This window comes from Malus domestica, chromosome 10 (assembly GCF_042453785.1).
Source record: "Malus domestica chromosome 10, GDT2T_hap1".
Taxonomy (NCBI): Eukaryota; Viridiplantae; Streptophyta; class Magnoliopsida; order Rosales; family Rosaceae; genus Malus; species Malus domestica.
In genome coordinates, this window is record NC_091670.1 from 31,613,100 (window position 1) to 31,666,012 (window position 52,913).

Consider the following 52,913-nt stretch of genomic DNA (forward strand, 5'->3'; position numbering starts at 1 on the left):
GGCAAATATTCTAACCTGATATATTTTTAGGGGATGTGCCATGAACTTTCTAAGCTAGCGAACACAAAAGTTCCTCTTTGCCGACGTCTATATAAAAACTTTGCTCAATCTCACTCAAGAAACAGTCTTCCAATACAGAAGTATCATCTTTAAATGATACTTAATTAGGCTCCTAAGTCGTCTCGCGTGAGATTGGGGAGGGGGAAGGGTAATTCAAACTCGGAATTTTTTTTGGGTTCAACGACTCCAACTGCAGTGATCACTTCCATCATTTCTTTGCAGCTTCACTCAGTCAGCCTATACAAAATTGAAAACAGAATGACCAAGTCTTCAAATAATAATGGGTCATTAACAATGATTTATATGTCACATTAATACTAGTCGCGATTAGTTTGATTTCAGTACTGATACATCAAAGAATTCTCAGACGAGATGACCTTTTTTGGTTTTTGTTTACTTGTATCGGAAAAAACAGAACCTATCAGTTTTAATCAGGACAAAGCACATACCATTGACATTCTCAAACATATTCGGAAGTTCTGTACATCAGTAAATAAACAAATGATTAGTTCTCTCCCTCCCTCTCCCTACCTGCAGGCTACAAGAATATAACCTCTGTGCTCGCACCATGGCTGAATAAAATACATAAATTGTCATCAGCTTTTTGTAACAGTTCTCGCTGCTGTACCAATAATATTCCACCCCCTCTCCTTTTCCCTATGACTATTAGGCTTCTGGCCTTCTTTAGTTCCGGCTCTTCTAGCATTTCCTAGTAACACCCTGTTCCCCATCCTCCCTCGACTTCCAATAGAGACTCTAACTTTCTCCATCCCTACATTCACGCCTTTTCTCATGTGCGGTGGCATTGGGGATTTTATCTGGATTTTCTTTTGGAGGCTTCGTCTCAGTATGCTGTTTAGCTTTTTGGCACCATTTCTGATGACTTTAGGACTACTACAAGGTGTCTGTTCCGGCAAGCAGTCAGTCTCAGTCACATCTGGATCAACTTTCTTATCAGCATGGCATACTATAGCTGCCAATGGTAATGCAGGTGGTGGGGATTGGACACGAAATGGTACATTTGGGAGTGGGATTAGGGAGTTGCGCCTTGGAGCTGTGTTTACTGGAATCCGCTGAAATGTTGGACAAGTAGAGGCCCTTCCAGTTTTCTTTGGAACAAGAAATTGTTCAGCCATTTCGGGGTTGTTTTCTTTCTCCGTAGCATCAAGATGCTTGATAAAACCATCCGATACATGAAAAAGGGGTGCTGAGGGCTTGTTGTTGGTCTTCTCCATCAATGGTTGCAGAGGGTTTACTTGGTCTTTTCCCAATGTGCTGCCTATTTCACTGAGGACCTTGTGACTTGCTAATGGTCGGTTTGTAAACGGTGGCCTTGTGGGTGCAATAGATTGCTCATCCTGTTGATGTTTCATTTGCTGCTCGTGTTGCTCAGCTATTTTTGTGTCAACGTGCTGTCGTGCCAGCTTTCTCTCGATTAAGAGTTGTGCTTCCAATTCTTTTACCTGAAAAATAAACCAGATTAGTAACTGAAATTTTTATAATTTATGTATATAAAGTGAAAAAAGACTTTTCCTTAAAATACCTTGTCTTGCAGGTTTTTATTTTTCAGGTCTCTTTCTTTTACCTTCAGTTCTAATCCGTGAACTGTTTCCTCCATCTTCCTGATCTGTACATCTTTGCTTTTGACGTCTAGCTTTGTTTTCTCAAACTAGCAAACCAAAGATCCAATAATGTTAAAAACTTAATAGATGACTGATTCAATCACAAGAACGGTACCAAAAGATCAAAGTTTTAAACAAAATCTGGAATCTGCAGTAGTGTCAAGTGCAGAATAATTACCATCTGTTTGTATCTCAAAAGTTCATAAGTGTCAAGTTGCCTCTTTGCAGGACCCAACTCTATCCCTCTCACTCTGCTTGCAAAGTTCAGTGAGCATAGGGTCTCACTCACGTCATTTTCATTAGGACTTATCTGAACAAACATGAGTGTCTTCGAGTCTCCTCCTAAAACAACGAAAGATGTTCATTAGCCTCATTCTCGTTATGCTAAACCAAGATATATCTCAGACCAAAACAAAAGGATATATATATCAGAAGTTCAATTTCATCCCTAGAAAACGGAGAAAAAGGAAAATGAACACTTAATATTAAATAACTCAGAATAAGAACTGTTGATTCATGGGTTCGTTTGACTTCTTCTGTGATCCAAGTGAAGTACCTAGAGAGTCTTGAAGCAAGTGGGTAAGCTTAGAGTTCCTGCACATAAGACATAATTCAGTATTATAGCTGGACCCAGTTTTCATATTTAGAGTATTCAAACAAAGGATTAATTGTTACTTATATAACCTGAAAGGTATGTGTGAGCTTTTAGTTGCAAGTGAAGATACGACATCACCAAGGGCAGACAGAGATCTATTGATGTTCTGAGTTTCCTTGAGTCGTTCTCCTTGCACTTCTGTCTTCGCAACACGCTCGCTCCCTGCTAGATCCACCAACCAGAGCTTACTTCTTGTACATTCCCCATTCAACAAATTCTCCCCCTTCACCATTACACAGTGTATGCTGCATTTAAAGAAAAACCACTCAAACATTTAGCAATCTATCTTTAGACCAGAGCCTATTGGATATAAATTAGAAACAATTTGACTGTAACCAAGATATACAGATTACAGACCAATGCGACCGACTGCTATGCTCATTGGCATTGGTTGAGCAAACAGCCCTTGCATTACTGCCTGTTTGCAGAACTTCCCAGACTTCATTCATGTTGTTTACGTGTGCCTCAACCAGTCCTGGAACATGATGTATACCTTCACCAACTTGTCTTATTTCAAGCCTACAAAATCATGCAATACTGTGAGATGCTATTATCTTGAAAATTTGAAGTGATCCCATAACTTCCCATCCTTCGCACTCATGAAAGACATGGAACACCAAGAGAGCTCAACGGAATGGTGAATCATCAGAAGTGAGAAAGTATCAACAAGACATCTCGAAAGAATGAATGTTAAAATATGGAAACAGAAAGATTTCCCATTTTAAGATGTAGAGAATCAGAGCTCATAATGGTATTCTACCTGCCAGCAAAATGGTGGAATTTTATGAAAAAATAAAAGCATGTCTTATATGAAAAATGGCTTTCCTTCTACACAGGAATTCAGAAGAAACCCCTATTTCAAGTAATAAACAACAGTATAATAATCTTTCACCAGGTTAAATTGGAAGAAGGAAAAAGAACGATGGGTAAGGATCTTACCTTTTGGCAGCTGCTCCTGGCTGATTCCCTGAAACTAATAAATCTCGTATCTGCTCGTTGTAGACTTCTAAAACGCTAACTGATACATCATATCGATGTAACTTTTCTCGCTCTCCAATTATACGAAACAATTCCTGAAGAGTCCTAAAATTGACTCCTCGAGCGTCTTCTGTCCCTTCCATTGTAAAGGTCTTTCCACTTCCGGTCTGCCCATATGCAAATATGCACACATTGTACCCATCTAAAACTGATGTTGCAAATGGAGCCGTGTCTTCAAAAACATCAGCTAAATAGGACAAAGAGAAGGAAACATATTACTATAAGGAGGTTTTGTACTTCAATACATATACCAAACAAAAAGCTCATCTATCATTGTCTGCATACCTTGTTCTGCTTGAGGACCAAATACAGCATCAAACTTGAAGGTCCTTCTGGTGACCCCATTTGATTTGACAGCGAGCTCACCATCTTTAGCAGATTCAAAATCAATAGCCATTGAAGCTCCTGCTGCAACTTCATCAGTGTTTAGAGGCCTGCACCGGCAAAAGACTCGTATGTTTCCTACAAGCGAGAAAATTTAATGTCAGAAACGCCCTTCTGTCTCATACCCTCTTGGCCCTCTTCAAATCAAAAATAGCAAACTCCTAACCTTTCAACTCTAACACCTTGTTGTAGAGCTCTTTCCGTTCTTTGGCCCCTTCAATAAACTTAGTCTTCAGATCATTATGCAAATTTACTTGCTGATTTACTATTGCAAAAATAAAACAGCCAGGATCAGATAAAGAAAAACAAATATCTTATTCTTGAAATTCAAAAATGTCGTCACCTGGAAAGCGTTTAGCATGTCTAACTTACAAGTGGAATGAATGGTAGACCTCATTTCATTCATATCTTCAAGGCACTTCTTATAGGCCCGTGCCTCCTCTGATAGCTTGATGTGGCCCATCTCCATGATCTGTTTAATCAAAGAGTTCAAACCACTGCAATCATATCTACTGTAGTCAAAAGGCATCTTGTTATTTACAACTTAGTACCTTAAGTTTTCTCGTCAAATCTCTCAATGATGAAAACCATCCGCTCTTCTCTTTCACTTGTCCCTCAATGGCGAAAGCTGCAACACACAAGCATCAATGTACCATGTTTTCAGATTGTTCAAACTGTTCAAAGGCACAGGGTATTGTTACCATACCCAAAGATCCAACATGCATAGACTTGCGCATGAGTTCATTTTGGAGTTCCTTTAATGAATTGCAAGCTTCTTGGCATTCTCTACTCTTGGAATAGTTTTGCTTTTTCAACTCCTCCATTGCACTCCTCATCTCTTGCAATTCCTTTTTCTGTTTCTCGTAACTTATTAGCAGCTTATGATAGTCTCCTTCTTCGTTGGTCTCACCAGTAACCTGCAATGGGATAATTTACAGAGAGTATCTAAACATCCTAATTTATTTTGCAGCTAAACTACATTGGAAGTGCGCATGTTTAAGAGGCTTTACTTTTAATGATCCGCAGTCTTCCATTTGAGAATCATCGCCTATGAATTCATCAGTGCAACCTGCATTGTTGCTCATATCAGGAAGGGAACCTTCCTTCAACTTGTTCTCAGTGGCCGGAGGAGGAAGAAGCTCAAATGAAGCTTCAGGAGACAAATCTTCCTTAAAAGTTTGGCACAATGTCGTGGAGAACTTTACAGTTGGAGTTTTATGCATATCTCTAACTTGAGACTCATCGATTCCATTCTCAAAAGAGAGCTCAATAGAAGAATCCATCTTCTGATGGAACTTGCTTTCCAAGAACTCGGGGGAATCTCCATAGCTGGTTTGGGGTATATCGGGTGACCCGGCACAGATCACTAGATCAGGAGAGGTAAGCGAAAACCCCATCATGGACCGGGCTGAAAATACAAGCAAAATAAATCAAATTCTATAAAACTCTGAAGTCAAATCCAAGATTTTTTTTCTAAATTTTGTGATAGAAAAAAAAGGAAAGACTAGTTTTATTTACCATCATTTGCAACTGGGTCCCTGATTTTTGGTGTACTAATGGCTTCTGTGCTTTCATAATTTTCCCGAGAGCAATCTACACCAACTAAAATCAAGAAACCGAAATCAATAGAGCTGTTACGATCCTAGGAACTGATCGGGTTTCGTGTTCTTGACTGAATCAGAGTAAAAAGCATATCCAACTCCACAAATAGAGACATAATTCAATTCCCACAAATGGGGTCCAGCGAAAAACCGAAATCAAATACTGAGAAACCAAAAAGAACTAAAAGGTTGGTTTTTTTATATGAAATTACCTTCGTTTGAATCAGCATTGTAAGAGGAAGAATCCGGATCCACCATTGTCAAGCGCTGCAATTGCGAGCAAAGCGGTGTGTCTACCAAAGCACAAGAGAGGGGCAGTTACGTAATTATAGAAGAACCTATGAAACTGAAATCCTGGGTAGTTGAGCTGTGGACTTACAGTTGCAGTGAGAATTGGCGGCGGAAGTGGAGCTGTTCAGAGGAGAGTCGCACTGGTGCTGCTCCTCCATTGAAAAATGCCGAATGTTCTTCTGCTGCTGAAAACACTGTCGTTTAGAATTGAAGTAATCACCGACTGTGATGATGACGATGATGAATCTTTTTTGGAGAACCCCAAAAAGGTAAAAGAAGTAGGAAATTTGAATCTGAACGAACAGAGAAGGAAAGGCGTTAATTTCTCGTTCGTTGGTGCATTCAATCTCTCTGCGTTATGCTTTTCGGAGGCAAATGGGAGTCAAATGACCGTTGCCTTTTTTTTTTTCGAATTTTGAAATTTCTTGGCCGGGGAACGACGTAGGTGATCATCGCTTTTCTGGACTGTAGATTCTGCCACGTGGCACGTTAATCTTTTCTCAAGCCCCTCTGTTTTTTCTCCAAGTTGTTTTTGAATCTTAGAGATTCTTTGTATTTTTGGCTTGATTTCTCCACTAGAATCTTCTTATCTTTTTATAACATGGGCGTTGCAAATGTGTATTAGATCATTTTGATTAGCTAATCTAACACGCATTTGCAGCGTCCACGTTTGTTATCAAATGCAATTTGACACGACGGAAGAAATGTACAAGTCTTTCAACTATAATCATTCATACCGATGACATTTTCAAAGTAGATCCATTGACCTGAAAGTGCGATGAGATGCTGCATCAAGGCCAGAGCATCACAAAGAATTTTGTAACTTTTGATTGTAACTTTAACGTTATGTGTTACAAGTGCCCTTCTTCCCCAAATTGGAACTGTAAGGAATTTGATGAAATGTCCCTCTCCCCTCTCTTTACAAAACAAGCTCAAATCTACATTGTATGAATTATATACAGTGTAATACCATACAACACAAGGGTACATTCATCTTTGCATTAGATCCTTCGCACCTCACACTCAAATTAAATGCACGTGCGGGTACTGACCGATGTAAACCTGTCGAGGCACTGATCATAGAGGTATGCCGGATTGAGGGTGAACGTATTTTGCTTCCATCAAAACATGCGCAAAAGCAGATTCTTCAATCTTGCACCTTTCTTCCTGTTCCTTCCACTGCAGCTGCCATTGAAGCAGACGCCTCTTCTAGTGTCCGCTTCTTTTGAACTGTGTTGAAGAACTCAAGAGTATCTCCCTCCTCCCACTCGTCGTAGTCTTCCACTCCAATTCCACACTCTAGTCCAGCATTTACCTAGCCAAGAGGAGAAATTGCAGCTTATTGCAAACAGAAGACATTAAAGCATATGCCAATGCCAAAAGAATTCTGAACACGGGGTCACCACGAAAACTTCGAGTCAATTTCAAGGAACGCCAGAAACAAAATTATAAAAATAAGATAGAAAATCCTCTGCCAAAGCTGAAGATGTTACTGAGTACGTACTTTGATCGAAATTAATTATTAGTTTTCGGGTATTCACTAACTTGTACAATATATAGTATCATGAACTAAACCTTTTATGCCACAATGAAAATGCGGACACACCTACAAAGCATGAACACAACTGAAGCCATAGCCCATAGGTTTTATCATTCAGCTATTTGTGCAAGAGACAAATACTTTGCAATCCAGGCTGACAGCAGATCCGGAGGTATGCAACATGCGCTAGGTTGTGACTTTTTAAGGTATCTCTATTTTACAGCTCCCATGCACTTGGTTGCTCCCCTTTTTGCAATTTTCTATAATTTGACAAAAAGACCCATACAATTAAAGTAAACTATAAAAAATACCTCTTTCACAACTTCCTTGACCCGTTTCAATGAATCAAGAAGGCCAACATGTACGACTTTTCCCCTTCGAATGACCTCAACGCCACAGCCTTTAACAACTTTTCCCTCATTTATCATGCATCCAGCAACACGACCACTACCAGAGCTGAATACGGCTCGGACTTCTGCTGATCCAATTGTTACTCGTTCCTGTCGATACACAAGTGATAATGTCAATTGCAAATCTCAGTCTGAAATCTCCAACAACTTTAAGCCCCTAAACTTCAATGCCTTCATAAAACCAAAGAGATCAGGTGCTTAAGTTAATTGATACCTCAACAGGCTCTAGAAGTCCTTCCATTGCATTTCGTACATCATCAATAAGTTCATATATAACTCTATATAAGCGAATCTCAACCCCTTTGCTATCACCATAGCTTTTTACAGATCCTGGTATTTTGACATTGAATCCAAAAATTATGGCTTTGCTAGCAGCAGCAAGATCAACATCACTGCTGCTTACATCGCCTGTTGTTTCCAAGAGAAACTTCAAGGTGACATTATCTTGTGGAAGCACCTGCAGGGCTTGTCTGACAGCCTCGATGGATCCCTAAACATTGACACATGAATTATGATATAATAACACTACCGTTTAAATAAATACTGATTACCAAAGGACCAGCTACCAAACTAATTATTGACTGATGACAGTTAATTCAATATGCATACCTGAAGATCAACCTTCAGAATAATATTTAGCTGGTGCAAGTCTAGTCCAGACAGCTTTCCTGCTGAGACTGCAGAAGCTAAGGAAGAAAGAGTAACCCTGCCATCGCCAGCCTTAGCTGATATACGTTCATTTCGCAATGACTCAGCACGCAACTCTGCCCTTTCACGTGCAATATCAAGGGAGCTGACAACTTCAAATTCATCACCAGCAATAGGAACATTATTTAATCCCAGAACCTACAAGTAGACACAGAGATTGTCATTCAGGGCACTAAAACAAGTATCATGCAACAAAGAAGGCATAATAAAATATCTTTTGAAAAATTCCAGTTATATGTGGAAGCAACTTTTAGACAGTGGATAAAATTGCTGCTTATATAAGCTTTAATGAATAATATGTAGACCTGCTATTAGTGACCAGAGAAAGCTGTACCACATCAAACGTGTTTACAGTGATGTTATAAACATTAACGATTAGAGACAGCTGTGCTGTTTATCTTGCAGAGGAATCATAACACCAGCAAAATGGCAAGCAGAGGAATAATGAACATGTACCAATACAAACAGTTGCATGTCAAGCCATAATGATATACACGAGACTATAACTCAAAAGCAGTCACAGCATCTAGAAAACCAAAATAATAAACATGCACAAATGCAAACAATTGCATGTCAAGAGCCATATTGATTTATGCGAAATTATAACTCAAAAGCTGTCACAGCATCTGGAAAACCCAAATTCCGTATCTGTTGTCTTTATAACGGAAACTAGAAAGGAACCCAGGTTACAGTTGACAATTCAATGTACTTACAAAAACGTTGCTGACTGATTTATCATTTAAATTGCAAACAACTCGCAAAATTTCAATATCTAATTATCTATATATGTATATCACTTTAAGTATCTTGCAAATGTCACCTTCCATTTCTCCAATTAGAACCCTTACAATGAATTTCTAACAAGTTTTCCCCTATGAAAATTAGACATTTGGATCCACTTGATCCACCAAAACTTTTGAATTAAGCCACTCTTAAAAGAACAGAAAAATAATTATAGAAGATTAAAACAAAAAGTACAAGAAGAATATGAACAAAACCTGAACAGGTATAGAGGGCCCAGCTTCATTGACACGATTTCCACCATCATCAAACAAGGCCCGCACCTAACCGTGGCCATTACAAAGAGTCCTTCATGTTAGTCAAAAGGTTGCCATTTGAGCCACACAAAGGTGGACTAGATATAAGAAAAAGAGCTCAGATTTCAAAATTGTTATCCACCAACCTTTCCGAATGCTCCTCCACAAACTACTATGTCCCCTTGTTTGAGGGTTCCATTTTGCACTATAAGTGTAACTACAGGTCCTTTAGATTTATGAAGACCGGCCTCAATGACTGAGCCTTTCGCACTTCTATGGGGATTTGCCTTTAAATCTTGCAACTAGAACAATCATGCAAAAGGTTAGCATACAAGGAGGAGAACAGCTAATACGTCAACGTTCATAGACATCTGACTTACCTCTGCAACTAGCATAACAGTTTCCAAAAGCTCATTTATATTCTTCCCTTTAAGAGCACTAATCTGTTCAAACCCACGCAAAAAAAAAGCATTCAGAAGGGGTATAAACCATAAATGAAATATGCAAGCACAACTTCACCGCATGAAACACCAACCTGGACCATTGGGACGTCGCCACCCCAGTCCTCTGGCATTAGACCAATATAAGAAAGCTCTTGCATGACTCGATCTGGATTGGCTCCATCCTTGTCTATCTGATATGTTTAGAATAAATAAAATTGAGATTCAACAAATTGGGATGCCACATGCAAAGCAAGAAAAACATCTATTCTTTCCTTTTCTTTATTCAAAGAAAAAGTTAAAAGATAAAACTACCCGTGTTTGATATACCTTATTTATAGCAATTACTATTGGCACTCCAGCAGCTTTAGCATGAGCTATGGCCTCTTTTGTTTGAGGGCGGATTCCATCATCAGCTGCCACTACAATGATAGCAATGTCTGTCACCCTTGTTCCACGAGCTCTCATTGCACCAAATGCCTACAGGAATTAGATATAATAGATATCATCTAAAGGAAATATAAGTGCAGGCAAGTTAAAGAACTTGTATCCAGAAAAATAAACATAAAACAAGGTGCTTAAATGCACAGAGAGAGAGAGAGAGAGAGAGAGAGAGAGAGAGAGAGAGAGAGAGTTTTCCATGTGTTTACAGGGAACTGATTGTACCTCATGTCCAGGAGTATCAAGGAAAACACATGATTGCAACTTTCCATCAATTGGCACAAGCACCTTATATGCCCCAATTCCTTGTGTAATTCCACCAGCCTCTGAGGCAGCAACCTGTGAATATATACCAGTTTATTAGCACCAATTCCACAAAGCTCCATAGTTTATGTGGACATTCAATATACTATTACCAAACCACTGAATCAAGTGTATAAGTTTACCAAAAATAACGAAGATCCCAAATCATGTACCACTAAGGTCATTGCAAAATAAACTGAAAGAAGAAATTAGAGTATTATACAAGCCCTAGTTACCTTGCTCTTCCGGATATGGTCCAACAAGGTTGTCTGCCAAGTGACCAACAGAAAAATATTAGAAATATTTAAGTATAAATACAAAATATAGAATAGAATAAAATAAACAACAGGAACTACTAAAGATAAGAGGATGCCAAAAAGTATAGACTAGGAAATAAAAACAAATGAATGCCATTTACCTTGCCATGATCCACATGACCCATTATAGTGAGGACAGGAGGTCTGTCTTGTAGTTTGTCTAGGTCATCTACATCAAGTAATTCCTTCTTTCTTGCCATTTCTTCCACCTTCACAGGATCAACATCTATAACTTCCACGTCGTACTCTTTACAAATCATCTTTACCATATCTTTGTCCAGAGTTTGAACCCCATCCGGCTTAATTCCCATCGAGTACAGATATCCAAGAATTTCGGATTCAGTTGTAGCCAAATGGAATGCCAAATCGTCTACCAACATACCATCTTCACCGACCTCTAGAATTTCTACTTTAACAGGAGCCGCCTCTTTCGCAGCCTGAAGTCTCGCTGCCTTCCTGCTTGCTTTACTCCACTTCCTCCCTTTCCTTGCTGCTCCAGGAATAGAGACATTGAGTTCCGAAGTGTCTTCATCCAGAATATCATCAGCAACCTTCCGCCTCCGTAGTCCAGCTGCGTCTTTCTTCCGAAACCCTTCTTTGAACTTTCCAGGGGAAGGGCCCTTTCCTGGTTTTGAAGGAGCTAAAACTGCTTGAGAAATCACAGAATCAACCGACGCCTTTTTGGAAGCAAATTTGTCAATCAAAATTGGTGCCTTCCGTTCTTTAGTTTTTGTGGACAAATCGGTTTCATCAATCACTGAAGACTTTGCAGCGGCCCCCACATCTTTCAACACAACAGGTTTCTTCACCGTTGGTGGAAGAGCTGTAGAAGGCTTTGCTTGTAATGTTGGCTGAGGTCTCAAGGGGGGCTGAGGGGTTCTTAAAGGAGCACGGGGTTGAGACTCTACCTGTACCCCTCCTCCTGTTTTTGTTTCCTCTTTCTGAATTGTATTATTAACTTTAGGTGATTCCTTTACAACCTTTTTCACAGTTGAGACCGTGTCTCCTTTACGCCACACACTCTTCAAAGTTTTAGACTTACTAGTTGCCGCTAAGTCCACTGGTGTAGCATTTCGCAAATTATTACTTGTACTGGATGGTGCAGGTTTATTTACAGAGGCACTATCTTTCTTAGTACCCAGTTCACCCACCCTTGCAGTTTCTAACTTTTCAGCCTTCTCCAAAACCTCTCCAAGCGACTCAATCACCTTATTTCTCTCTTCTTCACCTTCTTCATCCGAATCCCCGCTAATTCTTGAGGGGTCCCAGTCAGCTGCATCAATACCTAAAAGGGGTTCAGTACTGGACCCCCCTGAGGACTTCAAAACTGGCTTTGGACCGGGCTTAAGTACAAAATCAGCATTGGCATCAGAAACAACTTTAGTTCCTCTATAGTTGTTAGAATCAAGGGACACCTCATTGCCTTGCTCGGCAACAAAATCAGTAGTTGTGACCGAATATTTACACACTGATAACCTTAGACAATGCCATCTCCTACTACCCTTAAAACTTGTCTTAGACAAAGAAACTTTCCTAACAAGCAAGCCGGACCTTTCGGATGAACCCGCAAGTGTAAGACCTCCCCAACTAACAAGGGAAACCAAAGAAGCCATTGTTTCCTGCATGCTTCCTACTAAAACTAGCATGGAGACCCCAGAACATAACCACCCATAAGTATTCTAAACCCTCATCCAAAACCAAAACCCTCTCCAATTCCACACAAAAATGTTAACTTGTACGGCAATTACTACAATTTGAAGCAAATTCAAGATACCCAATACTCCAATTCAACAACTAACAACAAAAGTATAGCTCCCAACACAAAAAATGGAACCCCAAATAAAAAATCTAACACTTTGTAGAGAAAGATAGCAGCTTTACCTCCCTCCAAGAACAATGATTGGAATTCCAGCAATTGGGTTTGTTGGGTTGAGAGAGAAAGTGAGGAGAGAGAGAGAGAGGGGGTATGTGTGTGTAAATAGGAAGTTGGGAAACAAAAGAGGTTGTGGATGTGTAGTTCGGGGGGATAATAAGGTGGGGCAAGGTGGAAAAAGCAATGAAATTGAAGAAATATGTGGCTGCTTCTTTACCTATCTAAATACATTTGTGATAAGACGTTTTCTAATTTCATCTCTCTCTATATCTCCCCCATAATATTTATAGTTTTGCTGCAACTTTGCCTTTGACGGTAAAAAGCATAAAAATATCAAATCAAAGGGGAAGGAAGGAAGGCAGAGTGTGAGTGACGACGCTGTTCGGCATGTTGTTGGGATTTTGGCACCTTCCTCCATGACGCTGATATTTCAGCACCACACTATACCGGTTGTCCTCTTTTTTGGTTTTTACTTTCTCCTTTTTTTTCCCCTTTACTTCTCACATTTGTTGAATTAATTATTTTTTTTCTTCTAATTCTCAAATATTTTCAATGGTTAGAAAAAATTTCGAACAAAAAAGTACTACGAGGAATTAGTTATTGAACTAACTTTGATTCCAAAAAAAAAAAAAAAAAAAAACCTAACTTTGAAGTTTATCCAATGGACAATTCATGTGATAATTCGTTTCAGTATAAACAACAAATGTAACTCGTGTAATCTATATCTATCTATATATATATATAAAGGGAGAAGGCAAAAATGATGAAAATTTTCAAATCAAATAAGAAATTCAAAAAAGGTCGTACCCAGTGCACAAGACTCCCGCTTTACGCAGGGTCACAAAAAAAAAAAAAAAAAACCCACTTCCATAACTAACTTTATTTTTATTTTTTAAATATATTATTACTGTTGTAGGCATAATTTACTAAAAAATTATGGAGGTCATATGGAGAGAGGGTGCGGCATATATAGAGAGAAGAGAGATGTGTAATTGTGGGTGTGTGTTATTCTACCCCATTGTGCCTTTATTTATAGTAGTAAGGAAGGTTAATTCCTTACCCTTTAGGATTACAACATTTAATAGGTAATCTACTCCTAATAGGAACATAAGATACATTCTCATATCTACTAAGATTTACATAATCACATTCCTAATCTAATAGGACTACAACATTCCCCCTTGAGTGTGTAAATACTCAAGTAAATGGCGCATTAGGTCTTCAGCGATGAAGTAAGTACAGTTGATAAATTCGTCGGCACAATGAGCAAATGCAAGTCTCATATCAACGGAAGGACGCATAAAAAGTAGAACTCACAAAACCTCGCTATGGTAAAACCCAAGGTGAGAGAAAAACTCAGAGACTAAGGAGAAAAGTGAAAGGTTGCATTAAGTCAAAACTATATGTCTTTTGGACGCAAGTAGAATAGCTCACAAGGGTATGATCAGCCCATGATGGGTACCTCGTTAAAAACTAGTTAGATAGAAAAAACCCAGTGGGAAAAATGCTCCTAATCGTAAGGAAAAAAAGTACATTAAGATCAAGTGAGTATACTTTTGGATACTCTCCCTAAGTTTGACATAACTTCCAAATGAGAACTACAAGCATTGCATATGAATAGTTAGGCATACAAATTCCTCAGACAAGCTTTTGGAAGGTTGACTTCGGCAGTGACGTCGACAAGGTTGTCTGGGATCGGCTTGCATGACTTCAATCTCTTGATGCTTTGCTGATGTAGATGTAGACGCAATATGTCTTGGTGTTGACTTCGTTGATGTATCATGGTTTGGTCGGGTTGATACATGCAGCATAATCTTCATGGATCGTTGTCAGGACTCAACAATGGATGAAAACACAGCAAGTACTTCGAATATGTTCAACAAGAACTCCTAACCATGTCTCACTTGTGGCGTAGTGAAGTGAGGTGAGTCTTGGAACGATTCAAAGATTTTGCAACTAAAGTCATTTAGTGGACCTCCAAGATATTGCGATATCCCTAACGGTAAAGATATAACCATTTGGGGATTTTGCCTTGAGCGGATTTGATAAGCAACTTGCGTCAGCATTACAACAAGGCAAGCATCATTTTAATGATCAGGGGGGTTGGATCCGCTCGAGATGAGATGGAATTTTCCCTCGTAGTACCTTCATGGTACGTCTTTAATACCAATTTAGTGGATTCGTGTAGGCACTATGCTGTATCTTTACTAAAATCAACACCGAATGAGATATCCTGTCTAAATACAATAAGCTAAGTACAATGAAGCGCAAAGTTGAACTTAGATATGGAATTTCGGATTCCATAACCTCTTCAAGGGTCTCATTTGCATATAATGTATGAAAGATCAAAGGTATACTCAAAAGTGACACATTCGGGGTGTAGTTCGACTAGTAGACCAAAATACCATCAGAACAATGCTTCAACTTCAGGTCAAGGCATAAACGAGTTTTCCCAAGATCCTTCATTTCAAATTCCATCTTCAAGTGCTCGGCAATTTTCTCAAGCTCTTCCGGAGTTTTAGTGAGATTCGTGTCAACGACATAAACTGTAACTCTAGCAATTCGAAATAAGACTTCATAGTGTAACACGCAAAGGCATAATTTATCCCTAACTAATCAAATAATCACTTAGACGGGTATACCACATTTATCGGATTGTAAGTGAACACCTTAAACAAGTTAAGAGGGTGTTTTGTGATTTGGAACTATTTGAACCAGTCTATGTAATTCTTCGGAAACTTACATGTAAATCTCCATATCTATATCCCCATGGAGAAATACTAACCACATTTCATAATGCTGCTATCAATCACATGACGTTTGAGAGAAACCTTGCGCCGTAAGGCGTGCATCATATCGCACTATTTCATTCATCTCATAACGCTTCCTTTCCCACTTGTAACACAACGGGGTTACCTTGGGCAGTGTAGGAATGACATGTCCAAAACACACTTTGGTAAGGAATTTGACCTGGGTTGTAATTTCGGTTGTCCAATCAGTTCTACATTGTCACTTAATCAACGGAACACAGTTCGATATCATCGCTTTTCATTTATAACGATAGCTACCATATAAGTGAAAACATCATCGATGGTAATCTCATTTCAATTTCATTTAGCTCATCCAAACTAGTATACTGGACCAAGAACTTCAAGTCTCGGGAGTAATCTGGATTAATCTCATGAGATGGAAATGATTTGAGACAGCGATCGAGTTTAGATTCATTATTGTGCCGTGTCTTCCTCTTCTAGGGAAATGAATCCTATAAACCGAGTGATCTGTCATGCTTCAGGCCAAGACAGATTGATTGGCTAGTCGCCGGTGTATTGGACCGTCCAACAAGGGCGGCACCCCTCCAGGGATGTTGACTCAACATCCGTTAAGTACGTTTGTCCTTGCAAACATGTTTGTAGCTGGTATATGATCTTGTCACTTTAATTAGATCAAATGAATGCGTATGGAGCAACATTTTGAAAGCTAGAATTCATTGCACTTGCTTATCACACTTGTGCGGTATGTGGATCGAAATGAGACATAGTGGGCAACGTCCACTCAAATTCGCACCGTTTTCCAGGAACTTTGACGTTCTTATCACCTCCTAACGACGGGAATACTGTCTCATTAAAATGACAACCCGCAAATGAACGGTAAAGAGATCGCATGCAAGGGCTCGAAAAGAGCTAGTGTGAAGGATAATCATGATTGACAAAAGATACACATCTTTCTTTGAGGACCCATATTGGTACGTTGCGGCTCTGCAACTTGGCACATGGAATGCACACCTAAATGCGTAAATACGAAAATTGTCAGGTTCGTACCCAGTAACCAACTATAACGTCATATAGGTTGGGTGGCAATAGGCCTCAAGGCGGACCGACATAAATGTATACAAGATTGAATAGCCTTAGGCAGAAACCGAAAACTTGTTACGTTTACCAAAATTCGGGTGATCATTTAAATTGAGCTCTATGATCACTAGGCGAGGCTATTTGGGGTGAACATGAGAATTCGATGTTCAATTATAAACCCAAAATACATACAATACTTTATTGAAAAACCATCGATATAAACTCTCTGGCATTATCCAGTCTCTTGGACCTTAGAGCAACTCCACCCTTGGAGCCCTCCCCCCAGGCAATCCACTATTCAATCCACCCTGTGAACAGTAACTGCCTTAATGAACAGTAACTGCCTTTTGCATCTCCACCGTTGCACTTGAATAGCCCTGGCAATAGGCAATAAAATATTATTAATTTTTTTTTTACAAAATAATACTAAATAAATTTATTTGTAATTTCGGATAAGATATTTTAAATCGTTCTCGTTACGCCACGTGTCATTTACCCAAAACGACTATTATTGGTCATAGATTTCGATAAGATTTTTATCCAATGTTATCGTGCCACGTGTCGTTATCTTTTCAGAATCTTTGAGGATAGATTTCGATCAGATTTTAAATCGTTCTCGTTGCACCACGTGTCATTATCTGAAAAGATAATTATTGGTGATGGATTTCAATAAGATTTTTATTCAATGTCGTCGTGCCACGTGTCGTTATCTTTTCAGAATCTTTTAGGATAGATTTCGATCAGATTTTTAACGAATGACGGCATGCCACGTGGCACTATCTACAACCTAATCATTTCAGAATCCTCCATATAATCTATCATCCATCCTTTTAAATCGCACACCAATTTTCTCAATATCTCTATCATTATTCATAGTTTCTGCTTCCTTCTTCACCAAATCAAAATCTGTATCATTATTCATAGTTTCTACTTACAATGTCTTCTTCTTCAAGCATGATGTGGGAAATCGATCAAGAAAAGGAAAAATTGTTTAACCAATTTGAAGGAATGTTCAATCTCCATATAGCCCAAAATGAGAAGGAAGATGATAAGGAGCGGAGAAGGAGAGATGACGAAGCAAGAATGGCCAGAGACTCACATTCCCGTCGAGTCATCCAAGTTGTGGCACAGATATGCAGGCCCACCCGTTTCAGAAACCTTGATAGAAGCAGGCAACAACGAGGTGTGGAGCTGTTGGACGATTATTTTGTCTATAATAGTGTATTTCCTGATACGTACTTCAGATGTCATTTTAGAATGGAACGGCATTTGTTCAACAAAATCATGATTGCTGTTTGCAACCATGATTCTTACTTTGTGCAAAAGAATGATGCTTGTGGTGCTATAGGTCTCATTCCCGAGCAAAAAATTATTGCTGCGCTGCGGATGCTTGCGTATGGAGCATCTGCAGACCAAGTGGATGAGATAGCGAAGATGGGGAAATCAACCATTCTTGAGTCCCTGATGAGGTTTTGCGAAGCAATCGAATCTATCTACACCGCAAAGTACCTCCAGAAACCAACTCACATGGACTTGGAAAGACTTCTGAAGAAGGCCGAGATGCGAGGTTTTCCTGGGATGATTGGGAGCATTGATTGTATGCATTGGACGTGGAAAAATTATCCAAGTGCATGGTAAGGCGTTTATGGAGACAGAAAATGAGCAAAAAGTATCATTTTTGAGGTAGTGGCATCTTTTGATACATGGATTTGGCACGCCTTTTTCAGGGTTCCGGGAGCTCAAAATGACCTCAACGTCTTTGCCCAATCCCCAGTGTTCAACGATGTTCTGCAAAGAAAGACACCGAAAGTCAAGTATGAAGTTAACGGACGTATGTACGACTGACACAAAAAAACGTGTCGGCTGACGCGCCCCCACGCGCGCATGAGGGGCACGCGCCTGACACAATAAAAACTAAAAAAAAAAAAACCAACGCCAGGCATGGCGTCAGCCTGACGTCACACCCATTGGGCTGAAGGGCTGGCAATCCCTCACGGGCCTGGCCCTCGGGCTGCCCAACGCTGGAGCCGAACCCATCGGCCTTCGGGCCCTTTCCTCTCGCCTGTCCCCCGAGCAAGGTCCAATGGTGGACTTGCTCTTAAGGGATAAATAGGGCAGTGAACCATTAATCAACCAGGAGGTTTAGTAGCAATGTGTGTGGACAAACATGTGACCAGTTTGTCGATTCATCAACCAAAACTATAAGTATTTATATGGTCCGCATTTTGGTTGGATTAGTCCACATATATTCCTATGAATCCACTTATGAAAAGTGGTGATTTCGTATCTTTGTGAGGGATGATTTAGAATATCAATTTCCCTAATGAGCAGGCTTGGCAAAGTGTGCTTGTAGGCACAAGATCCTTACTTCGGGTAAGTAAATGCATCGTAGCATTATTGTTCGACCTAAGTGTCCCAAACGGTCATGCCAAAACAAGTAAACTGCTCAATCACCCAGCTCTAGGCCGGCCACATGTGGCATGTGCCCCAGTTGGGAGACAGCCTATTGGCCCCAAATCAAAGCTTCAGGCTCATTTTTGGAGGTGGTGCAAATGTATTTCACTCTATTTTCTTCAATGATTCATTTATGATCATTGTCATCTCGAATATTCTTAAAACCTCAACGACATGAAGAATTTAAGGTCCCTTAAATGGTAATTTAGTACCATTCAGGAGTGTGCCAATGTTTTTAATCAGGTTGGATAGACCTGAAGTCGTTGTTAGAGATGTGATTTAAGTGTAAAGTTAATGTGCGTAGAACACATTCATCCAGACAACTAACTTTCCCACATTCTTACCTAATCGCATGTTTAATTGAATCGGTCACATGTATTAAGAAACATGATTCAATTAACTCATATTCGAGGACAATATCAATAAGATTATCCATAAGTAAAACAAATAGCAAACGTGAATCCAAGAACATGGAAAAAGTGTTTACAAAGTGAATAGTTTACTAAAGGGATTCGGCCAACAAGGCCATCCATGTCAAAATTCGGCTCTTCCAACGGTGTTTGGTGAAGCAAAATTAATCTCACATATTGACTACTAGAATGGTACTCCTCAACAACATTGGTAGGGGCATGAACAGATGCATAACCAACGATCTATTTCATCAAGACAGAAGTAGATTCTGCAGGGTTAAGGCTTGGGAATATTATCCTTTTATTCTTGAAGTTTTACGTCTTAGGTGCCAAGGATCACGCTTCGGGCATGATGCCACACCTTGGCAGGCCCTGATTATACCATATGTTTGGGGTAGTAATCATATCCAAGAATTTGGTAAACTTACGCTTTCTACACTTGCTGCTTCAAGAGTGAGTTAGAAACAAGAAAGGATGAGAAAAATATTATCTAGCCAAAATTCGATCGGATTTATAAAGTTCAGAATTGTACTCATTCATGGACGTAATCATGGTGTGCTTCAGGCAATGCCTTTCATGATTAAACGGTCTGTATGAGTGAACCAAAGAGCCATGGAATCCTCGTTCGGGAGGTATTTCCGTTTGTAATGCTTCGGGCATAAGTCTTTGAATGAAGATCATGATAGAGGCTTATTCAACACTTCCTTGCCATTATTGGCTTCAATGGTTTCTCAGCTTCTTGATAGTCAAGTGGAGATTCACGGCTTGTACCCCACATGTGGTGGTTTTTATTAGAAACATCCCAATTAGGGAAAATCAAACTTGTGACAGTTCGACAATCCACTAAATTAGAGGGAACAAAGTTGTGATTGGTGCTATGGGAATGAATCATCCATAAGCATCAAAGTTAGAACATTCGAGTTCTAAGACATGGTTTTTATGAAAAACGTCGGTTTTCATGGGTGTATTGTTTTATGAAAACTTCGGGTTTCAAAGGCACTAAATTTGAAACTTCGGGTTTCAAAGGCACTAAATTTGAATCTACAGGTTCAATTTAGTTTACGAACGTTTAGTTCATAAAAGAGAGGTTCCTGCAAGAACATATAATGCAATATACAACTAAGTGTAGTGGATTTGAGGTTCTTAGGGAACTCAAGTGTGAGAGCTTCATTACTACGAAAGTATGTCAACGGTTCAAAGTATAAAAATAAATTATTGAACCGTTAATGTCCAAAAGTGATATTCAGGTCAATAATTTTGGATTTCTTGTCAAATTAATGGACTGTATGTCACTTTTAATTAATTCAATATATTAGGACCCTTATAGGTCAATCATAGAAGTAAAATAATAATACAAACTTTCAAGCCATATTTTTGGGCTAGATGGCTACAAGCCATACAAAAGAAACACCCTAAAATTGGTTAAGGCTGTGAAATTGGGCACCAAAATATTTTTATTATTATTATGGGTGCGGGCTGAAAAAAAAAAAAAACAAGCCAAAAAATGGCTTTAGGCCGGGAAACAAGGGCAGCCCAACAGTGAAAGTGCTGGCTGCTGCTTTAGGCAAAGTCCTGCAACATTAGGCTGCGGGCTGGGCTCTTGTAAGGTTGTTGCAAGCAGCCCATCAATCTGCACAAACAAGCTTGCAGGCTTGCTGCAGTCACGGGCCAAGAGGAACAGTCCAGCAGCAAAAAGGAGAAGAAACCCAGGTCTAATTGGTTGGGCCGAGTTTGTGGGACAAGCCCAACACATTCTGGCTTGGTCTGGCGTGAGCTAGATTATGAGAAAGCCCAACGAAAAAGACATTGGCTCTGTTTGTTGGGAAGGGCAGAGGCCCAGCAAGTCAAACCCAGGCCTAGGGCCTGATTTGCACACGCAACAAAACCCAAGCAAATCGACGAGGTTAGTTCCCCTTTTTTCTTTTTCTTTTTTTTTTCCTCCAGATTTTAGTATTAGGGTTTTCAGAACCCAAAAAATTATGCTTCTATTTTATTTCGTTTCTTTGATTCACAAATTCCACATATCAAAAATTGCGTAATGCATGAAACAAATATATGAACATATACAATATATATATATATATATATATATATATATATCGAAAGGAAAATATAAACATAGGGGGTTCATGCATCATGGGGAATGTTTTCATGCTTCATGGTCATTTCAAATATCTTACTTTATTTTAAGTGTACATGATTAGCAGAAAACAGCAAATGCCTTTGAATTTGTAGATTATCCTTCTCGGAAAGCCGGAATTGCATCTCCAATGCGTTGTATTACGTTCAACACAAAAAAATAATAATAATAAATTGAATCAATAGTATGTAGATCAATTCAATAAAATAATAAATTAATCATAAAAAGAATGATTAAAACGTAATACTCCCCTTATTGAAGATAAACTCTCTTTAGCACAGCGTCAAGAGCGTGCTGATAACGTGTTGTAGGCATAATTTACTAAACAATTATGGAGGCCATACGGAGAGAGAGGGTGCAACATATAGAGAGAGAAGAGAGATGTGTAATTGTGAGTGTGTGTTATTCTACCCCATTGTGCCTTTATTTATAGTAGTAAGGAAAGTTAATTCCGTACCATTTAGGATTACAACATTTAATAGGTAATCTACTTCTAATAGGAATATAAGATACATTCTCATATCTACTAGGATTTACACAATCACATTCCTAATCTAATAGGACTGCAACAATTACTTGTTTTTCTGTTTTTGGTTTTTTCAAATAAAAAAAATCAAAAGTGTCAATTACCACACACGTACGTGTGTGCCAAGCTAGTTGATGAGTTAAACAACTAATTATTTTGAGTTTAGTCATATGTGGCCTAGCTCAACCTTCAAAAGCATAAAATAGACTTCAAGTTCCAGAGAGGTTTTAGATAGTTACAGCTACGACAAAGAGTAACACTCCCCATGGCCAAGTACATCGTCTACGAGACGGCGTCGAGATCCACATCACCGTTCTTGACCAAGTTGTTGGGGATCCTTTTCCTAGAGATCCCGCAATCGTATTAGTTTATCGTACGTCGTGTGGTCAGAAATCATTAAAATTTAAAATTTAAATATAAATAATATTTAACGAAAATTGACCGCACGATTTAAGATTACAGGATCCCTGAGATTCCTAGGAAAATGATATGGTAATTATCCTTTTCCGTTGTTGGGTACCCAATTTACTATTGGGCCTTGTTCACAGGATAATCCATTTGGCAATTATAAATTGTTATTGAAATGCCACGTGTCATAAGGATTTAGTGTTTTGAAAAAGAAAAAAAAAAATCCATCAGCTTGTGACTTCACTCTTGTGACTTCACTATCTCAGTCTACTATTTTGAAGATTGTGAAGACTCACATAGCTATTTCAGCGTACTCTAACCATCACCGTATAATTTACCAACGGTCATAATCAAATTCAAAACATACAACATGAAATACAAACCTGAAATTCATCATATCATCTCGAAATGCACTCACCTCCGTAACCCCAAATTTACCGCAAGGCGCCAACGCATAGCAAAACTATTTAAATGTAAATCCACCCAATTTCCATGTACATAATTGGACTTGTGTGCGCTGTTGTCACCCAAACTTGCCGCGAGTTCCCACCATCCCCTTCTCACTCATCAGCCCCTGCAATCTAGGGCTTCCCTCCCCCCCCCTCTCTCTCTCTCAAAACACCCAATTCTCCCAAACACTGATGCAAACAACCATGGAGAGAGTCGAAGACGCGGCGTCGGTGTTCAACTCCGCCAACACTCCTCCTCCGCCGTTTCTGAACAAAACCTACGACATGGTGGATGACCCCTCCACCGACGCCGTCGTCTCCTGGAGCAAAAGCAACAACAGCTTCGTCGTCTGGAATGTCCCCGAGTTCTCCAGGGACCTCCTGCCCAAGTATTTCAAGCACAACAACTTCTCTAGCTTCGTCAGGCAGTTGAATACTTATGTGGGTATTTCTTCCCTTTCCTGAATATTCATTATTTTGTGCTTTTCCTGCATTTGATTGTTGTTTTCTTGGTGATTCCGATCGGAACTGTGAAATTTGGAGTGGTTATGCGTGATCAATGCTTTATTAGGTTTTGCTGCTGTTATTTTGGCAAAAGGGTTATCGAATTGGAGGCTGTAAATAAGTAAATTGTGAAGATAAGTTATGCATGTGTGGATTTATATCACACGATTTAAGCCATTGTTATTGAATTGAATTCTTTGTCATTCACTGGGTTCCTTTAGGTCCAAGGCGATCACTGTGTCATGTAATCGAGTCGAAAAGATTTCAATTTGTTTTGTTTTGTTTTGTTCTGAACCAGGTGAAAACCTAGAAGGAAAAAGGACGTTAAGAGGTCAGAACTATTTTGAGATAAAAAATTTAAGCTGACTACTTATGTGCATTGCATTGCTCATTAATTTACATTTGATGAAGATATTTTCTGTATAAAGTAAGACCGTGGAGATTTTTTGTTCTAATGAATCCATTTTGTATAAAGTGGAATGGAAATTTTCTTCGACATTTCCTAATAATGTCCCGAAATTACCATCTTATCTTGATGAAAGAAAGTTTTTGGCCCTTGCAGTTCCTTAAAAACCTGGTGATAGGCATTGTGATTTTTTTAAGGCGAGTAGTTGATCTTTCTACATGTCAACCTAGTTACTGATTTGATAGTCTGACATGTTGAAACTGTTTCTCAGTACAAGGACGATCTAGTTATATGGCATAATACAAAATGTAATGATACATGTTGTCTGAACTCTTACAGATGACAGGTATCAAGTAGTGGTCCAGTTTTGGTAAATACTTATTGGCATTGTTAATAAAAACTAGCGGGGTGTAGTATTTCAAATGAACGGGTATGTACACGTGAGGTTTGTTCCCTTCCTCTTCTCTTACTTCTAGAGGTTTTAAAATTGAACAAGTTGAGATGTATTGAGAATCACTCTAATCAGGTTTCCGTTCTTAACTGAAAACTTGTATGTATGTTTTTATGTATATGATATATGTAAATATGCTGACCGGTGAATATGGCATCAAAATTGTATGTATATAATATTTGTATATATGTATGTATTTTTTATGTGTATAAGTCATGTGTGTATGTAGAATTACTCTAATCAGGTGTCTGTTCTTAACTGAAAACTTGTTTCTCAGTTGTTAAATTAGATTGAACAAGTTGAGATGTATTGAGATGCATTCTCAGTGCCCCTTTTTTATTTTTTATTTCCCTTGATTTTCTTTTTTAAACAAAAGTCCGTGAACATTCTGCAATCACTTATCCTGCACTGTTTGGTATAGTTATTCTCCTATTGTCACTTGTTACTCGTAAGGGGAGAAGTTCTACTTGATAGTAAAAGAGTAGAAAAAGAGGCAAAAGCTAAGGAGTTGCTCTGCAGCATTTGGCTGCTGGAGGTTGGAAACCATAACTACGAGTATGTGAATGGTGCTTGTTACCTAAGACAAGATCATGAGATGAGAGAATCTGGCTGTCTTATGCTCCAAAATAAATTTTAGTTTTTCATCATATAGAATTAGTATTTATGTTTTTGCATTCAATTTGCAGGGTTTTAGAAAGGTTGATCCAGACCGATGGGAATTTGCAAATGAAGGGTTTCTAAGAGGCCAAAAACACCTTTTGAAGACCGTAAGCAGGCGAAAACCAGCTCATGTACAGAATCATCAACAACAACCACCTCAAGTGCAGAGCTCTCAGGTTGGGGCATGTGTAGAGGTGGGAAATCCTGGGCTAGAGGAAGAGGTCGAAAGACTTAAAAGAGATAAGAACAGTCTTATGCAGGAACTTGTTAGGCTGAGGCAGCAACAGCAAGCAACAGATAATCAGTTGCATAATGTTGGGCAACGTATGCAGGGAATGGAGCAACGGCAGCAGCAAATGATGTCTTTCCTGGCAAAGGCTATGCATAGTCCCGGATTTTTATCCCAGCTTGTACAGCATCAAAATGAAAACAATAGGCTCATCACTGGAAGCAATAAGAAAAGGAGACTCCCAAGGCAAGACGATGAAATTTTGGTTGGGAACCTTGGCAGCAAAGTTCTTGATGGACAAATGGTGAAGTACCAGCCTTCAATGAATGAAGCAGCAAAAGCCATGCTGCGGCAGATCTTGAAGATGAATACATCTCCTAAGCTGGAACCATCAATGATCAATCCTGATGCTTTCCTAATTGATAATGTTCCTTCCAATGCAACAGATACTAGGAACACCTCTAGTCGGATTTTGGGGGTGACCCTTTCAGAGGTTCCACCAATTTCTGCAGAGTGCGATATGCCCAACGAGTCTAGATTTCCCGTCAGTTGTCATTCTACAGGCATTTCTGAGGTCCAGTCTTCCCCATTCGCGGTTTCCAACTCTGTTAAAGAAACTCAAGTTTTGGAAGAGAACATGCTTAATTTTCAACAAGATCCAGTTATCCCTGAACTAACTCGAATGCAAGGTATTGTTCCACAAAGCAATGTGGAAATCCCCAATGCAAACTTCATCAACTCAGAGACTGGGAATGCAGGATACATGGGCATGTCAACAGGTTTGGATGGCAGACTGCCTACAGATATTGACCCGTTTTCTCCTGAGCCTGATGCAGATGCGTTGCCAGATGGGGTCTCTAGCCTTCCAAGCATTAATGATATCTTCTGGGAACAATTTCTTACAGCGAGCCCACTGCCTGGTGACACAGACGAAATTAGTTTGAGTTCTGATGATGGAGTGACCGTGAATCAGGACTTGCAGTTGGGGAAGGATAATGGATGGGACAAGAGTCAACATATGAATCACATCACTGAACAAATGCAGCTTCTCGCATCAGGGAGCAGAATTGGTTGATATTATCTTCCCAATTGTATATACATGTTCCTTGCTTATCAAGAGGTAACTTTACAATCCACCATTTACCGTTGTGAATAGTTACCGCCCCTCAGTATCAACCGTACCAAAGTCAGTCAAATACTTACGGCTGATCTTAAAGATGAAAACATATGTGGTCTTGCTTGGATAACTTTTGACTTTAGAACTTATCTCTTCACCCATGCATCACTGTATGTAATAATAGTTGTATTACTTACTCCTTAACACAAAGAAACTAGCTTAAATAGCAATATTGGTTTCCAACTTGTATGAGGGAGGATGGTCATGCAATGCTTCTGCATGCTACTATTTTCATATCCCAGTCTAGTGAGGATTCTTCATTTTTCTGAGCTTCGACGGAACGTCTGATGTTATCCTTAGAAATGTTTTTCACTCGATCTGTTAGCAATTCAATTATGCTGCAGGAATATTACTCTTGAGTTTCCAATTTTGCAATGTTTATGATTTTTGCACAGGTTGATGTTGTGCACTGATGAGCAGGAAAATCTCGTATCCAAAGACCACTGATCACCTAGGATCCAAGTTTAAGAAACTCTTATCCGCCGTGTTATTTATGGATTACCGGTATTTCGTGTTGCATTTGTTGTCCAAGACCTTTTTTGTGCGTATGCAGTGAAGTTTATCGGTCAATCCTGTTTCGGATCAGAAACAAATAGGTTGTGTGGTTGTTACTAATTAAGCATGGAGCTTTTCTTCTTGTTTATTTGCATGCATGTATGTTATGTGCCCCTTTTGAGGTGGGTTTACAATGCATGCACAAGACTATATGGAAATTGAGCTTAATGCTAACGGCAGGTTGAATCAAAATAAAATGTTGGATTCCGGTTACGGATTGTTCATGTGTTACTAATCATAGAGGAATTAAAATCGATAATTCAGAATTAAAATTGATAATTCAGAATTAAAATCGATATTATTTCTACGTAAAACTTCAATTGAAATCTGAATTTTGACCTTCATTAACAAACTCCTCGATTTGATTATTTTGATTCTAGATTTTTTTTAATACATACATTTATGGTAAAGAGTTGGAGAAATGAATTGGTATCCAGCACATCAATCACAAGATTTTAACTAAAACCTTTAATGCACAAGTTGTTATTGACATTTTGAAAAAATCAGCATGCGTTATTCAATACCATGTCATTTATGTAGTTCATGTCAATATTTCTATTTCAGCAAACATGGTTTGTAATGTTTTTATAAGGGGTGTGCTATCCACACACCCATTTTTTCTTCTCACACACCCCTTGTTAATTTCTGTCAGTTGATATTCTTCAAATCATTCAATCCGACGGCCGAAAACAAAAAAGGTGTGAGAGAAGTAAAAAGGGGTGTGTGGATATCACACGCCTTTCTATAATAGCTAATTTCCCAAAAAAAATAATTATATAAAAAGATATTTGACAAAAAAATTTGTACAAAAATATAAAAACTCTATTTTCTTCTTCTTCCAAAAAAAAAAAAAACTAATGAAAAGGGCTTGAAAACTTTGAGTTTTAATGATAAGGACAAAATAAAGGGTAAAGTGAATAGTACCATGATTGACTTTTTAGTGTAAAAATATAATTTTTCGTTAAAATGAACAGTTCAGGTGCTTTTCGTTAAAATTCCTAAAAAAAAAAAAGGGATAAAACCCCAACAGGCTTTTTGGAGGGTAATTTGAGACTTGAGGGAGACATGAACAAACGATGAAGCTAAGCTTCGGTCCAACACTCTCACCGTTTCTTAAACCCTCTCTTTTCACAAACCTCCACCGCTCCGTTTGCTCTGCTTCTTCAATACCACCACCACCCACGACCCCAAAACCCCAAACCCCTCTGTTTCTGCGACCGCCCGCCCACTCCGCCACCACCTCCGACCTCCAAAAATGGCACGACTGGGCCAACACCCTCGTTTCCTCAGTTGGGTCAACGTTCGTGGACTTGGACAACGGTCCGGACTCGACCCTTTTGCGCAGAGAGCTCAAATGGCTCATGGAGGACGCAATCGAAGAACCCAAAAACATCGATAACAATGACGGAAGCGTTAGGCTAAGGGTGGAAATTGAGGAGCTTTATATGTTGTGGAAGCAGAGGGTTGAGGACAGGAGGCCCTTTCAGTATGTTGTCGGGTGCGAGCATTGGAGGGACTTGGTGTTGTGTGTTGAAGAAGGGGTTTTGATTCCGAGGCCAGAGACTGAGCTCATTGTTGATTTGGTGGGGGATGTGGTTTTGGGGAATGAGGGGTTGAGGGAGGGTTTGTGGGCTGATTTGGGGACGGGGAGTGGTGCGATTGCGATTGGGATTGCAAGGGTTTTGGGGAGTGGTGGGAGAGTCATTGCTACCGATTTGAGTCCCACGGCAATTGGGGTTGCAGCTTTTAATGTGCAGAGGTATGGTTTGCAGGTTAGTGTTTAACCGATAACTCGCGAGATTTTGTCTATGTACTAGCGAAGATTTGAACTTTCATCCTGATTGCCAAGTAACTTGACGATGGAAGTTCCAAATATTTGAACTTTCATCTCTTTTTTATACTACTTTTCGAAGTTTTCTATTTGTTTGTGTGCTCAAGATCCAATTTTGATGTGCCAATCAGGATGTAGTGGAGCTAAGGCAAGGATCTTGGTTTGAACCATTAAAGGATGTGGAAGGCAAACTCTCAGGTTTTGTAAGTAATCCACCCTACATACCAAGTGACAATATCGCAGGGCTACAAGCTGAAGTTGGACGACATGAACCAAGAGTTGCATTGGACGGCGGTGCCAATGGCATGGATGATCTTTTACATCTTTGCAAAGGGGCTGCTGTTATGTTGAAACCTGGTGGATTCTTTGCTTTCGAGGTATCTATTTTTGCGTTTGCTAAATGTTACAAACAACATAGACGGTTAGTAACTAAGTATGCCATAAATTGTGTAATCTCGGCTTCAGTTCCCGTCCATTCCTCGTTTTGCTACAACTTTAGAGAGTTAAAATGAGGTCTTAGTGAAAGCAAAACACTGGTGTTTCCAAATTGCGACTACAAGGTGCCTCACGGGAATGACATCGTGTTGTGCATTTACTGTTTTCGACCAGCTTGTAATTGATCTAATCTCTCTTCCTCTTCAATCTTATGATGTTGCAGACAAATGGCGAGGAGCAGTGCAAGTATCTCGTAGAGTACATGGAAAACGATGCTGGAGGCAGCTTTTGTAATTTGAACATGGTTCCCGATTTTGCTGGTATTAATAGATTTGTTACTGGATTCCGAAGGTGAGCGATATGAAGCATGATCTCCTACTCCTACCTGGAATCCGAGTCGCCCGTTCTTTTACGCTTAGATGTAAACGAGAAATAATCATATTTGTTTATGAGTAAGATGTCTATGCACCGGTATTCCAGTACAACAGATCCTTAATTTTGTGAGTTCCAGGTTTCTTTACATTGCTGACACAATCTCCCATATGTTTGACATTGATTTGGATTGTTTTGTTCTTGGTGGAGGATAGCCAATAAAACGATAACGTTTTTGGAACGGGGAAAGTCATGTTTACTTGCTTGAACTGAGAAAGTCGTCAATTGAACAAAGTTACGGAAAGTAAAAAATCGGAGAAACTCCATTACGCATTCCATGGAAGTAACACCTTCAAGTAAACGAACGAGAAATTTTATTGACAAGATAAACATGTACAAAAAGAGGAACAGTTTGTGGTGCCTTTTCATCCGTTAGGTAGAACAAATTGAGATTGAGTACCATGCCAAATGCGATTGAAAGTATCGGGTTACACTAAATGTGCAACAAGAGCAACAACAACCTGAGCTCTGATGCCTGAAATCGGGCCCTTACCCTTTTGAGTCGTGATACAAAGCGTGTTGATCTTTGATCTTAATTTTCAAGACGCCAAACCATTCCCGTCTTCTTTGTTGAGCACCAACCTTCGTTTGGTGATACAAGCAACCTATCAATCAGTATCTTGACAAATCATTTGCTCTTTCTTGAGATGGGAACATCTTCCGGCATAGCCCTCTTAAGCTGTTCAGCATGACGTTCTTCGCGATTGCCTCTTCACTCTCTGGGGCAACTTGAACGGACTCCAGGTTTTTCGGCGTTTAGAGGTCTCACAAAATAGGCCAGACGCCAGAGCTTGCTGAAGCCAAACCTCAAATTCTTCTTCATCTTCATCCATCATTTCAGCATCCAAACCCCACGGGAATCTACTTGAGTTGGATCTTTGAGTTTTCTCCAAACCAATCATGTTAACGTGGAAACTAGGCCGATGAGTGTTGGGCCTGCATGCCATTCCCTGCATGGAACAAGTAGAAGCGATAAGATATCAACCTCATTTCCCCCTGGCACAAAGTAGAGATGCACACACCAAGAACATAATAACGGATCAAGGGCACTTGTTCTCCAAGTCCGAGGAACAATTAAGTCTTTCCAATATAGTGTCTTCTGTGCTACAAAGGTTCAGCAGGATGTCTGACAGATAAAAGGGTCCGTTTGCACACTGTTCTACTCAAATTTGACTACTTTCCAGATCAAGTTTTAAAATAAGAAAGATACTTTAGAGGCAATTTGCCTGATTTATTGCACAGTTCCACCGCCATATAGGGTGCTAAACATGCAGAGACTGTAGAACAAAGCCAAGCTTGCGGAACTTACATATTATATTTTGATTAAAACCATTACCTGACAAATAGCCCATTCAGACACATCAAAGATTTTGCTCTCAGCACAGACAAAGGCCCGTGGTATTTCCACCTAAATGAAAGAACAAAACAAAGATCCAACAAAAATCATTAGGGACGCTTAAATGTACATTCCTGCAGTAAGGGAAATGATTCAACTTGACAAATCATGCATATCGGTATTGTATGAAGATATTAACATGCATTATAGAAACAAACAGGAAAAGCACGTGAAAATCATGAGAGGCCTTGAAGCAGGCTCTCATCCCTGAAAGTCACAAGAGCACCATTTAAACATTTGATTCAAAACTTCTAACTCTCAAATCATTTCCTACCTCCCTTTATTTATATAGTAATTTCTGCAGTTCTGACATGCAACTTACACTTATGTGAAAAATTGTTTTGTTGTTTAACACATTGATAAATGCAAGTGAGGACAGCAGAACTATTTGCATGGGGTGAGAAAACACAAAGAGTACTGTGTAAAATACCTTATGTGGCCTATTAAAGACTAGAGATCCTTTGTACTCAACCCATCCATCTCCATCCTTTGCTTGGTGATATTGACAGCAATCCTAATTGCAAACGGATCCAATAAATCAGATATATACACCAATGAAGCGAAAAAAAAAAGAGAAATGTAACATATTTGACACTGAAATTAGTTAAAAAGAACACTAACTAATAGAGAATAATGTCACACCTGACACCATCTAGCCTTGGACTTGCTTCTGTTTGTGCATACCCATATATGCGAATTTCCACACTTCGTGCACTGTATACGTCTCGACTCTTCAGAGTAGTAATCTGGACCTTCCTGCTTATACACAATTGAATAGGGGTTACATAAAAATATCAGTAAATTGACTCAGAAAAATGACCGAATGAAATACAGATTTATCATTGGGAAAGAAGATGCATAATTACAAAGCAGACTGGTATAAATAAAAGATAACTTCTACTGCATTGAATAGTTGATATAAATTGGAAATTGAGAGCCATAGAAAATGTAATCAATAGATTTTGAATTCGCAATTCCTAAGACAACATATAAATTATAACTGATTTCATATCAATATTTATTGATGACCTCCATCAAAATGACAATCAGATAAATCTCAGGAAAGTGCATGACACCAAACAACTGAATCTACAATCAAAGAACATAGCTCACCTGATGTGAAGTGCCATAGGACTTCTGGCACACACTCTTAGTCTTGGATTCTTCCTTTCGCAACTGCTCATCATAGTCTCTCTTCTTTGTGGGATCAGAGAGAACCTAAAAACACGTCGTTGCGACAGGCACATACAGAATCATTATTTAGGTCATATAATTTTCATTTAAGACAACAACGATTACTATACAACTCAAAAAACAAGTCTGTATAATTACCTCATATGCACATTGAAGTCTCTTAAACGATTCACTCGCTAATGCATTTCCCATATTTTTATCAGGATGCACGAGCATGGCCTGTACAAGAGATAATCATGCATCTTAGTCATCTATAATATAACTCAACTGCACATCAGATTCTTCAAAGTCGTATTCAGGCACTAATGCTACCACTTTTTTGCCAAATAGTCAAAGCACAAAAGAGTAGTTCCTCTACTTCACATAAATAATTTCACAAGTCGTACTTAGAATGAGAGGGAAAAAGAGAAAATTCCCATTAATGAAACAGAAGAAAGGAAAGGTAATATCCACCTTCTTCCGGTATTCTTTTTTCAATATTGCTGCATCAACTTTTTTGTGGCGAGGAAATCCTAGTGCTTCATAGTGATCAATACTGTCTAAAATCTTTTTCATCTCATCAGCTGAACTTATTTCCTCTTTGACCACCTTAATAGGGAAAGATTCTTCTTTTTCATTTATAACAGCCGAAGTAGTTGGTGTGCTAGATGAGTTACATGAGTGCAGCCTTTCAGATTGATCAGTAGGAATAGAGTATTCACATTCCCCAGAAAAATCATCCTCCATAACTGTTTCTGATTGCTTTTGCTCTTCAAAGTGTGTGCTTTCACTCACTTTATCACACCATTGGAGCATATAATTTAATGCATCATTAGAGATGAATGCAAGGTTTATTGAGATAACTACACCATGCCATCCAACCTGAACTTTGACAATATAAATAGCATATACAGTTGCCATCAAGACCAGCAACCGTGCATGATTTAGGGAGAACAAATAACCTGCATTTGTAATACAGTTTTTAGTATTTTTAACATCAATAGAAAAGCCACAATATATCAGAATGCTGATCCACTTATATGACCTCTAAACGCTTAAGTCTGGGAACTTTTCCCCAAGATTGTTTAGGACAAAACTGCCCACACATGAGGACACTTATTAAATGGAGGAAATAGCAAAAACACGAGATACGTGTTCAAAACAAGAATATGAAAGCTTTAAGTTTTGTCTTCTTTGTTTCAGGCCTTGTGCCTCACCTCTGCTAAATTACCTTCCCCACTATGACAATCACAGGTATCTATATGTATATCATTAGCCACCTACTAAGCATCGTGAGAACATCAAGAAAAAATCGTATCAGCATTATCAATCTCTCACTCACAGATCCTTTATTCAACTGAAATACTAAGAATAGTTCGTCAACAATTTCTCTAATAAAATAAATAATCAGAGTTAAAAACTTTTTCCATGATAATGTGTTTTGGTATGATGATTTCTAAGATAAATTACAATTTTCTAGGTTGATGCAGTCAGAAGGCTAAAATACCTCTCGGTTCTTGCATTATTCCTAGATATCATATTGAATGGTAAATCATTCCAACAGATTGCAGCACGGCTCCTATAGTCAACTATGGATGGATGGCAGAACTGTTTTTGTTATTTTTTTCTTTTAGGTACCTATTCATGCACATTATCCAATGAGTGGTGCATAAGCACCCTTGCAAATCTCATAGAGCATAAATAACGGCAACATGGGTAGAGTGAAAACAATGATAGCCACATAAGAAGGCAAAAGAATAATGTACTGCATCAAGTTATAATACAGGTCTCACAAAAAATTAGCATACCTCCAACGATAAATAAGATTCCCGTTATCCAAAAGTTAGCGTACATCCACAAAATCAGAATAGCAAAGATCCCTACAATAAAAAGTCCTGGAGTGTAACCCAAGTACTGGACAGCAGCACCAGCAGCTCCCTGAAATATTGGACCCAACTGTAAGTCTCAGTTTATTCTGTAGCAATGTAAATAATAACATTTGAGTAAAAATATCACTATGCATGTTCGAGCTGCAAAAAATCCACTACTGCCATCTCATAGCTATACATTATTCCAAAGTTATGTCACCATGCATTAAGTAATTCTAAGAAAAGAACCTTCATACGAAAAAATCCACTACTGTCATCTCATGGCTATCCATTATTTTAAATTATGTCACCCTGCATCAAGAAATTCTAGGAAAAGAACACTATGAAGGTTCCACAAAGTTACAAAACTAATCCTATGAACAAGTACTATATATGCTGTTAACGAAAGTAAGGTGTGGCATTGGTCTCTACAGTATGAAAATTTTCTAGATTATTTGTTAAAGACTTTTGATATATACTTTCTTTTGTGTATTTTTTCCATTTAAGGCCCTATTCTGGCAACCTTAAGTATTTTCTACTATGTCTTCAATGAGACAACCTAAAACTTGAAATATTCAGTTCACAGTAGATCTGGAACCTGAATTCTTAAACCAAGCTTCTGTAAGTCTACATACCCAACAACCTTGATATTTACTTGTCCTGGTTGACCTCATGAGCAAACATCCACCAGTGTTGCAGCCTATTCATTTAAAATCTTCTCCAGAAAAACCTAAGCTCTAAAGTTGCACACAAACGTTCCATAAGATTATCTCACAGCCACACGCATATACTCATAGAACAATTAGAAGTTATAAATAGAATTTCTTAAAACTGTTCAAATGTTTAAAGAAATTAAACTAGTCAGCTTTTTACTAACTGGGTTTCTGTTAAAACCCCAACACTATTTCAAGGATCCACATAAACTGCGCACCCAATTTCGGACCACCTACTGCAAACAGTACTGTAAGCTACCCTTATAAGAATCTTTCAGATCTTTATAACCAGTTATAACTTTAAAGGATACATAATTCTTTAATGGGTCTGATGTTGTTGCATCTCACGTTCTCATCCAATAGTCAAATCAAATGACTATAACAGAAGACCAAGCATCGAAAAATACAACAATTAAATGCTCAGGAGTAAAAAAGGAAATACCAAGGAAACATACCATACTAAGAAGTACATAAACCACGCAAGAAATTGAAGTCAGACTGAGAAGGCAACTCCACGTTATAAGGAGCAAAGCCGCAGAATCCAACCCGATAAAGGATCGAAAGCCTCTTACAACGCAGTCCCACCAATAAATCAACAACAGGATAAACAGCCTCCCTGTCCTGGCGCACCCACTGCAAACCGTCGGCCAATGCCGCTCTACAAACATCCCGATTTTATCTCCACACCCACCCATCGCAGTTCGCAATCGGGAATAAATGTGTTTCTGTGACTGCAGCCATTTCCAAGCTTGTCTAAACAACCCTATATCCTCCATCACTACAAATATGAGCTTATGGGTTCAGCAGAGAAGCAGATTATCGCCCTATACAAACCCTGCTATCTATAACCATGGACTCGAAGCCGAAATTGGTAAGAACCCAAACTCTGAGATGCTGAATCATCAATGAAGTCCATAGAACCGAGAGCAACCCAAATCCTGATCCGCAAAAATATCAAGCGGGAAAGGGGGAAAACCAGCTGAAATTCACGGGTTTGGAGCACGATCTAGAATCCCCAACCACCCCAAGAAAAGCCAACAAGTAAATTCAATCACGTTCTTCTTTCAGTGAGTCAGTCAGCTCCCGCATTGCTTCACATGCAAGCTTCCAATAAATAAAGCAACAAAAAAAACCAGGCATTCAAAAGCTAAAAAGCACGGATAGAAAATTCGCAAATATTCCGCTTTATTGAAATAATGTCTCACTAGCTTTTCAGACGCGAATATCTGTGTCTATGAAAACCAACAGCAACTAGTCCCAGCTCACAGACCAAAAGGAAGCTTTTGCTGCTGCTGCATCAGTTGCTTCCGGAACAAAGTGAAACGCAGAGCTGTGGCTATGGCGGAAACCCACAGAGAGAGAGGGGGGTTGATTTAACCACCGACAGGGGAGAGGAGGGGGTTGGAGCCTTAAAGGCGTAGGCCTTAGGGGATTCGGAGGGAGAGGGGTAGAGAGAGCAGGGAGAGATAAACCCTAGCTTTTTGCAGGCATTGCTCGTGAAAAAGAGAGTTTGCAAAGTGTGGAAAGGTGTAGAAAGGAGAGAGAGAGAGAGAGAGAGAGAGAGGGGAGAGAGGGAAGAGAGAAGGAGAAGAGACTCCTGCTACTTGTGTGCTGTGTCACTTTTGTCACTTTGTGGCCTTTTATTCTAGTAAGATTCTCTCATCTCTCTTCTCCTCCTCTCATATTTTGAAACCATTTTTTGTCTTTTTAACTTTATAAAATATTATTATTTGTCCGAAAAAAAAAAATATCTTTATAAAATATTATCGTGATTTAGTCAAGTCGTGAGAAAGAAAATGCGAAAGTTAGGAGGGGGATAATCCTCCTCCCTCTTTTTTATCATAACTATGACCCAATGGAACCCACTTGACACCACTGTTTTTTATTCCTCTAATGAAAATAAATAAAAAAATTATTATTACCATCTATTTGTATTATCTTTTAGAAAAGAAATAAGACCTACATGAGTTTGCAGGTTTTTCTTGTATTAAAGATATGGTACAAGTGATTGTTCACATAAATGGCAAGTGTAGCACTACTCAAAAAAAAAATAAAAAGAAAAGGAATTTTTTTTTTCTGTATGATAAGTTTTTTCAAAATGGATGGTTCACACACTCATTTTTATTTCGCCGTACTCTTTATTAATTTTTGCATTTTGATCTTTTTTCAATTCATTTGATTTGAGAATCGAATAAGAAGGTACCTAGAAAGCATAAAAAGATATGCTTGGTTATGCTTGGACAGCATTACCCTTTAGAAAATTTTTATTGTTGTATTGTGGATATGTGATCGATATTTACTTTAAAGCGTACTATGATTGAGGTCTAAAAATTTGAGCTTTTGTTAGATCTAGTCCAATTTTTTCTATTTTCAACTTTAATTAAATTTTTTTATTTATGCATCTATACACAAATTTTTTATTTGAATATTTAAATATAAAAATCTAACCACTTTGATGAAAAATAGTTAAAAGAAAATTTATATGTCATCATATATGATCATATACCATAGATTGATAAATAAATTTAATCTGTGATAAAGTTATGCACGAAACTAAATAAAAATTAATCTACCTAACATCCATGAAAATAGTTCAAAGAAAATTTTATCTTCTATACATTTTTAAATTCATACTAGTTATGTGTTGATATATATAATATCTACGACATAGATTAGTTACACACAGTTAACTTGTGCGAGGTAGAAAAATTGACATAGGAATTAGAAACAAGAAAATAGAAAAACAAATTTTAAATATAGATAAACCTATAAATAAAAGATAATATTTAAAACAATTTAATAAAAAAAATAATAAGAAAAAAAAAACTGATGTGGATAATCTGTGAACGGATCTAATATAACAAAGTGGACTAGATCAAATCATTCACAAAATTGGACTAGATCAGGTTTACTCTTACTTTTTTGATTTCTTATCATGAGTTTAAAATTTGGTAGCAACTGAAATAATCGAAATATACGGTTGCTTTTGGCTAAATAATTGTACATCGTAATCTCTGTATTCAGTAGGAAGTTTGGAACCAACCGAAAATATTACCTTATGGCTAAAAAGCGGTATTAAAAATGAAGTTTTAACAAAACACTTCCGGTATTGTTCATTTTTAACGAAAAATCACATTTATACATTTTCCTGGTACTATTTACTATACCTTTAAAAAGGGATTTTCATTAAAAGAGAAGTTTTTTTGAACTTTTCGTTAGTTTTCCTTATTAAAAATTGACTAATAAGTGAAAATTATGCTTGTATTCAGTAACGAACAACCAAAATCACTGAGTGTAACATCCCACATCGTCAAAGGAAGTGGATTCTGTAAACCTTATATGCCTTATATGTACATTTCCATCTCTACTCAGCACGAGACCTTTTGAAGAGCTCACTTGTTTCGGGTTTCATCGGAACTCCGAAGTTAAGCAAGTTTGCACGAAAGCAATCCCATGATGGGTGAGACCCACTGGGAAGTTCTCGTGTGAGTTCTCATAAACAAAACTATGAGGGCATGGTTGGAGCCTAAAACAGATAATATCGTGTTACGGTAAAGTCAAGCTCAGAATGTGATGGGGCCTGGGTCAGGATGCGACACTGAGACTTTGTATATGCTTTATGCCAAACACAAGTTCATAGCTAACACTACCTACCAATGTTTTAAGTCGTCGCCATCTCCAACATCATTGTTGTTCGCTGTGGGAGATTTCACGGTTTTGAGTGTTGAAATCTATTTTACAATAGAGGGTTGATGCTAAGAATGATAAGGTTAGACATGTAATTTTCATTAATGTATAGATTTAAAAGTATCTGAGGATGCTTTTGGAGAGAAATTTTGATAAAATTACGTTAGTTGGCGTGCCTCATAAATCAGACTAGCACGAGATTAAGTAGTAGTTTGGTACTGAAATACTTTTATAAAAAGTAGGTATAAAAAAAACTGAGCTTAAAAAAGTGTATGGTAAACACTTAAAAACAACTTATTTTCATAGTTTTGGGTGAAAAAAAACACTGAAAACGTGAAGCATAAAAAATAAGTTTATTTTTACAGCACAACAGAAACATTTTTTTTCTTCAAAGTACAGCAATACCAAAACAGTCCTAAATAAGACCACGACATTGAGAGTCTCGTATTCTACAAATGATGGTCAGAATGTTCATACACGAGTTCTTTAGCTTTTGATAATGGAAATGAATCTTCTCCGGATCTCTTCCTCATAATCCACCAAATCAGGAAAATTAGGTTATTGAAATTTGATAACAAGAATCTACTTTAAAAGTTATAATAACTTTAATCGATTGATCAAATTCTAATGGTCCGAATCTTCTAATTTGATGAATTAGGCGGAAGGAATCCCCTTTCATTCGATAACTACCTTCTATTTTTGTCAAAGTATTCAGTCTTCTTCCTTTTTATTCTTGCAACTTCCTTCTATTTTTGTCAAAGTATTCAGTCTTCCTCCCTTTTATTCTTGCAACCACTTCATGTTTCTTTGACAATCTGCATTCAGTAATTATTATGTCTCACCTACCAACTCCTTATTTATATAATTTTATTGTCAGCTTTACAATAACGTGATGTGAAGGGAATTTAATCGAATACTAAAACATAAACAGAAGGATTCTTCTTTTGGTCAACATAAACAGATAATCCAACGCAGTCCGGGAATTATTGTGATACTTTTAGACTGCGAACTAAGACCGCACATTTAGATGTGATTGAATGAATATAACGTTAAGACAATTCGTCAAAGATAGATTATTTGCGTATAATCTGTTACCGAGTCAAGATACGCCAAGCAAAACTAAAATGATCAAAATTTAAAATAAAAAAAATTACAAAAATTATTTGGATTACCAAGCCCTGATCACATATACAAAGGAGCACCTCCGGCTAGAAGGGTGTAGCTGAAAAAGAAGAAACAACAGCAGGCTGCAAAAACCTACGTAGGACAAAATAAATGAAATCAAAATTTGTGTGGATGTGTTATACGGTGCGGAAGCTGAAGTTCGATGTATTATCGGCTGAGGTTTCCGATGACAAGTTTGAAATGAAGGTGGTAGTAGCAGCAGCTGAGGTTGCTAAGGAGAATGTTGAATTGTCCTTGTTGTCTGAGCCTGAGCCCGAGGACGCATTGTAGGAAGATGTAGTAGTCTGTGCACTAGGCTTTGTATCACGAGGCTCTCGTACTTTGAGGTCCATGAAATCGGTTATCAAGCCTGGCTTTGTTATCTTATCATCGTTGACAACCTTCTTGCCTTTTAGCATCTTGACCACGGTTGACATGGATGGCCTGAGCTTCGCAGTGTCTTGGGTGCAGAGGAGGCCGATCTTTAGAAACCTACAAGCTTCCTCAGCATCAAAATCACCGTCGAGTGATGTGTCTACCAGTCCAACAAGCTCCTTCCGTTCGTAGAGTTGCCATGTCTGCAGCAAAGAAGGCACTTGTCATTGGTAGTGGTAGGGTAATAGATTGGTTATCTCCACTGCATAACCCTTGGTACTACAAAGCCAACATGGCTGTGACTGTATGAAACTCAGACACAGATAGAACAAGCATCTCACAGACACACAGAACCTACAACAATCCTACAAAACTTTCAGCAACACCATCAACAAAATACTCGAAGGGGAAACACGAATATAAGCTTCAGAAGCCTCATCAAACAAACAAAACTGTCCAGAAACATCACCAAAATCACATATGACACATGCAATTTCCATTAATGTGTTTTACTTAAACAAGATTGAAAGAAAAAGTTTGTAAGGACTGAAAATATCGTAAATTTATACCCTTTCAATCAAATACTGTTCGTCAATAGGTAGTCGGTTATTTGTATTACTTCTGCCACTGACTATTTCCACAATGAGCACTCCAAAGCTATAAATATCAGCTTTCCTTGTCAATTGCCCTCGTATTGCATACTCGGGTGCCAAATAACCTCTAAAACCAGAAATATACATGTGATTACAAGGCAGAAAATATTTGGATTATAATAGATCAACAAAGAGATAGGCAGACATCCAAAGGAAGATTTAAATGGAGAAACTTAAACGCCTAATCCATTCCTAAGAGTAGTTTGTAGGGACGTTGAAGCGAATGACTAAACCTACTCAAGTGCAGTACGTCTTGTAAATATAGATATGTTGAAGCCTATTTTTACTTATTCTGGTATCATCTGCTTGTTGTACCAACAAAAGGAAGACCATACCAGAAAGCTAAAAATCCAAAAACTATAATAAACAAGATGATATTTTGTTTAACACATTTCGTGCGGGACAAAAGGTCTATTGATTTCCTAACTGGCCAGTGTTTTATGTGATTCACAGTTGTTGACACGGTATATAATTCAGTATCATGATAATGTTTCCATTTTCCAACTATATGTTCACGACATGAATCTTGGCTCCCCGGAAACAAATTCGTAGTTCCTTACATTGTTCCTGCCACACGCGTGCTAACATGGGTCATGTTAGGAGGGATAAGTTTTGCAAGACCAAAATCTGAAATTTTTGGCATTAAGTCTTTGTCGAGGAGAATGTTGCTTGCTTTGATATCTCTATGAATAATATGGGGATGTACTTCCTCATGAAGGAAGGCAAGCCCACATGCAATCCCAATGCATATTTGACGCCTAGTTTGCCAACTAAAGTGGAGATTACTGCTACTTCCACCTGGAATTAAACAGTTTAAGAACATAAGTTTCAAGAATAAAAACTTTAATCTCGGGAAAGGACTGATTGAGTACTGATTAAACGCCGATTCCAGCTCAAGAACAGAGTTATGTAAGTTACCAATAAGATTTTGTGCAAGACTATTATTCTCAAGGTAGTTGTAGACCAGAATTCTTTGGTTTCCTTCAACACAACAGCCATAGAGCTTAACTAGATTTTCATGCTCGATTTTTGAGATCACGTCAATCTCAGTCAAAAATTCCTTCACCCCTTGTCTCGATTCAGCTGAAAGAACTTTTATAGCAGCAAATTTTCCATCTTTAAGCCGGCCCTGATTATTCACGATAGCAATTCAAATAGATGTCACTCACAATGTCGAGGAGAGAGAATTACTCAATTAAATACCAAATGCAATACCAGTATCCAAAACTTATATTAAAAACAGAAAACCTGAGTATACCTTATAGACAGAACCAAAACCACCTTCCCCGACTTTATTGGCTGGACTAAAATCTTCAGTTGCGATTATCAACTCTTTGTAAGTGAATAGTTTAACATCATGAATGCCAGAAACTTCTGTTGCAAACAAAAATTATTCAAGAAACTTAAGGGCAGGCATAAGAAAAGCACTTTGGGACATTTGATTTTGATGACCTTGTCAATGAACAATAATCTCGTAAGAGTAATGTGACGTAAAAATATCAAGCTCCGCTTTAATCAGATTTTCAGCTTACCTTCATCGATATCAGAACTGGGTTTTCTTGATTTGTTCACCCTTGCACCGCTTAAGAAGGAAAAACAACTCATAATTGTAAGAAACACCAATTACCACAAGGTCAACCGTGAACAAATGCCTAAAACAAAACCGCTTGAAGACCTGCCAACATTGTAAGATACATGTTATCCAGAAGCACAATTGTATCGAAATGCAATCTCAAAGGATTTGAGAAGGAGTGTTGGATGCAAACTTTCAAAGAATATTTCTTATTGCTCCAAATCCAACTTAATCCAATAACTTTAAATATTGAACTAATAAATCCCACGACACGTGAAGATTCGTCCTTGTCTCGACCGAACTAGATAAAGTATAGCTTCACACAACAGTACGAAATGCAAAAACAAGATAAAAATGTAACACACAAAATCTACAACACCAATGTTTCGATTTCGGAAAGCCATGAAGTTGACAGGAACAGAATGAAACAAGCAAATAATAAAAGAACCGAGAATGCATGGACACTGAAATCATTTTTTCTCTTCAGAAACAATCAAAACTATGACAAAAATATTCAGTCAACTTAAAGCAAAACAAAGAATTAACAAAAATTCAACTGCAAAACAAACACCTCAAATAGTTAAAACAGACTGAACCCAGAAAACAAAAATCAACATCTTCCAAAATAATTATTTCTAGAAAAAAGAAGAAGATTGGAGATTGAAAAAAAGCCAGAAGAGAAAATCACCTGAGGAGCTCAGAGAACGAAGGAAAGAGAGGATCTTGGCTGCTCGTTAGTTGTTGCTGGTAAGAGAGAATTGTGGGGTTTGGAGAAGAGAAAATAGAAGAAACCAAATATTTGGGTTTTTTTGCGAACGAATATGAAAGGGCGTATGCGAGGTGCTAAGAAGTCTCCGCAGAGTCCAATCTGGTTTGCGTACACCTCCTCTTCCCTTTGAATTTTCAAGGCATGCCACTGCTGCTACAATTTTACTTGTAGAAAGAGTAGACGGAGAAGAAGGGTGGAAATAGTCAGAAAGTCAAGCTTCAAGTGTCATCAAACAGGCGTCACTTTACCGCGGACACGTGTTTACGAATTTTTTTCTAAATTTTATTTATTAAACGCGGTATTATTATATTAAGACTCTTCGTCTTTAAAGTACTGAAAACAGTTCTTTTAAAAACACTTTCAAACAAATTAAACTATAAGAACAAGATCTGCCTCACATTCGGAGGGCATCCAAACGTATCTGAATGAGAAGATGAAACCCTAGCATTGGACATGATGTTCAGATCGTATCAGAGCCAGCCAGCCACCTAAAGATAAAAGCGATAGTTTGTTTATATTTAAATTGTCAGGTGAGGGATTATCCACTCAACAAACTAACCACGTTTTAGTGGACCTTATTAAAATCTGCGTTCACACGCTTCCGTCTTATTATCCTCGTCGTACTCCTGTTCCTGTCTACAAAGTCTGCATGATGATATTGAGTACGTGAGAGGCTTCCCAATCCCAGCTATAAACTGTAAAATATATCATCTAGTGGGTTTAGATAAAGATTTTATATTCTATTCACATTTCAGCGACACAGTTTGATATTACGACTTTCAAGTTTGAATTTATGATATGGACAGGGCCATGGCGTGCCTCTTTTCTTGGGGAATCATGAATGTCAACACTTTTGGTTTATTTTCTAGTTAGTGTTGCAAATTTCCCTTTCTTTTTTGATAATGTTTGATATTTGACTGCAGTAAAAAGACTTATTTTTTGTTGTGCCGTCACAACACCTGTCATTAGTCCCTATTTATTTTTGCTTCACATCTCATGGATTCGTTAAATTAGTTAAAATTTGTTTACTTATGTAGCATAAGTAGGGCCAATTATTAACGTAGTACAAAAGAAGACTCACACATCCAATCATACATTGCCACATAGATTGAAACAAAAATAAATGAAAATTATTTTTAAACATCCCTGCGTAAAGCGGGAGCCTTGTGCACTGGGTACGACATTTTTAGATTGTATAATGTATAGTTCCGTGTCAGCAAATTTCATGGAATATATATACACAATTCATACAAAGTTGAGCAAAAATCAGGCTCCAAAGGGATAAGCGACGAACTTTGAGTGTGAGTCGAAAAAGTGAGAATTGAGACGGATTTGATGGAAAAAAAAATTTGATACTTAATTTTTGGTAGAACCATTATTTTGGCCCGTTAAGATCAAGCTTGAATCTTTAATGTTCCAACAGTAACAAAGAAAGCTGAGTTAGTAGGGATCCAACTACCAATTACCAATTACCAATTACCAACTACCAACCACCAACGACCTTTGAGTTTGTGGCGGAAAATGAAGGAACGAACAGTGGGAAGGCAGGAAAGAGCAGAGCAGATTGAGCAGAAGAACACCACTAGAGTTGCGGTGGTGGGAAGTGGAAGTAAAAGCATCGAATTTCAAAACCCCTTTTTTACATTCCCTTAATTTGTATTATTGTTTTTTTAATCTCATGACTAAATCATATAATATAAATATTGCAGTTCCAGGAGCAGTGTGTGCATCAACTCTCGGCAGAAACGGAGTGTCTGTAACTTTGCTCGAGTCCGCCAGAGTCCCCGGCCGCCGCATGTCCCAATGAAGGTACCTTTTTCACTCTTGTTTTACAAAATTTACATTATTCATTTTCTTATCAAAAGTTTTGATATAATTTGGGGGTTAAATGTGCTATTGGTTATCAGAAATGGGTTTTCTTTGTTATGCTCTGTTTGGTTTGTGGGAAAATTTGGACAATCAGCATAAGATTACATTTTGAATTCCTTCATTATTTGACCCTTTGTTGATTGGAAGAAATTCAAAAGACAAATTCTGAGGTTTTAATGCATGTGATTAGGGAAATAGTTAAGAGTTTATTTACTAAATGATTCAAGTTGTTTTCAAACTGATATGACTGCCTATTTGGAAATGCCATATCGATTGGGTTATCGCTCTTGTACAACTACAAACTGCATTTACCATTTCCTCATGAAAAAAAGCCCTTCGATGTCAATATTATTTGGAAATTCAAATGACGAAGGTATTGAACTTGGGTGCGAGTTGTTACATATGAGTTTCTTTTGCCTTTTGATTACTGAAAATTTAGTTGTAGGGAAGTTGTTGAGGATGGGAAGGAACTATTGTTTGACCATTGTGCTCCATTTTTCAATGCCTACAACACCAAGGTTTTGGGTCTTGTTCATGAGTGGGAATCAAAGGGTCTTGTTGCTTGCTGGAAAGAGAAATTTGGCTTCTTTGATCACATTTCCAACAAATTTGTTGACCCAGAAGAGGTTTGCAAGTACTTAATCAGCAAACATATTTTATAATGCAGGGAAACATATTTCATTTGTGAAATAGGTTGGCTCATGACTACCTATGCTTCACCTTGATTACATCATTTTTGTGGGCATGAATTCTATATGCAGAATGTTGGTTCATGAGCATTACGCCAGGAATCCAGTTGTAAATTCTACTGATTTTCTGTTGGCACGATTTCTATTCAAGGTTGAATATCTGTTGGAACTTAATTGCACTATAATTTCTTTAGGTGTGGAAAGTAGTTTGGGGCGAGTGTTGGGAGGTTGTAGTGGCTAGAGGATGAAAATTTGTGGTCATTGATAGGTTCAGATGGGCAAAATCTTGGCCAGTTTAAGGGAGTGGTTGCAACGGACAAAAACCTTGTTTCGCTCAGGTTTACAAGTGTTACAGGAAGACAACCACTTCTTGGTATTGAACACACTCCTTCAAGTTTTTCTATTCTAAGCATGTCTAGAAAATTTTCGCAATATTAAGTGGCAGTTCTTGGTAAGCTTGCCGGTGTTGGTGTTTATGTTATGCATGCTTTGTCTTATTGGTGGGTTTTATTTACATGGATACTAAGCATCAGTTAGCAAATACTTATTTTTACTACTATAAGATATCACTTCCTTCTCCAGATCGATTGGATATTTGAGTAGGATGTATCACACTGAACAACAGTAGGAATGCCTACAATGTGTCAATGCATCGAATAAAGCCTTCTATTTTCTGACCGTTTACTTGGAACTTGACAGCTTAATCTAGGTTCTTACACCCGTAAGCATGCTCACTTTTCTTGTCTGGCACATGCATTGTTTTCTGAAGAATAGCATAAAAGCATCGTGGATCTAACCATTTGAGATGCATTTAGACTTTAATTTAGTTCCAGAGTTGTCTGTTAAGTTAAATGATATTCATGTCCGTCCATGCTTTGCTCTCATGATAGCATTTTCAGAGCCTCAGTCGTCAGTAAGATATTTATTATGCCTCCTTAAAGTTGTATAGTCATCTGTAAACCGTGCATTCATAAAATGCTACATGGTTCATCAACTTTTCCTTTCTCTCGGGATGCTGGATTTGGCTCCATGTATTCCCGCAACCATTTGTATCACATTCTTAATTTGTGTACTCTTTTCTTCTATTTGATGTTGATCTGGGCTGACCCTGGTGCCTAATTTCTGAATCAGTACCCCTTAAAGGTTTCTCAATAAGAAGTTCTGAAGTTTTAAGCTGGGCTCACTGTGAAAGCAGCAAGCCTGGCCGTTCTACCTCTAGGTATTCATGGAATCTTAGTTTCTCTCTAAACTGTAGTCTAAAATTAGTCTTTGCATCAGCTTTTCCATAAATCTCTTGGGGTCTGTTTGGTATCTTATTTGAAAATTTTTATCATTTCTCAAAACATTTCTTGAAAACAATTTTCTTTAAGACTCAAAAATTTGATTGGTTTGCGATTTAAAAATTTTACATCTTACGACTTAAACTAGACAAAGAGATCTAAAAAGAAGAGGTGAGAGGGAGAAAGAGGAGAGAGGAGGAAAGAAAGTAAAAGATGGTTGAATGAAAGAGAAAGAAGAGAGAGGATCGGACGAGATAGAGAGGAAGATGAGTGAGAGAAATAACTGATAGAATGAAGAGAGCGGATTGGAGAAAAGTCGAGAAAGGTAAAAAAAAAAAAAAAAAAAAAGAGGAGAGAGATAGATTTGGGATGAGAGGGGAGGAGGGAGAGAAAATAAATGAGTGAGTTTAAGTTTAAAAACTCTAAAAATTCACTTTTTATGTTTTTAGAGAATATACTATATTTTTGAGTTAATCTTGAGTTTAGTTTTTGAAAATAATCATACCAAACAATTTTTTAAAGCTTGAAACTTGAAAATTGTTTTTGAGTTTAAAAAGTTGGATTCAAGTAGAGTATCAAACAGACCCATATTTTTCTCTTATATTAGTTTAAAGTCCACGCCAAGGATGAAAACAATGCTTAGTTTATGGATCTGAAATTATTATGTGAAAGTGTCTCAAAATCGCAGTCTAAAATAAATTATATAGTTAAGTTCATGCTTGATACTCTGTAATGCCTTAAAGTTTAAAGCTATATGATACCGTTGGATTTTGTTTGTAGGGAAGGCCCTTTTCCAGCTGCAAGCGTAGCCAGAGAGGAGAAATGCCTTTGGGATAAGAACAAGAGGCTTGCTATCTGTGGAGATTTCTGTGTTAGTCCTAATGTTGAAGGTGCTATAGCTAGCAGAATAGCTGCTGCGTCAAAACTCACAGAGATCCTCAGCAGCTTATGATAATTAATTATTAGTGTTATGACTTAGGACTTTAATTAGTAATTTGCTTTCTTTTCATTTGGTACTTAGTGCTCAAGTGTGTAACAACTTGGTTCGACTCTACTAAGAAATTAATCTCAAAAGTATAAGAACATGTGTTGTCCAATAATCTATGAATTATGAAGTTATGAACTATAGATGAAGAAATTCCAATTCTCATTTCAAGTTCTTTGTTCTGAGCTCAATGCAGCACTACTTTTAATTTTTTATGTAGGAGTAACTCATTTGCACTTTTTTTTAAATGTAATTACTCAGTGTATCATGACTTTTCGTAGAGCTAAAACAACTCTCTAGATTTTTTTTCTCATCGAAGAGAGCTTCTCTCTTAGCTGAAAGTCATTCTCATTGATTGTGTAAGATTTTCGAATCTTAGAATCTCCGATGGCATCAGCCCTAGCTACTGTTGGGGTCAGTTGCCATGTCCTCTTCCTTATTTTCTCTTTGCCTTTACTGATGTTTCTCCCAATTTTTCACTCCACCCTGTCCAATTCCTCAATCCCTACGAGTATACCTTTTCCCGGCTCTTCCTTGCTCCGATCTTCAGCCATATTTCATGTTGAATTCGTCTGTAGAGTTCTAGAGTTTACACCAACTCGAGTGTTTCCAATACCACCACGTTCTCGTTTGCCGTTTCCAGCAATATCGATTATGGGTTTCCATGAGCTTCATATTGGTAGTTGACTTCAATGTCTTGGTTGCCCACTGTAACGACCTGAAATTTCTAATTCGGAAGCCAAACACACAGGTAGGCCACAATAAAATAATAGTTAATTGTAATTCTAACTAACCAAAAAAATAATCATTTTGTTTAATTTATGGCTGGATCTAACATCATGGTCGCCTACGTACCCTAAACAAAGGGATCAAACCATTCGTAGTTCATCTTACGCTTTTAGAACAACATACTAAAATTTCATTCCGATTTAACGGTCATATCTCCGCCAATCACGAAATCAAGTGGCGGTCAACATTTTATTTACAAACTTGCAAAATCCAATTCGGGAAGATCCGTACGTCGGATTCCCGATCCGTAAGTTCCTAAGGTTCTCAAATATTACATACGATCAAGGTTCTAAAAGTCGCTAGGCGCTAGTCGGGCGGCGGGCTGGGACCTAACGCCTAGGCGGCTAGGCAGGACCTAACGCCTAGGCGGCTAGGCGGGGCCTAGGTGGGCGCCTAGGCGGACTATGCGGATTTAAGTAAATCTATCATATTTCATGTAAATAAGTGTCTGCTTCTACTTGAAATATATATAATTTCATCATAAACTACAAAATAGAATGCATATATATATCATGAAGTATTGGAACATAATGAAAACATGTGAAATAAGGATATAATGTTTGTTCATTCAAGTATGCAACAAGTCTCTTACAATTTATTGGAAAAAAAACAAAATGCAAAATGAAAGTTATGTATTTTCTGTCTAAGTAAGTTGCAACCTAGGCACCTAGGTGGTCTAGGCGGTGGGCTGGGGCCTAGGCATTAATTGGGGCAGTGGGCTGGGGCCTAGGCGGCGCTAGACGTGGATTTTTAGAACAGTGCGTACGATAAGGTATCAAAGTTTGGTGACGGCTCAATAGTCGGATTGTCGATTTATATATTGACCAAGTAACATATCGTAGTGAATTTAGGTTCGAACAATCAACCCACATCATACGAATATCCAAATTGAATTCAGGACATCTAATTTAGCCTAAAAGTAATATTGACGGCTTTCTAGCCACGCGTCGCCGTGAGTGGCGGTTGGTCGCCCTAGCTCACCGGAAAATTCAACTATATCAAAAAATTGTCAAATTTTACAGAAATGAAGATCTCAAAGACTAGACCAAACTTTATACCTGTGGCTAAGTCCAATTTGGTCGGAAAAGGCTCCAAATTGCCCACGAACCGCCTGAAACCCTTGATTTCGTTGACTTCGATCCGCCACCTCCGGTGCTCCGCCGCCCCAACCAAGGTTTAGGCTTTGTCCCTGAGGTTGATGGGAGTCCATTGATGGTGGTGGTGGTGGAAGTTTTCTTCAATTTTGGTGGATCACCACCACAAACCCGCCGCATTCACCGTGTGAGTTTTCACATTTTCAAGGCCAAATTCTCTCAAATTTGGGGTGGAATTGGTAGAGGAGATGATGGGGAATGTTTTCCAGGTGGTGAATGGCTTCAATTCGCTGAAAAAACACCAAGAAAGGCATCGGAAAACATGGGTGCCGCCGATCTGGTTGGGTAAAAGGGTCAAGGGATCCAGTTCCCCTCTTTCCCCTTTTCCCTCATGTCCTTCCTTCCTCCCTCTAATTGGGCAGCCCCCAATTCCCCCAATCTATTTTCTTTCCTTCCTTCTTCATCTCAGCCACACACGTGGCAAATCCTTTGCTCCAGAAAATTTGAGCCAACTAAATGAGGGCCAAATTACCAAAAATGTCCCTAATTTCAAATGTTAATAACTCTTTTGTTATAACTCCTTTTCATGAACGGTTTTCGCCTACGCGCTCGTAGGATCGAACTCCATCCATATATGTCAAGAAATACTGCAAAATATACGAGGATAAAATATGTCCTTGTAAAATTACGTTTAATCAACGATGGACATTTCCCACTTATCGATAAATTTTTCTACATTTCATATATTTTAAATTTTTCCAGGGTATTACACCCACTATCTTTTACTTATGGCTATGCTCAAGTGGCGTTTGAGGAGGCAATTATTAAGTATACAAGTCAGCAATACAGTTAGAAATACAATTAGCAATACAGTTAGTAAGTTTGTTAATATTTGGTTAGAGTAGTTAGGCTTTCTCTTATAAAAACAATGTGTGTAACCCTCATTCAATCAGTTAATACAAGTCATATTTCTCTCTCTAAACTCTCTCTCTCTTTGTCTCTGATCTTTGTGTTCATCATTCTTCATCTTCTTTCTTGATTTTCTCTTCAATTCCCAGACATTTCAATGTAGTAAACATGGTATCAGAGCCACCAGGCTCATGCCATGGATTTTCGTGGTTCCACTTCCCATTATTTTCATTTGTTTCTAGCTTAGTTTCTTTCCAAATTTTCATTAGATGTTAGGATAAATTTCTGGGTGCTTCCACGATTATTCTTTTAGGTTGATTTGTTTTTGGGTCGATTTATTTTCAATCAAATTCATGAATCTCCTGTTTCTGATCGAAAGTGAGAGATTGAAAGTTGGAGAAAAATTTTGAGCAAAAATTGAGGCAGAGCAAATGCAGAGAGTCGCATCTCCACCGCCGCAATCGGTTGAGGCGCTGGAATCAGAGATATTTCCAGAAATGGGTGTTTCACCTTCCAACAAATCTACCCACGCCAGGAGTTATTCGTATTAATCTTCCAAAAGGATCATCTGAATCTTTTGGGTAGCCAACCCACCAAGTCTACTTCATGTGTATCTACACAATCTCGAAGCATCATGTTTTGCAGCTTCCTCGAAATCTTCCTTCTTAATTGCATCTTCAAGTTGAAACTTGAGAACAAAGGCAAAGCTCTCAACCTGTTCAACTTCGGAGAAATGGCGGCTTCACCAATTCCAATCTTATATGCAATTGCATACTAATGGCCACTTTATGGTTCTTGAAGTTCTTGGAGTCTAGTTGTTGTTCTTGGATTGGTGCTCTTGCTGTAATCTTTTCTGGTGGCACTGTTGGAATCAGGTCGTCACATTTCCTTGTTTCTTCAATTTTGCACATAAGGTGTTTGTGTTTTTGGGTCAATGAAATTTTATGCAGTGTTGGTGTGAATTCTATATGATCTGTTTCGGGGTTTTGAGTATATGATTAAAGCTGATTGCAAGAAATGTTGGTAGTTGAAGAAATTTATGAAGTTGCTTGTTCAGAGAGTTGTCAATTATTGAAGTTTGAGTTTTATGAATTCATAATTGATAAGGCCAATGCCAAGAATGTTTAAGTATACAGTATTCATTGAAGTTGGTAATTGAAGAAGGTCGAAGTTAGAAAGTTGGCGAATTTGTTACGTTTTAGGTATAGTTGCATATTGATATGTTAAATGGGTATGGATTCTTGGGTTTGATTGCTATTGATATCTTTAGGGTGTTCATTGTCAAATTACTCAGGAAGTTTTGCACTGTCCAATTCTTGTCTCTCTGCTTCACTGATTTTCTACAATTCTGTTGAGGAGTTTGTGCAGTAATTTTCCCTTATCTCAGCCTATAATGTCGAGTCTAACCAACTCAGTTGTTAGCATGAATCTATAGTAAGTCCGATTATACGATGAAGTTTGAAGAAGTTGTAAATTGTGAATCCCACGAAGGGTAATTCCGTGATGTGAATAGGATCCCACGAAAGGTAGAAGAAGTTGTTAACGGTAAATCCCACGAAGGGTAATTCCGTGATGTGAGCAGGTAAATCCCACGAAATAGGATCCCACGAAAGGTAGAAGAAGTTGTTATAACCAGAGGGTGTGTTACAACTTTATAAAAGGCTATTCTTTGATTATGTATTCAATTAGAAACAGAGGCAACTGATGCATACAACTATTTCCTTTTAACAAGTGTCTGTTCTTCTTCCTTGACCAAGGACAATACTCTCTAAGCAACCTAATTGACCAAGGACATAAAAGAAGCTTCACCGTTGAACTTCCATGAAAATCTGAAAGTAGCAGATAATGTGTAGTGTTCCTGACATTCAATTGAGATCGATGCTTTCTGAGTGGAGAAAATGAAAAGGTTTGAGTGGTAGAAGATTTGGGGATTTAGGGCTTCAAAGCAGAGGCAGTGTGACTCAAAAGAGGCTTCTGCATACAGAATGGTTCCATAATCTATCTGAGTATGTTGAAAGAAATATTGGAGAACATTTTGTCTTTGGAAGATTGTATCAGCAAAAGTGATGTGTGATGACAATGGGATGAAATTGCACCGTTCTTAAGTATGAATTTAAATTCTGAATACCTGTCAGTTTAGTAAGCAAGTAGCATCTGTGCAAGTAGCATGTTTGAGTATGGATACCTGTCAGTTTAAGTATGGATTTAGGTTCATGTTTGTGGGACCATAGTTGAGAAGAACATGAGGAGCAAAAGCAAAGCTCAATTGTTCCAACCTCAAGGCAACAAAAC

At 38.2% G+C, this 52,913-nt stretch overlaps 8 protein-coding genes across 25 annotated transcripts; 4 read left to right on the forward strand and 4 right to left on the reverse strand.

The window, feature by feature from the left end:
* Window positions 1-485: 485 nt before the first annotated feature.
* Window positions 486-6,082, reverse strand: LOC103445759 (kinesin-like protein KIN-14Q). 2 transcript variants are annotated; one of them, XM_070807285.1, is made up of 16 exons: window positions 5,740-6,082; window positions 5,573-5,653; window positions 5,278-5,361; window positions 4,770-5,167; window positions 4,466-4,676; window positions 4,311-4,387; window positions 4,132-4,231; window positions 3,926-4,024; window positions 3,661-3,837; window positions 3,277-3,562; window positions 2,695-2,856; window positions 2,367-2,582; window positions 2,239-2,276; window positions 1,861-2,024; window positions 1,604-1,729; window positions 486-1,523 (listed from the first exon to the last, which is right to left on the reverse strand). In XM_070807285.1, exons 1-16 carry the CDS (start codon window positions 5,807-5,809, stop codon window positions 657-659), a joined length of 3,156 nt encoding a protein of 1,051 aa, XP_070663386.1. In that variant the 5' UTR covers window positions 5,810-6,082; the 3' UTR covers window positions 486-656. The 2 variants fall into 2 exon arrangements, with proteins under 2 accessions (XP_070663386.1, XP_070663387.1); XM_070807286.1 differs by having other exon boundaries at window positions 1,646-1,729; window positions 5,740-6,061.
* A 374-nt stretch (window positions 6,083-6,456) lies between these two features.
* On the reverse strand, window positions 6,457-13,018 carry LOC114827703 (translation initiation factor IF-2, chloroplastic-like). The gene is made up of 12 exons (XM_070807287.1): window positions 10,949-13,018; window positions 10,767-10,799; window positions 10,453-10,566; window positions 10,117-10,266; window positions 9,882-9,980; window positions 9,727-9,789; window positions 9,493-9,648; window positions 9,308-9,373; window positions 8,211-8,447; window positions 7,816-8,091; window positions 7,503-7,691; window positions 6,457-6,966 (listed from the first exon to the last, which is right to left on the reverse strand). Exons 1-12 carry the CDS (start codon window positions 12,491-12,493, stop codon window positions 6,799-6,801), a joined length of 3,096 nt encoding a protein of 1,031 aa, XP_070663388.1. The 5' UTR covers window positions 12,494-13,018; the 3' UTR covers window positions 6,457-6,798.
* A 4,558-nt stretch (window positions 13,019-17,576) lies between these two features.
* On the forward strand, window positions 17,577-18,413 carry LOC139188680 (uncharacterized). The gene is made up of 2 exons (XM_070806345.1): window positions 17,577-18,202; window positions 18,296-18,413. Exons 1-2 carry the CDS (start codon window positions 17,577-17,579, stop codon window positions 18,411-18,413), a joined length of 744 nt encoding a protein of 247 aa, XP_070662446.1.
* Window positions 18,414-23,006: 4,593 nt separating this feature from the next.
* LOC103445761 (heat stress transcription factor A-1-like) lies at window positions 23,007-27,150 on the forward strand. 2 transcript variants are annotated; one of them, XM_008384798.4, is made up of 3 exons: window positions 23,018-23,396; window positions 25,003-26,325; window positions 26,778-27,150. In XM_008384798.4, the coding sequence occupies exons 1-2, from the start codon at window positions 23,148-23,150 to the stop codon at window positions 26,278-26,280; spliced, it is 1,527 nt and encodes a 508-aa protein (XP_008383020.1). In that variant the 5' UTR covers window positions 23,018-23,147; the 3' UTR covers window positions 26,281-26,325; window positions 26,778-27,150. The 2 variants fall into 2 exon arrangements, with proteins under 2 accessions (XP_017190756.1, XP_008383020.1); XM_017335267.3 differs by lacking the exon at window positions 26,778-27,150 and having other exon boundaries at window positions 23,007-23,396; window positions 25,003-26,749.
* A 793-nt stretch (window positions 27,151-27,943) lies between these two features.
* LOC103445762 (uncharacterized) lies at window positions 27,944-29,707 on the forward strand. The gene is made up of 3 exons (XM_008384799.4): window positions 27,944-28,709; window positions 28,900-29,145; window positions 29,427-29,707. Exons 1-3 carry the CDS (start codon window positions 28,014-28,016, stop codon window positions 29,556-29,558), a joined length of 1,074 nt encoding a protein of 357 aa, XP_008383021.1. The 5' UTR covers window positions 27,944-28,013; the 3' UTR covers window positions 29,559-29,707.
* A 225-nt stretch (window positions 29,708-29,932) lies between these two features.
* On the reverse strand, window positions 29,933-36,398 carry LOC103445763 (uncharacterized). Of its 2 annotated transcripts, none has more exons than XM_008384802.4 (10): window positions 35,991-36,398; window positions 35,241-35,876; window positions 34,013-34,142; window positions 32,679-33,166; window positions 32,364-32,444; window positions 32,145-32,249; window positions 31,674-31,787; window positions 31,462-31,545; window positions 30,972-31,043; window positions 29,933-30,585 (listed from the first exon to the last, which is right to left on the reverse strand). In XM_008384802.4, exons 2-10 carry the CDS (start codon window positions 35,559-35,561, stop codon window positions 30,319-30,321), a joined length of 1,662 nt encoding a protein of 553 aa, XP_008383024.1. In that variant the 5' UTR covers window positions 35,562-35,876; window positions 35,991-36,398; the 3' UTR covers window positions 29,933-30,318. The 2 variants fall into 2 exon arrangements, with proteins under 2 accessions (XP_008383024.1, XP_070662160.1); XM_070806059.1 differs by having other exon boundaries at window positions 35,241-35,889.
* A 3,224-nt stretch (window positions 36,399-39,622) lies between these two features.
* On the reverse strand, window positions 39,623-43,461 carry LOC103445764 (cold-responsive protein kinase 1-like). Its single transcript, XM_070806347.1, has 8 exons — window positions 43,405-43,461; window positions 42,926-43,080; window positions 42,197-42,246; window positions 41,923-42,035; window positions 41,583-41,793; window positions 41,225-41,462; window positions 40,581-40,731; window positions 39,623-40,214 (listed from the first exon to the last, which is right to left on the reverse strand). Exons 1-8 carry the CDS (start codon window positions 43,459-43,461, stop codon window positions 39,774-39,776), a joined length of 1,416 nt encoding a protein of 471 aa, XP_070662448.1. The 3' UTR covers window positions 39,623-39,773.
* Window positions 43,462-44,286: 825 nt separating this feature from the next.
* On the forward strand, window positions 44,287-48,000 carry LOC103445765 (uncharacterized). Of its 15 annotated transcripts, none has more exons than XR_003776886.2 (6): window positions 44,451-44,615; window positions 44,716-44,815; window positions 45,315-45,501; window positions 45,759-45,937; window positions 46,696-46,783; window positions 47,625-48,000. XR_003776886.2 is itself a non-coding variant. In XM_029110016.2 (6 exons), the coding sequence occupies exons 3-6, from the start codon at window positions 45,335-45,337 to the stop codon at window positions 47,679-47,681; spliced, it is 408 nt and encodes a 135-aa protein (XP_028965849.1). In that variant the 5' UTR covers window positions 44,451-44,615; window positions 44,716-44,815; window positions 45,315-45,334; the 3' UTR covers window positions 47,682-48,000. The 15 variants fall into 15 exon arrangements, 1 of the variants encoding a protein (XP_028965849.1); XR_003776887.2 differs by having other exon boundaries at window positions 45,394-45,501; XM_029110016.2 differs by lacking the exon at window positions 46,696-46,783 and adding an exon at window positions 45,637-45,715 and having other exon boundaries at window positions 45,833-45,937.
* The last annotated feature ends 4,913 nt before the right edge of the window (window positions 48,001-52,913 follow it).

What these genes read in the sequence shown, in the direction of transcription:
- LOC103445759 (XM_070807285.1), bottom strand. Translation starts at nt 5,809, where the DNA reads ATGGAGGAGCAGCACCAGTGCGACTCTCCTCTGAACAGCTCCACTTCC. An exon ending in TGGTCCTCAAGCAGAACAAG is followed by an intron (nt 3,563 to 3,660) that starts GTATGCAGACAA and finishes TGTCCTATTTAG; the next exon opens with CTGATGTTTTTGAAGACACG. An exon ending in ATAAAAACCTGCAAGACAAG is followed by an intron (nt 1,524 to 1,603) that starts GTATTTTAAGGA and finishes TTTATTTTTCAG; the next exon opens with GTAAAAGAATTGGAAGCACA.
- LOC114827703 (XM_070807287.1), bottom strand. Translation starts at nt 12,493, where the DNA reads ATGCTAGTTTTAGTAGGAAGCATGCAGGAAACAATGGCTTCTTTGGTT. An exon ending in GTGGAGGAGCATTCGGAAAG is followed by an intron (nt 9,374 to 9,492) that starts GTTGGTGGATAA and finishes GGCCACGGTTAG; the next exon opens with GTGCGGGCCTTGTTTGATGA. An exon ending in GGCCCTCTATACCTGTTCAG is followed by an intron (nt 8,448 to 9,307) that starts GTTTTGTTCATA and finishes GTCTACTTGTAG; the next exon opens with GTTCTGGGATTAAATAATGT.
- LOC139188680 (XM_070806345.1), top strand. Translation starts at nt 17,577, where the DNA reads ATGTTCAATCTCCATATAGCCCAAAATGAGAAGGAAGATGATAAGGAG. An exon ending in AAAAATTATCCAAGTGCATG is followed by an intron (nt 18,203 to 18,295) that starts GTAAGGCGTTTA and finishes CGCCTTTTTCAG; the next exon opens with GGTTCCGGGAGCTCAAAATG.
- LOC103445761 (XM_017335267.3), top strand. Translation starts at nt 23,148, where the DNA reads ATGCAAACAACCATGGAGAGAGTCGAAGACGCGGCGTCGGTGTTCAAC. An exon ending in TCAGGCAGTTGAATACTTAT is followed by an intron (nt 23,397 to 25,002) that starts GTGGGTATTTCT and finishes TTCAATTTGCAG; the next exon opens with GGTTTTAGAAAGGTTGATCC.
- LOC103445762 (XM_008384799.4), top strand. Translation starts at nt 28,014, where the DNA reads ATGAAGCTAAGCTTCGGTCCAACACTCTCACCGTTTCTTAAACCCTCT. An exon ending in TGCAGAGGTATGGTTTGCAG is followed by an intron (nt 28,710 to 28,899) that starts GTTAGTGTTTAA and finishes TGTGCCAATCAG; the next exon opens with GATGTAGTGGAGCTAAGGCA. An exon ending in GTGGATTCTTTGCTTTCGAG is followed by an intron (nt 29,146 to 29,426) that starts GTATCTATTTTT and finishes ATGATGTTGCAG; the next exon opens with ACAAATGGCGAGGAGCAGTG.
- LOC103445763 (XM_008384802.4), bottom strand. Translation starts at nt 35,561, where the DNA reads ATGGAGGATATAGGGTTGTTTAGACAAGCTTGGAAATGGCTGCAGTCA. An exon ending in AATCTTATTTATCGTTGGAG is followed by an intron (nt 33,167 to 34,012) that starts GTATGCTAATTT and finishes TTACAAATGCAG; the next exon opens with GTTATTTGTTCTCCCTAAAT. An exon ending in CTGAATGGGCTATTTGTCAG is followed by an intron (nt 30,586 to 30,971) that starts GTAATGGTTTTA and finishes TGTTCCATGCAG; the next exon opens with GGAATGGCATGCAGGCCCAA.
- LOC103445764 (XM_070806347.1), bottom strand. Translation starts at nt 43,461, where the DNA reads ATGTCCAATGCTAGGGTTTCATCTTCTCATTCAGATACGTTTGGATGC. An exon ending in GTTTTGGTTCTGTCTATAAG is followed by an intron (nt 41,794 to 41,922) that starts GTATACTCAGGT and finishes GTGAATAATCAG; the next exon opens with GGCCGGCTTAAAGATGGAAA. An exon ending in TCTTGCACAAAATCTTATTG is followed by an intron (nt 41,463 to 41,582) that starts GTAACTTACATA and finishes GTTTAATTCCAG; the next exon opens with GTGGAAGTAGCAGTAATCTC.
- LOC103445765 (XM_029110016.2), top strand. Translation starts at nt 45,335, where the DNA reads ATGGGAAGGAACTATTGTTTGACCATTGTGCTCCATTTTTCAATGCCT. An exon ending in AATTTGTTGACCCAGAAGAG is followed by an intron (nt 45,502 to 45,636) that starts GTTTGCAAGTAC and finishes TTCTATATGCAG; the next exon opens with AATGTTGGTTCATGAGCATT. An exon ending in TGGCACGATTTCTATTCAAG is followed by an intron (nt 45,716 to 45,832) that starts GTTGAATATCTG and finishes GGTCATTGATAG; the next exon opens with GTTCAGATGGGCAAAATCTT.